The 72,089-nt window shown below is 33.5% G+C and overlaps 5 protein-coding genes across 5 annotated transcripts in view; 3 read left to right on the top strand and 2 right to left on the bottom strand.

The window, feature by feature from the left end:
- Positions 1–1,534, top strand: part of LOC133790162 (protein CENTRORADIALIS-like) — a 4,196-nt gene extending 2,662 nt beyond the window's left edge. The window contains exon 4 of the mRNA XM_062227699.1: positions 1,239–1,534. Coding sequence (XP_062083683.1) covers positions 1,239–1,459 — 221 coding nt within the window. The 3' untranslated portion in view covers positions 1,460–1,534. The remainder of the gene's footprint in view (positions 1–1,238) is intronic.
- Positions 1,535–3,280: 1,746 nt separating this feature from the next.
- On the top strand, positions 3,281–8,353 carry LOC133792668 (aluminum-activated malate transporter 8-like). Its single transcript, XM_062230574.1, has 6 exons — positions 3,281–3,518; positions 3,616–3,756; positions 4,092–4,364; positions 5,432–5,547; positions 6,721–6,867; positions 7,886–8,353. Exons 1-6 carry the CDS (start codon positions 3,281–3,283, stop codon positions 8,351–8,353), a joined length of 1,383 nt encoding a protein of 460 aa, XP_062086558.1.
- A 1,505-nt stretch (positions 8,354–9,858) lies between these two features.
- On the bottom strand, positions 9,859–11,917 carry LOC133789290 (uncharacterized). The gene is made up of 3 exons (XM_062227087.1): positions 11,597–11,917; positions 10,582–11,049; positions 9,859–10,422 (listed from the first exon to the last, which is right to left on the bottom strand). Exons 2-3 carry the CDS (start codon positions 10,676–10,678, stop codon positions 10,109–10,111), a joined length of 411 nt encoding a protein of 136 aa, XP_062083071.1. The 5' UTR covers positions 10,679–11,049; positions 11,597–11,917; the 3' UTR covers positions 9,859–10,108.
- Positions 11,918–24,169: 12,252 nt separating this feature from the next.
- LOC133789291 (zinc finger protein WIP3) lies at positions 24,170–27,690 on the bottom strand. The gene is made up of 2 exons (XM_062227088.1): positions 26,914–27,690; positions 24,170–25,100 (listed from the first exon to the last, which is right to left on the bottom strand). Exons 1-2 carry the CDS (start codon positions 27,613–27,615, stop codon positions 24,639–24,641), a joined length of 1,164 nt encoding a protein of 387 aa, XP_062083072.1. The 5' UTR covers positions 27,616–27,690; the 3' UTR covers positions 24,170–24,638.
- A 10,481-nt stretch (positions 27,691–38,171) lies between these two features.
- Positions 38,172–42,237, top strand: LOC133792669 (uncharacterized). Its single transcript, XM_062230576.1, has 3 exons — positions 38,172–38,564; positions 38,670–38,780; positions 41,482–42,237. The coding sequence occupies exons 1-3, from the start codon at positions 38,172–38,174 to the stop codon at positions 42,235–42,237; spliced, it is 1,260 nt and encodes a 419-aa protein (XP_062086560.1).
- The last annotated feature ends 29,852 nt before the right edge of the window (positions 42,238–72,089 follow it).

The raw sequence follows: 72,089 nt of genomic DNA on the forward strand, positions 1-72,089 counted from the left end.
TTAATCTCAAATATATACTTAGAAAAAAAATTAATTAAAAACTATACCAAACTTACTTTCATATTGTACAATTAATTTTTTTATTATTATTGCTATATTAGAAAGATTAAATTTAAATGAAGGGAAAAAAAAGGTAAAATAATTTTTAATTCTATTAGAACTAATGTGTACTAATAACCAAGCTTAAAATTTCATAAAATAGAATTAAAATTTACAATAAATAGACAGACGTATTTATATACTAGATACAAGCAATGTGCAATATGCACGTTTGCTTAATTTTATTTATAAAATTTATTAATTATTTTTATTAAATTTATATTAATGTCATATAAATTTTGAAATAAATATCCTATTTTAATTAAATAATTTATTTATTTTTGTTTAAGTTTAAGTTTGTTCTAGTTTTTTAATTTGAGAATAACAACAAAAGATTATATATTATATGTTTAATGTAATATTAAATATTATACGTGGATTTTAAATTTAAGTTTTTTGCTAGTTTTTCTTGTAAAAAAGTAATTTGTTGCTAATTCACAGTAGATTATAGTATATGTCTAATATGATATTATTCTAATAAGTGAGTTTAAGTTTAATTAAATTTTATTTAAGTTATAAAACGTATGATTATTTTATTATTTTTAAATAATTATGATTCTATAATATGTCAAAAATATTATATTTTAATTTGTTTAATTATTTATTGTTTAAAAATAATTATTATTGTAAAGTATCTTAAAGATATCATATTTTAATTTTTTTAATTATTTATTATTTTTAAATAATTATCATTATAAAATATCTCAAAAATATCATATTTTAATTTTTTTTAAATATTTATTTTAGTTTATTTAAGTTTAAGTGTTTACAAACTACCGTTAAATATAAGAATATTATGTTAAATATAAGAATATTCCATTAAAGTTAACATTAAAAAAATAAAAATCATTAAAACAAAGAATTTCCGTTATATACACACTTATTATATAGAAGAGATATCTAGCTATAAACCAAATTTGGCACAACTTTTAGTATGTGCTAAATTTGGCATAACTTTTAGTACACTGTTGGAGCAACTTTTTTGTAAAATGAACTATATTGTAGCAATGTATTACTAATTTGACACTCCATCATAGATACTCTAAGCTTAAAATTTCATAAAATAGAATAAAAAACTTACAATATGTATTTTTTTTACATTAAATTTGGATTAATAATATGTATATTTAAAAAAACAGGAAGAGAGATAGTGAGCTATGAAATGCCAAGGCCAAACATAGGAATACACAGGTTTGTGTTCGTGGTGTTTAAGCAGAAGAGAAGGCAAACAGTGGTGATGACTCCTCCTTCGAGAGATGGCTTCAACACTCGTCACTTTGCTCAACTCAACGACCTTGGTCCTCCTGTTGCTGCTCTTTTCTTCAACGCTCAAAGGGAGACTGCCTGTAGAAAACGATGACGTTTCATCTCTATCTATCTATCTATATATATAATAATAATATAATAATTAAGATATATGATATTATTAGTATTAGGGTTTATACTTTTTTTTAGACCTTGTGTTTTGTTTGATTACCTGTTGGATCCCGTGTTTTGACAAATTACTTTTTAGACCCTGTTTTTTTTAAAATAGTTCAAATAGACTCCTAAACTCGATTTTGATCAAAGTTTTTTGAACTAAAATCACAAATAATTCATCAAACTAACAACTCGGAACAAAAATATAGTCATTCTGCCTAAGAATTATGTTGTTATACTAATATTTTTGTTCATCAAAATCAAGTTTAGGGACCTATTTGAACCATTTTACAAAATAAAGGGTCCAAAAAATAATTTATCAAAATACAGAATCTAAACAGATAATGAGTCAAACCACATATTTAAAAATATATAAACCCTTATTATTATCATAATATATAATATAAATGTGTGAGAGGTTTGTCCTATATCGTACGTACGTACCGTAACTACCGTGTTGATTGATATTATGACTTTGATTTTGATATTATGGTTGTGTTACATGCATTATTCTCTTGTAATAATAATCAATTAGAAGTTTGTTTTCTTATTACTTTTTTCTCTCTTCTTCACCAAATATATATACTTACATTAATAATTATTATTAGTATTATTATTAATAATTAGATTCAAGATTACAATCGGAAAATAAAGTAAATTTCAGAAATGCCGAAGCAAATTTAGATATAATGATGAAACTAACATTTAGGCAATTCTTGAATGGTTTACAAAGTATGAATTGGACAAATATTATTAATTTCTTGATGTGCCAACTATATACTTACAAAAGCTAGTACGTTTTCAAGATCACCAACTTGGAATTTGTTATATATTAGTACAATTTTTTCTCTATTTCACATTAGTTTAATTTTATTTATTTTTTCCTTATTATAGAAAAATCGATCAAAACATTAATTGCGGAATACTTGAGACTTTTTGACCACACACTTGAAACACATTATACATATGGTTATTACTTTTATCTCTATCTCTTTGTTATACGAAGAAAAGTAGGCAATATTTCGGTACTTGTGTTTTTGCAAAATATTATCTTGGTACCCTGTATTTACAAACAATGGTCATTTGGTACTCTGCATTTTAAAAACGTGCATATTTGGTACCATATATTTTAAAATTGTACATATTATAAAATTTTACCAATTTAATCAAATTACTCTCAATCATACGAGCTACAAATTATATGTAACTGCTGAGAGTTTGATCATATTGAGTTTTTTTTATCAATTAGGATAAACATTATTGATAACAGAAAATACAAAAATGGTATTTTGCAAAAACAAAGAGTACCAAATAAGTAAATTCCCTCTAAAGAAACCAATAACATTACCATTGGCTGGTAATATATATATATATATAGACACAAAATATGCATGGACACATTTTTCTTCATTTTTTAATAATTATTATTGCTGCTTCTTATCTTCCAAACTCGTTACATTACCATCTATCTCATCTGAACTCCCATGTGAAGAAACCAATAACATTACCATTGGCTGGTAAGTGAAATATATATATATATATATTAATATATATATAGACACAAAATATGCATGGGACACATTTTTCTTCTTTTTTTAATAATTATTATTGTTACTTCTATCTTCCAAACTCGTTACATTACCATCTATCTCATCTGAACATGCAAGAAATATAATATCTTCAAAACAGTATATGTAAATGTATATATATATATATATATCCACATTATGCACTAGATCAAATTAAGTTAGATTTACTGAAAATGGGTTGGGGTTTCAACAAGTATGGTAGGGCTTTGTTGGCATGGGGAGAAGACATAGTAAAAACATCAAAGAAATTAGGGAAAGATGACCCAAGAAGAGTCATTCATTCACTGAAAGTGGGTTTGGCTCTCACCTTGATTTCTTTGTACTACTATTTTCAACCACTCTACGATGGTTTTGGCTTGGATGCCATGTGGGCTGTCTTGACTGTTCTTCTTGTGTTTGAGTTTTCAGTTGGTACGTAATTTGATTTCTTAATTAATTAAGCTTCTAAACTTTAATTATATACGTATATTGATTATATTATTGTATTGTTATTGTTTGGAAAATTAAGGTGGGACAATAGGCAAGCTTGTGAATAGAATTGGAGGAACACTTTTAGCAGGTGCCCTAGCTTTGGGTCTCCATCGCTTAGCTATTCTATTAGGAGAAGTTGGACAGATCGTTATGCTCGTAATCTCTGTCTTTTCAATCGGTACGTTTCAATATTTTATATATAAATTATATATAGGCCATAGATTTTTCATTTAGCAAAAATCTATATCACTACTACAAAACTGTACTTAGGCAACACACGAGAGACAGTAGTTTTTGTAGAACTGTTATCTCGTGTCAAAATAGACATGTGACAATAGTAGTTCTTGAACCGTCGTGTCATGCAAATTAAAGTTTACATGAGACGACAGTTTTGGTATTTCGATCACCTTTCAATGGATCCCTAACTTAACTATGTGCCAGCAACTACGAAATTTGAGCAATAATCACGATGGAAATTAACAATAATTAGAATATGTGAAATCAAATTTGTAGGTGCAATGATCACATTCTTGAGATTCTTTCCGGCAATGAAGGCAAGATATGATTATGGATTGTTGATATTCTTATTAACCTTCTGTGTGGTTACGGTTTCTGGATATGGAGAGCTTGAGGTGTTTGAAATAGTATACCACAGATTATCCACTGTCATCATTGGAAGCTTTGTGGCTCTTAGTGTTTGTATTTTCATTTTCCTTGTTTGGATTGGAACCGATCTTCATAACTTCGTCGCCAACAATTTGGAAAAGCTTGCCCTCATCTTGGACGGTACTCCCTACTATACATAAATATAGTCTACTAATATTAACCTTATTTTTGGTACTGTAAATTATTTAAAATTTTCTGAAAATTTACAGATGCTCTAAATAACTACAACGTACACAATGATAAAAAAAAATTGCCGAAAATACTTTCCGAGCAAAAAAATATCAAAATGGTGCACCAGTGTGCCTTTTTTTATGGTCCACCAGAGAATCTTCCTTAATATTATTGTCAATATCTAATAATTTATTAGATTTGATAGTTAGTTATCAATATATAGTAGAATAAAAATGTTGAATAATATACATTAATTTATGTGTTGAATAGCAAGGTCTCTCATTTTCAAATTTCATGTCGTCTCTCTGAATTTGTTATATTATTCCTTTTTTTTTTGTTCTTTACGAAAGTACTTTTATTCTTTGCTATATTCAAAATGATGATGATTATATTAGTTGTAAAAATAAAAAAGTTGTTGATAAGTTATTCCGTACGTTTTCTCTATTCACTAGTGTAGATTTTTTTTTATTATTTTCAAATTTTCTTTTCTTTATTTTTTATATATTTTATATGACATTAAAAATAATATTATTTATTTACAAATGTTTAGTCCCAACACAAATTTTTTGTGATAATATGTCATTTTTAGTCACAAATTATCTATAATATCGTTTTATTTTATATAATAATAAAATATATTTTGATTAAAAACATATTTATTTATGACAAATTGTATTTTTTGTGACTAATAATACTTATAGTCAGACTTTTAATGATGAGATAAATACGTATGAAATATTTTTTTAATTACAATTTTTTTAGTTTTAGATATAAATTACAAATTTTACTATGACTAAAAATGAGAAATTTTTTTTTTGACAAAAGACCACTCTCTATTTATATTAATATATAAATAATTAATTAACAAAACAGTTGATTCTAATGATAAAAACAAAATAAGAACGCGAAACATGTTAGAAAAAAAAAATTTAAGGATATGTTATTTATTTTATGAATAATAAATACTAATAATAATATTTTGGGTGAACTTATATAATTGTATTATATATTGTCAGGATTTGGAGATGAATACTTTGCCACAATTGAGAATAATGGGGAGAAAAATGATAAATGTTATTATGTGGATCGGTACAAAAGTGTTTTGAACTCAAAAGCCACTGAAGAAACTATGGTGAGTCAGTCCACCAGCAACAGTCCACCAGCAACAGAATATATATATATATATAAATAGGGAGCATAGATGATGGCATTACTTTTGTCTCTATCGTATGGACGTTTTCTATTTTCGGTACTTGGATAAATTATAACCCAATTTTTTTTTATGATAGTTATTGTAGGCATCTCACCAATTTTTCAGAAAATTCTGAATAATTTACCGTGCCGAAAAAATCAGGCACGCATGCAACTGACAGTTTGAACTCTGATTTCGGCACGGTAAATTATTCTGAATTTTCTGAAAATTAGCATGAAGCCTGTTATAACTATAATGTGCGTCATCATGCAAAAAAAAATTTGTTATAATTTCTCCAAGTACCAAAAATAAAAAACGTTCTTACGGTAGGGACAAAACTAATTCGCCTACCTCAAAAAATTCCTATATATTTCTTATCATATCGGTTTGTGGTATATTACAAGTAATTTATGATATTATTTATGTAATTTAAATGTAAAGTAATTATTTGTATATATAATAGGATCAGTCCAAATATATAAATATATATTATAGATTTATTATGATTTATTATTTTTCATCTCAAAATCAACAATCTATGGTCTTAAAAAATGTATTATAATATATTTTTATTTATTCCATATGACACATTTTTCTATGTTTCTCAATACTAGGGTAACCAACACTATTTTGATATGTTTTGTGTAATTTAATATCAATTGATGTACCATAAAATGACCAATTAGAGTAGTAACTAAATATCAATTAATCATAAAAATTTATTGATTGTGACTAAATATACTTTAGTCACAACAAAATATTGTAACCTTTTAAAAATTATAGATTTAAAATTTTTAATTATTGCCACAAATAATTTGTTGTGACTAAAGTATAATTTGTCACACATTATGACTATAAGTATATTTAGTGACAAGTATTTTTTAGTTGTCACTAAAAAGTTGTGACTAAATATCAAGTTTTTTTTGTAGTGAATCTTGATTTTGATGATCTCTAATGGCTCAATGCTCTATTGTTTGAGCTACTCAGGCCCAATGAATTATATAGTCTTATTATTATAAGTACATTAATATCATTACATCTATAAGATATGATATTATATATATATATATATATGTATATAATGGTATGTACTTGTGTGTGTTAACATTGTAGGCTAATTTAGCAAGATGGGAACCGTGCCATAGGCGATTCATGTGGTCTCATCCATGGAATCAGTACTTGAAAGTCGGTGCATTAACACGCCAATGTGCCTACCAACTACAAGCTCTCCATGGCTATTTAGACTCTGACTTGTTCCAGGCATGTAAACCTATATATATTAGACAATTTTCCTACAACGGCTTCACTTTAAGCCCTATTGGTAGTGCTCTTAGTGTTCTCGACCTTTGAACAATTTTCGGCGCGATTTTATTTTATGACCGTGTATATTGTAGCTATTTAGAGTATCGACGCGATTTTTAGAAAATTCTGAATAGTTTACAGTACAAAAAACTAAGTTCAAACATGTGTTGCACGCGTGACAAATTTTTTTTTTATGCGCATGGAAAGCAACATGTTTGAACTTAGTTTTCGATACTGTAAACTATTTGGAATTTTCTGAAAATTTGCAGGAAGATCTAAACAATTACAATATATACGGTCATAAAAAAAATCGCGCCGAAAACTATTCACGAGTCGAGAACACTAAAAAATCTTACCGATAAAGCTTAAAGTAAAACCATTTATTAGATAATTGTCCTAAATATATTTACAAATATATTTACACGGGTCATTCCTATGTCAAATTGGGCTCCTGAGCCAGATTGGGTCATGGACCAAATATCCAAATTTGGGTCAATGTCAAAAAGTACTTTTAAATCAATAAATTACCAAACAATGAAAATCTTAAAAAACATGTGAACCAAAAGATGAGTGGCACGATAAATCTCACATTTCAGCCTCACTTTCGTTTTCAAAAATATATGTCTCAATATATATATTTTTAATTTTTTTTTCATAGCAGTGTTGGTTGTAGTTATGATATCATTTTTTGTAAATTTTTAAAAAATTATGAATAGTTTATAGTACCAAAAACAGATTTTCTGATATTTTTTTATATTCCAATTTACCGTGCGTATTCGAAAAAATACAAACCTGTTTTCGGTATTGTAAACTCTTCGGACTTTTTCGAAAATTTACAGGAAAGATATTATAACTACAACGAACACCATTATGAAAAATAATTGGAAAAAAATACTCCGACATATGTTTTCAGGAGCGGAAATTGACTAAATTGAGTAAATTCTAATAGTGGGTTTGGTTTTCATATACTACACAGGCTTGTACAGAAATCCAAATGAAAATCAAAGAACCATGCAAAATAATTTGCTCAGAATGTGGAAAAGCTTTGAAGGAATTGGCTGCTGCAATAAAAGGACACTATCTCTCTACTTCTCCTTCTTCCGAAATCAAAACGGCGAAAACCGCAATCGAAAATCTAAATTCCATTATGAAAACACAATCTCTCTGGGAAGATTTGGATGAACAAGTGCTCAAGATTATTCCAAATGTGTTTGAAGTTTCATCTCAACTGATGAGTGTGGCCTCATGTGTCCAGGATATTGAAGAAGCTGTTGTTGAACTGGCTTCTTTAGCACATTTCAAGAGTGCTGTAGTCCATGGTGATAGTGTGGATCCAACCACACAGGATCATCAACATCAACATGTTCTTCATCTAGGGGTTGTGATTCCTATTGTGGAAGAGTCTGATGATCATCATCATGTGATATATAATCCACTAAATTGAAAATAATAATGATTATGGAATTAGTACATGTCAAGCCCTAATATCATAGTTTTTTTTTTCATTAAGAAAGGTGATAAATCACCATTAAGAAAGCTCATTGTTTAACCTAATAAGAGTAAATTAGTTAAAAAATATATTTTTTGATTAGAGATGTGAAGATTATACTCAACATAATGAAATTAGTTCAGTCTAATCCTCAATGCCCAATTTGCTTCCATAAAGATGAGTCTACTTACGACGCGTTATGGGGATGTGAGGAGCTTAAGTCTATTCGGCAATCCTTCCAACAAGTGGTGTTAGAGAAAATATATCACATGGAAAGTGTGTGGGTATATTTAATAATTTATAAGAGTATGAGTTACTCCACTCATCACCAATTTATGTTAGAGCTTCTTGAGACTTTTGAGTTTGAGACGTTTTTTATGGTCCATTGGAGAATTTGGTTTAGAAGAAACAAGAAGGTTCAAGATAGCGTCCTTCTCTCCAATGAGATGACTGTTAATTGGGATTTGGATTACAATGCCAAATACCAAGCGTCTAACCAAAGTGATAGAGTGTTGGGCATGTAAGGAAACATTCACCTCGAACCGATAAATGGAAGCCTCCTCCGAGTGGATTGTTGAAACTTAATATAGATGTTGCCAACAATGTGACCTTGCATAAAGCCGGTCTTAGGGCTGTCATAAGGGACCATAGTCATAAGGTAGTGGCATCTGCTGTTTGGCCTCTGATTGCTACTTATTCGCCTGAGATCGTTGAAGCTGTGGCAATCCTTCATGCCCTACGTTTGTGCAGGTCGTTGATCTCAACATTTTCATACTTGGGAACTATTGTTGGCGAGATCATTTCCATTTGTAATGACTTTATCATGTTTTTCTTTGATCATTGTCCTAGAGTAGCTAACAGGGTTGCCCATTCTTTAGCTAAACTAGCTTTGTCCATAGATGAACGTTATGTATGGTGGTGCTGGCGCTGCTACCCTTCGTGCATTGAACCTTTATTATGGGCTGATGCCTGCGATCAATGATATTGCTTTGGTTCTCGTCCCCTTGTGCATCCCACCTTGGGTTGCTCTTGGGTTTTTGAGGCCAAATTTCATCTCACAAAATTATTATAAATATCACAATATTATGAGGTTAGACCAAAACAGTGTGTGAGTTGAAGCTGAATGATCTTCTAGTGGAATATTGCTGGAATTATTCCAAATCCTTTTACAGAAATGAATTATTATTCATATTATGAAATCAGCCATAATCATATCCACTTATTAGTCTGGTGGGATCTTTATATAATATAATATATAGACACACACACATACACCAAGAGAAGCAAAATGTGGCAATGATTTGAGCAAGCCACCAAAGCACCAGGAAGCAAAAACACAAATTAAGTGCAAATGAAGGAGATGGCTATGTGCTCACTCCATCTCTATGCCTTAAATACAAAACAGAGAGAGAGAGAGAGAGTGAGGTGGCTGAAGCAAGAGCATGGCCAAATTCATGGAATGATACAAGTACCAACAACAACATTCATATTAGTGTTGAGCCATGGATGGGGTTCTGGTTTCTTCTGTGTATAATATCATTACAATTATAGATTTGGACACAAAGAACAGAACAAAACATTCACAAATAAGTTCACTGTCATCAGTAGCAGCAGTGCATCATAATATACAAGCTGTTCAACACAAGTACAACAAATTACAAGCAAAGCAAAACAAACAAAGTGTTTGGCATAACAGTCATCTTCTTCCAATTAGTGGCCACCACCACCACCACCACCACCACCACCACCCCCCTTGGGAATGGGAGTGGGAATGGGATGGTCAGCAGCAGGAGCAGGAGAAGGCTTTGGGATATATGGGGTTATAGGACTCCCATGCTCTATTGGCCCAGGTCTTATAGATGCCTTTGAGCTTGGAACTGGATCAATTGGTTGGTAATCTTTCATATCTATAGTGCCCTCATCATCTTCATTACCTTTCTTTGTCTTTGCCTTATAACTACTACTCTCCTTCAGCTGCTTTCTGCTTATTGTTATCACAGTTGACCCATCGCCACCTTGCATTTCTGAAATGTAGTAAACTTCCATCTCAAAAAAATGAACTAAATATATAGTTTAAAAATTGTCATAAAAGATTGTGTACACTAATAAGAAATTAAAGACAATATTCTTCTAAGGCAAAAACAAAAATTTGATTAAGGAAACAAGAATCTGCAGTGAAATACCATGAAGACTAGAGGCAGTTTTGGAGCTAGAGAAGCCAAGGAGTATCATAGTTGCCCAAAGCACAAAGAACATTACCCAGAAGCCAGAGACCTTCATTTTTGCAACAAATTTGATAAAAGCACAGGAGCCTTGAACCAAAACCCACCCAGAAAAAAGTGTAAAGAATATTGCACAAGAGCCTTAGACAAAGTTAACCCATTTAGAAGGAGATGTTTTGAGAGGAATATAAGGAGTGGGAGAAGAGAGACAATAATGGATATATGTTGTGGTAGAGGTGAAATTATTAAAGAGAGGTCATGTGGTGTGGGGGGTGGCTTCTCATTATTATATGACAGAGCAGTTATTGCTCTTTGCTAATTTAGAAGTAGCAGTGTGTTTTCTGTATCAAAACACTGGGGAATCAACACCAGAATTCAATGCTTTCTGCAGTGGAATGTGAGCCTTTACTCCTCCACCTCCACCTCTTTCTAAAATAAAATATAAAAACAAAATTGCAAAATAGTGGTTTAATAATTATATTATCCTTGTGAAAAAGACAGAGTATGGGGGGTGCCCATAGAAGATAAAACTATGGAGGTGTGTGTGAGACAATGACCCTCATTTGAGGCTATTCTAGTTATAGTTAGTCATCCCAAAGAATCGTTTTTCTCATTCAAATGTGTTAGTTAGGGCTTGTATTGTGGGATAGAGACAAGAACAAATTAATATTATGCCAAAGAAGACAATAGTACGACTATAATGAGAAAAGAAATAAAACTTATATATATATATATATGACCAAAAACAACAAAACTAGTTCTTCTTTGGGCTAACAAAAAACCACCCTAAAATCAACGCACAAAAGAACCCATTAGCCACTCTTAAGCAAGCATGACAAGAAAGTAGAACAAAAGCAATCATTCATTCATTAAAAGAGTTTCAAAGCAGAAAGTAAATCTTGGAATTTTGTATTAGATGAGATTTAGAAGGCAGAGGCAGTACAGTATTGAGAAAAAAGTTGGAGAGTTTACTTACCTTTGTGGAAAATGTCTTAGCTGGTTTCCAACTCCATGGTCTTCCTTCCAGAGTTGAACCCATAACAGTAATAATAATCTCTGGAAAATTTTCACAAACACCTGGTGGGTCAGTTCTGAAAGTGGTATTAGCAGCTCATGACACTTGTATTTGAAGGTACGTAGTTTAACTTTTTTTTTTTTTTTTCTAGAAAATTTAATGTAAAGAAGTGATATGCATGCATGGATATGCAAAGTGGAGCAAAGTGTCTGCAAGTGACCTCTGCCCCATAAAGGGTTTGCACTGCTTTTTCTACTAAAGAGTTTCAATTAATGCACTCTTTCTTTTTCCAAAACAAAAATAAAGTAATTCTTTGTTTCTTATTTAATTCATTCTAATGTCATTCATCTAAAAGATAACTAATTCATTAGAATGTTTAAAATGTCCTAAAATAACCTTTTTAAATTTTAATAATAATTATTAATAGAATATAACAATTTACTAACCCAAATTGATAACTACAAGAATGTATCGTACTGTTATTGGTACAATTTAATATCGGGTCTCACACATTTAAATTTAATATATATTATAAAATATCGCTAACCAACTATAAAATGTCACCTCATGTGGTGTTGAGCACCTTCCAGTATCGAATAGCATCACTTTTACTAACTATGTTCTGTGTTGATTTATTCCAAGTCAAAAGCATGCATGTGTTGCATTTGAACCAATAACAAACAAGAGAACCAACTCAAGGGTTTCCCCCTTTTTTTCATTAATCAACAAAAATCATATTAAACCCTGAAAAGTAAAAACTTAATCTTCACTAATATAATCCAATAACAATAATAATAATAATAAGAAAGAAAAAATGGGAAAACTTAATAAATAACCACTATATAATTGTATTAACCAAATTTACTTATATTACTAATTTTATTAAGTTTCTACTTATCTAAATATAAACTTTAAAAAAAAAAAGATCTTTGATATTAACTTACCAAATTATCATTCTCCCATTTATCACAATTCGATAAATTTTACTTAAGAAGTATGCAAGAAAAAAAGTTAAAGTATGGATCAAGTTTAGGGTATGTTAGGGATATGGACCTAAAAAGTGGTATTTTTCTAAAAAAAATTAAATTGGAGGTATTCTTCAACTAGAAAGTCTAAAAATGAGTATATAATATAATTTTTACTAAAAATATGTGATCTATCAATATTCAAAGGGCCTCTTCTGTTCTTGGGCCTTTAAGGAAGAAGCCCTGTTTTGTGGTGTGCCTTTCACAGCATAAAAATCATCTTCTTTCCTTGTCACCATTCTGGGTCTTTAAGAAAGTTCTTAATAGTTTTTTTTTTAATTATTATTAAAAAAAGGGTATTATTACATGATTTTTATGCTAAAACAAAATATGTAAGTTTTTTTACCATTTTTCAAATTTAGGTTATTGTAGCTTCTCTAAAAAATAAATTTACTGTAGCTAATTATGTACATAACAAGCAACTTGATTTCATATTTTCCATGTTAAAAACAGATAGAAAACCAACTTGTAACCATTTTTATCGGTTTAGGTTTTCGAACTTATGCATGAAACCAATTAGTAACCTTCATGTTGCTGGTTTAGGTTGTTTAAAAAGTGATGTGTATAATAATTATTAACCTTTATTGATGATTTGAATTGTTTAAATTAATATATATATAACAAATAGTAACTTTTATAGGTACTTTGAGTTATTGAAGATATGTATATATAGAAAGGGTTTATACCATTTTATAATCCTATGTTTTTAAAAATCTCACAACACACCTTGTGATTGTTAAAACGAACCAGATATTCAAGGTTATTTATGGTACATTTTAGTAATCACAGGATTTGTTGTGGAATTTTTAAAAAATAAGGCTATATATGGTATTTAGTAAAAACGTAAGGATATAAAAATTAGTAATATTTGTTCATGGTTTTTTTATTTACTGAAACTGGAACATCGAAAAATGTAACATTTATTTCTTATTTAAGTGGCTGAAATTAATATACATATAACAATATTTATATACATATATATTTATATTTGTTGATGATTTTTTACCGAATCTGATATATAACCTTTGTTGTTAGTTTATGATGCTCAAAATGATGTATATAACAACTAATAACATATGCTCATGATTTTTATTAATGAAACTAATATATATAAAACCAATTAATTAGTAACCCTTATTGATGGGGGTTTAAGTTGCTAAAAATGGTATAAATAACAACTAGTATATAACTTTTGTTCAGGATTTTCATGTTGAAGTTGATATACAAATAAGAAGATAAAGGTTCCATGTGAACGGAAATTGCACATGGGCTAGTCGATCCTAAGAGATAGGGGAAACCCATCTGATAGCAGTGCGAGCGTGAGCTTCGTAAGGAAATTTGGTTAAAATACCTTAATCGAGACGTGGCAGGTGATGACAATGTTAGAGAGTCCGGAGACATCGATGAGGGCCTCGAGAAGAGTTATTTTTTCTGTTTAACAGCCTGTCCACCCTGGAAACGGCTCAGCCGAAGTAGGGTCTAGCGACTGGAAGAGCACCGCAAGTTGCGTGGTGTTCGGTGTGCCCCTGGCGGCCCTTGAAAATCTGGAGGACCGAGTGCCTTTCACGCCTGGTCGTACTCATAACTGCATTAGGTCTCCAAGGTAAACAACCTCTAGTCGATGGAACAATGTAGACAAGGGAAGTCGACAAAATGGATCCGTAACTTCGAGAAAAGGATTGGCTCTGAGGACTACGCATGAGGATCCCAGTCCCGAACCCATCGACTGTCGGTGGATTGCTCGAGCTGCTTCCGCGGAAGAACATCTCCAATGGAGTGCTATAAAAGTGGTGTATGACCATTTTTTAGCCCATCTTTCATAAAAATGAACTCCAATAGTGGTATAAAAGTTGTGTCAAATTTAGTACATGCTAAAAGTTGTGCCAAATTCGGCACAACATATAGCATGGGCCAAATTTAGCCCACAATAAATATCACATTTTTAATTAATATCACATTTTTTTATGCAACTCATTAATACAAATTATTAATTTTTAAAATTTTAATTTATCTTTTATTCAAAAAAATTATTTTTGTATATTTTCAATAATCATTAATTGTTATATTTATTTTTTTTAGCTAGTTTGCACCTTGTGTACTGGAGTACAGATACAAAAAGTTGGTCAAATTTATTATTGACACATATTTTAAGTCAAATTTGACACAAATTATACATCATCCATTGGTCAAATTTGAGAAGATGCAACAAATTTTCGGAAGGCAGTATTTTGTGAATTTATTATTAGTTTAGTTATAATTATAATTATTATTTATTAGATAATTTATTTATAAGAGCAATTTAATAAAGTTATAGTAATATATATAAGAGGGAAACATTTAGGAATAAAGTGTATAATTACAAATAGCATCTCAAATAATGTGGTCTAGATTTAATAGATTGTTAATTAAAATTAAAAAAAATAAACCACTTCTTATTCCTAAGTTGAGTAACAATGTATTAAGCTAGACCAATCTTTTTCAGGTAGACTTATATGATTAGAACTCATTTTTTTATTTCAAAACGGATAGTAATGATAGAGTAGAAGGAGTCATATATAAATAAGTATATTTTAAATAAATAACTATATATTCGTATATATATATATATATATACTAGATACAAATAATATACAATACACATTTATTTAGTTTTATTTATAGATTCTATTAATTATATTTATTAAATTTGCATTATTGTCATATTAATTTCAAATAAATAAACAATATTATATATAAAAAAAATGACATAAATATATTAAATAAAAAATTAAACCAAAACATTATTCTTTATGATTTTTATACATATACATATAATATGATAACTTTTTTTAACATAAATGATAATTTTTTTAATAAAATTTAAGATTATTATTATTAGTATAAGTATTAAATATCTAGTCTTGTATTAAATATTATTATTATAATAATATTTGTATTCATATTAATATAAATAGTAAAAAATTATGATTATATATTATTATCATAATAATATTTTATGATATTTGAAATTAAATTATATATTATTATAATAATAATATTTTATAACATTTGAATTTAAATTAAAATTTATATTAATATAATTATTATATATGTAGTCTTATATTAAATTTTAATATAATAATGATATTTTATAATATTTGAATTTATATTAATATAATTAATAAATATTTATTTTTAATTAGTTTTAAAAATATATTCTGTTAAATATTTAAAATATTCCGTTAAAATTAATAAAATAAATTATTAAAACAAAAAATTTCCGTTATCAATACAATTTTTATATAAAAGATATAGTGGCTTCAAAATTAAATTTTCTTGTTTACACATTTCCATATCATGTTGAATATATATTAACATAATCATCATTATCTTCTTTTTGTTAAAAAAAAAAACAGTTGGCTCCTATACAATAATTATGAATAATTATGGCTCCATTAGAGGACAGAGGTATTCTTTGCTAAAATGGGGTCTCCCCCAAATTTTGAAAAAAGACAAAAAAAAAAAAAAAACGAAATATATATAATATACTATTTTCACAAAAAAAATATTGATTTGCCCCTTAACATATTTTTTTACAATTTATATTTTTGCATATAACCATTAACCTTTAGACGTTGATTTTGAAACCAACGTGTAAATATTTAATCATTGCCTATTAAAAAAAATAGTCACTTATAATTTTGTAGAATAAATTTCAATAATATATATTTGTGTACTAATAGCATCATATATTTTGAGCAAAATATATATAACGAAATTGTGTTAGTGATCTTTTTGTAACTAAAAGACTTTAATTATACATAATATTATAATTATATTTTAACATTTGATATATGGTATACCTATTAATACATTTATTATTAAAACCAATTAAATTATTCACTAGAACCCTTCAAGTAGGATAGATTTATTATATAATAAAGGAAAAATATTATTTTGGTCTTTGTGTTTTGTTAAATAATAATTCAGATACTGTATGTTTACAAAATGGATCAAAATAATACCCTGGACCCGATTTCGGTCAAAATATTTTCAATTATAAGATCAATTATCGAATTGTTAATAATGCGACGGGTTCAAAGAAATTGAGAAAGTGGTCGAGAAGCTGATAATGAAATATTATATTTGAATTTATTTTTTACCTAAATTAAGTATAATAATGTACTATTTTAATCTATTTTATAAATACAAAAATATCAAAATTGTCATTTAACAAAATACAAAAATCGATCTCATATTTAGAAAAAACACAAAAATCAAACTGTTATCTTCCCTGTAATAAAATAAAGAAAAGAAAAAAAGCGTGAAAGGTTAAAAGGTGAAAACATAAATACCTCAAAGAAAAAGATGAAAAAAATATCATCATGCTTGGCTGGATCCACGTAATGCATGGAAATTAAAGATTTTGCTGCATGTGAAAAGGGAAATGTGTTCGAGAGAAAACAAAAAAACAAAAATATATATATAGAAATTAATATATATATATATAAATATAATTAATAATTTAATTCAACTTATAACTTAATTTTGGTGATGAGATTGAGATGAATGAATATGAAAGTAATATTTTTCTATGCTCCCGACAAAGCATGGTGGAGCTCTCTTTATCTTTCCCCACAACTACTAATACTAATATATATATATATATATATATATTTATATTTATATATACTTTTGCCCCATTTAGTCAAGCCTACCTCTAAACCTTTTTCACATTAATTATTATTATCAAGTAAACCCCATTGTATCTTTTATATGTTTTCAAAAAGTCCTTCTTTCATAATTTATTTTCACACAACAATTATTCTCTCGATCTCTCTCTCAAACCTATGCATAATACTAGGTTAGAACAATCAAAAACTTTATCTTGTATAAATTATATGTATACATATCGGTTAACTGTATTATATCGTATTGTATTATATTATAATAAATCATGTTTTATAGCATATTTTTATATAGTAACGTACATATTGCACGTTTGTTTAATTTTATTTATAGAATTTATTAATTATTTTTATTAAATTTATAGAATTTAAGTTTATTGTTAGTTTTTTTTTAAAAAAGCAATTTTTTGTTAATTCACAACAAAATATATTATATGTTTAATATGATATTATTATAAAAAGTGAATTTAAGTTTAATTCAATTTTATTTAAATTATAAAACGTATGATTTTATTATTTTTAAATAATTATCATTGTAAAATATCTAGAAAATATAATATTTTAATTTCTTTGATTATTTATTATTTTAAAATAGTTATCATTGTAATATATCTGAAAAATATCATATTTTAATTTGTTTAATTATTTATTATTTTAAAATAATTATCATTGTAAAATATCTCAAAAATATCATATTTTAATTTTTTTAATTATTTATTTTATTTTATTTAAGTTTAAGTATTTACAAACTACTGTTAAATATAAGAATATTCTGTTAAATATAATAATATTCCGTTAAAGTTAACATTAAAAAAATAAAAAACCGTTAAAACTAAGAATTTCCGTTATCTACACACTTAATATATAAAAAAGATATGTATACCAACAGTATGAATATGTAAAAATATGTTATAAAACACAATTCATTATAATACAATACGACATATCAAACACACTCTATATAGAGATTTAGATAATGTATGTATATAAGATATGTAAATAATTTTAACTAACAAATTTTATTTTTTTTGTTTATATATATGAAATATCATTATGTTGATATATGATTTTATACACTTGATATAGAGATTTAGATAATGTGTAGTTATATGTATATAAGATATATATATTTATATATGAAATATTATAAATCAATGACCGATACCTGAACTAACAAATTTTATGGGCAAGTATGATCAAATGGGTGATACCAGTTGTTTTAACTAACAAATTTTATTTTTTGTTTATATATATATATATATGAAATATCATTATGTTGATATATGATTTTATACATATAATAAATACATCGTATAATTAGTTAATTAGACAATATCCTTTTTACTATAAATATATATATATAAATAAAGTGTCAATTTATAAAGTGGAAATGTAGATGGGGTGAGAAGGATATGTATAATTTAAAGTCCAGAGAAGGGTAGGACGAAAAGTATCTTTCGATTATATATTCGATAATGAATTAATTAATGCTCAATCATTCGATGTATATATATATATATATATATATATATAAATATATAATCTAATCTAGGCTTGTATTATCTCTAGGCTGAATATATGTTAGATCTATTCGGTAGATATTATTTGGCCTCCAAGTTGGACTCTATGCTCATCTCATTTCGTACCTTCTACACCTTTACTTTTGAAAATTTAGCACACACACATCATATATATATATATATGAATTTTTTTTAGGTAGAATTATCACTTTCAGGGTATTTTTTATTATCGGCACTTGGAAAAATTATAATAACTCATTTTTTTATGATAGTGTACATGATACTTATAACAGACATTCTGCCAATAATTGAGAAATTTGAAATAATTTACGGTATCAAAATCAGATTTTGATAGTCACTTACATGCATGTTTGATTTTTTTTTTATACACGTAGAAAATAGACTGTTTGAATTCTGATTTCGTCACTGTAAATTATTCAGAATTTCCCAAAATTTGACAGGATGTCTACTTTAACTATCATGTACGGAGTCATTTAAAAAAATTGATTATAATTCCTGCCCTATACATAAGAAGCTCCCTATATTTAAATAAATATATATATATCCATCTATTTTTACATTCAACTCTTGAACTTTATGAACCTGGTTCATAATGTTTGGTTTATACAAGTTTCAGTATTTTCACTTCCACAATATTCTAATTTTTTTCTTCTTTTCTTAAAGATAATATTCTTAGGAAGTACTTTTTTATATGTGTATATTTATACGTGCACCTTATGTTTTTGTAACCAAGAACCTCAAATAAATATAGAGATATATATAGAATGCCATATTAATTAATTTAATTAATAATTGAAATAATATGTTACGTTAAATATGAATAGAATCATTTAAATAATGTTATTAGGTATTTATTACAAAAAATATTACTTTCAGACACTATAAAATTTGTGACTAAAAAAATACCATTATATACTTATGTTATTACTAAAAAAACCGTGGATAAAAGTATTAATTATAAAACTTATAATTTATTATGATTAAATATGTTGCTAGTGTGCATCAAATTTTAGCATTATATATAATAAGGTGTGACTATAACCATATTATAGTAACAATTTGTGACTAAATATTACTTTTATTTACACAAAAAATGACATTTAGCCACAAAAAATTAATGTTATGAAAAAATTGTCACTAAATGAAAACTTTTTTTTTTTTGGTAGTGATTACTTGTAGTTATATGCAAGAAATTTGTCCATTATTGAGTAAATTTGTAGAGAGGAGATACAGGTTCTACCTTTTAATCTAAGTTGGTTGATAATTTTTTTTTGTAATAAATTTAATGGTCATAATTAATATTTGGGATATTTAAGATAAAAGTTGTGTTAAAATTTACACTTAAGTACCCAATAATTTTTTTATAAAGGAAAAAGTACCTAATTAACATCAATATTTAGTTGAACTATAAGTGCCTATCATTTAATTTTTTGTCAGACTTAGTGACTGTATTTTCATTAGTTCAAATAAAAGTTACACTTAACCACCCAAATTTTTGTTGTTGGGATTTTGTTGTTATTATTATTATTATTATTATTATTATTATTTGTTTTCAAACATCTAAGAAGAATTAATTTTGTGAATGATTTGTGTTGAATCAATTCATCAATAATAGCTTTTATTTTTCTTTCAATCTTGCCTCTAATTTTTATTGGATCTCTGTGTTTGAGTTGGGTTAAATCCACCAAAATTAGGGGAGGAATTTCGACTTGAACATTTAAAATTTTATTTTATTTTTGTTTTATCTTTTATATATATATTGTTGACGCCGTTTTTTGTCAACTTATAAAAGAAGAGCAATTTAAACAAATGTGAGGAAATGAAAAATGCAAACAAGATCTTTTATGTGGTTCAGCAATTAAAATCTGCCTAGTCCACGAGTCTATATTATTAACTCTTTTGGAATTCTTAGGAAGCTTTCAGGAAGCAATTATCCAAGGTTTTCTCTCTAAATCTCAATATTTTGGTCCCCTACAAATGAATTATCCCACTTTATTTATAGAGGGATTTTTTGAATTGCTTCACACATATTTCGGGAAGATGTTCTATAAATCAAATTAAATAATGTCATTAAATGCATTAGTTACTATGTACACGATAATATCCCACAAAATGTGGGATTTAATAACAAATTACATCAGATCCCTTAAACATAGGGAATTTATAACAATAAATACATTCACACACAGCCAACGAGTTTAGACACTAGATCCTTGTGCCTTCGAGACTGTTTGCCTATTACGAGCTTGTCGTCTTGATTCACCTGTGCTCCCAACAAGTAACCATTGACGAAGCCATCCCCTTCGAGCTTATAGCTCTCGAGCTCGAACCCTCTTGTCTGAGGGCAGAAAATAAATCAAGAGGTTTATATAAGTGTTGGACCATTGCTACAGTGAGTTGCGAGCCTAAATTATAAGCTTGGAACACCTTCGAGGTTACATAATGCTCGGGCTCACGAGGCTGTCACTTACAGCGAAACTGTTTCTGACTTGTGGATCACATGATAACTATGCTTATTTCGAGCTTACACCTTACGAGCCTGGATTTCGAGATCAAGATTCTCATTTTTGAAATCTGGGTGTAACATATTTATTAATTAAATTTTTGAATTTTAGTTTGTAAGAATTTTTTTAAGGAAAAGTCATTTTTTTTTAACAAAAATTTATATATTCAAAATTTTGAATGTATCTACGACGAAAGTAATTAAATTGTGTTAAAAGTTGCACTTAAGTACTTAATTTTTTTTAATCAAATACTGTTGTGTCAGTATCTAACAAAAAATTAACGATAGATACTTATGGTGCAACTAAATATTTATGTGTTAGGAATTTTTCTAAAAAAATTAATAATAATGGCCTGGATATGCACTTAGTTTTAGTACAATTTAAATATTTTGGCCACAAATATATTTAATTATTTTAATAAAATATAAACTCTAATACATTGATTGTAGTCTCAGGTATATACTAATTAATTGTAACTTTCAGTATATGAACAAAATAATTTAGTCAATATATCTAGAAAAGCAACATATGTAACCTTAAATTTAGCTAGGTTGATTTCGATCTACAAAAAAGTCTATATATATAGCATGATCTAAAAGTGATGATTATTGAGCTAATTAGCTAGCTAGAGTACGTAATTAGATTTTGAATATTCCAAAACACTTTAAAGTATGCAGTATATAAATCCGTGAGGGCACATATCTATGCCTATGTATAAAAAAAATAAAAATAAAAAATATATATATATATATCAATCAATATAACTTTCATTCATAAAAAAATAAAAATAAAAAGTTGTAAAAATCTATATATATGCATGTATAAGTTTCTACTTTATGATTTTGGCATACAATGATATTAGGAGAATTAGCGGTAAAAGTACTCAATATTTTTAAAAATTTGTGAATTGGTACCTAATTTTTCTTTTGTGGCAAATGTACACAATGTAAAGTTCCATTGGTATCCGTCAGTTAGGTTTGTGTACACACATGTAAGTTTTTCATTGGTTAAACTCATAATTTTTATAAAAAAATTATTTAAATCGATTTTAAAATATAAATAAATGTATTTTAATCAATAAAAATAGTTAGAAAAATAGAAAAAATTATTTAAAAATTAATTTTAGTCATTTTAAAAATCTTAAAATTAAGGATAAATAATTTAATTTTGTTTCTAAAATAAAAACTAAATTAAAAAAACATATTAAAATCATATTTTTAAATAAAAGTAATATAAATTATGTCACATTGTTAAAATTTCTACATACACTGAATCATAATACCATCTTTCCTTTCACTCCATTAACATCCTATCTTGCACAACCCATAAACCCAAACTCACGATCAAACACAAACACAAATCGATCTTATTGCCCCTGAAAAAAAAAACCCAGATCCCGATCTCTGGCTGCCACCCAAGCTTCAGTTCCGACCACTGCCCGGCGTCAACAACGCACAAACCCAAATCCCAACCCCTGGCTGCCACGCAAGCTTCAGTTCCGACCCTTGCTCGGTGCCAACCACACAGAAACCCAAATCCCCCTAGACCAAGCCTCACAAAGAACTCTCCCCAGCCAAGCTGCACAAAGAAGGATAAATGAGGAAGAGAGAGAACAAGATATAATGTTTAGTTTAGGGTTTATTTTGTGTAGGTAACCATTTGATACTATGTGTTTTTGTAAAATATCATTTTGGTATCATTTATTTACAATAATGCTTATTTGGTATCATGTATTTTGAAATCGTACATATTTAGTACCTTGTATATTGAAATTGTACATATTTGGTACCCTAAACTCAAATTTAATCAATACAATTTTACCAATTTAATCAAATTGCTCTCAATTATATGAGTTCTAAATTCAAATTTAATTATCTGATTACATATAATTACGTCTAATGACAGTTTGGTCATATTGATAAAATCTTATTTATCAAATCTGAACTAAGGTACCAAATATGTATGATTTTAAAATATAAGGTACCATATCAACATTACTGAAAAAAATAAGATACTAAAACGATAGTTTACTAAAATATAGAGTATCAAATGAGTCAATTCTCTTTATTTTTTATAAAACTATTTTTTTTTCATTTTGTTTTTTTTGTTTAATCGGATTCTTTTTTACTTTTCATGTGGATATTTTTCTAAAATATTTTATATTTTTCTAACTATTTTTATATTAATTTCTACTTTTTATTTATTAAAATACATTTTTATTCATTTATTTTTATTTTAAAATCAATTTAAATAACTTTTTTATAAAAATTATGAGGTTAACCAATGAGAAGCTGACATGTGTATACACAATCAGTTTTTAACAACCTTAATAGACTGAGTACTGACGGATACTAACCTAACTTGACATTGGGTACATATGCCACACACAAAAAAATTAGGTACTAATTCTTAATTTTTTTAATAAATATTGAATAATTTTACTGCTAATTCCTCTAATGATTATAGTGAGAAAGCAAGTTTAAATTTAAACACACACGCATGCGATCGAAAGAGACTATAATGACACATATTTCGTTTTCGATCCAATTATGTTGGTTGTCTCTAATTAATTTTCTTGATCAACTGCCTCATATTTCAAGATTTTTGAAGAAAAATATATATGTATGATGTAAGTTTACGTCAGGCTTATATATATATATATATAGACTATATTCCCTATTCCATTACAAAGATAATTTAATAATTAATCATGTCAAATAATTGCAAATAATTGATTGATTTAATTAAATAAAGGTATAATTAACATTGTAGAGAGACAGAGATAAAATTAACCAAATGAACTCAAATAAAAAAGATGAAATAAAACTCTTCATCTTGATATATAATATTGTAATTAATAATTAAAGATCACCAGTTGGGCAACATATGAAGCAGATAAATTTTCTCCAATATCTTCATCAACACATACCTTTATTTTTTTGGATGGTGATGAGTGGATTATTGACAAGAAAATTCATATGCTTCATCGACCCTTTAGGTAATCAATCATCAATACTCTTATTCTAACATATAACACCATTAATACTCATCAAACTCTCTCTCTTCTCTTTCTCACTCTCTCTTTCTACACATATAGAGATATAATATTATTGTTCTATATTTATATCATGCATCAAAGCGAGTGTTCAGTATCAAACCCCTCCCTGCCACCTTGCACGAGAATGTTTTGTTACCGAGCACAAGCTTTTTCCAAAGGCATTATGCATGCATGCACGTGAATACGTGCATGCATGCATAGTCTTAAATTAGGCACGAGCGGTGATCATCAAGTCCTCATCCTCAGATCCTGCCGTGACACACTCTTTGTCATCGTGGTCAAAGCCTTCGAGAGAAGGATGAGGGGAATGGCCATTACCGAAAGACCTAATGTGATCCTTGAGAGACCTCTTGTGCTTGAAATCCGAGCCACAGGTGCAGTACCAGAGCTTGCCGCAGTTCTTCTCGTGGGTTCGCCAATCGCCCTTGACGGCGAATGACTTGCCACAGGAGTACTTGCGGCAATGGAAGGGCTTGAGGCCGTGCTTGCGCTTGTAGTGGGTTTGGAGGGTGCGGAAGTCCTTGAGTGGCTTGGCGCGCGGGTGGTTGATGTTGTTCTTGCACCCCTGCGCGCAGCAGTAGCATGGAAGCCTCAGCATTGCTGCTGGCTGTGTTCCTTTGAGTGAGTCTGGCCCTTTTCGATACTCCGATCCATGTCCCCACATATGCATCTGTATTAAAAATATTATTAATCCAAATTAATCAAAACCTTTACTACTACTCATAATCAAGATTCTTATTCAACCCTCACTTTAGAAGTACAAAAAATAGCTAGTTCTTATATATTTTATTGTCTACACTAATCGAACGTCTCTTATAGCTTTGTCTTACATGTAAACATATCATATATATGAGTTAAAATGTAAGAGATTTTGGTTAAATTTTAATTGTTTTTTTAAAAAGAAGATAGTTGAGAATACTAAAACTAACAAAAATAATAAGCCTAACAAAAATATAAGTATTTTCTACATTAATATAAGTGCCCTTAAAATGACCAATCTTTGATTCTCTCTCTCTCTATATATATATATCTGTATATATAAAGGCTATCTTTATTATAACTACATTGTGAATTATATAATTTTTGACATTTTTTTTGTATTAATGTCACGTCCAAGATTTGTATGTAGTAACTTTATATCGATCTGTTTTTAAACTTTGAAAGATTATGGTTGATGATCATTACATTTTAGCGAAGAAGATAGAATGAAACTATCAAGATGAGAAAGGGATTTTATCTTTATGTATATATATATATATATGGGATTTTCAATATATATATATATTATGGACATAATGAAAGGCAAGAGATCAAGAAAGCAGATTCTCAAGATCTTAGGATTTTGAATTTTGTTTCTTTTTTTTTCTTTTCATCAAATTTTGATTTTATTTTAGGGGGTTAAATTTTGATTATCTTTTTTCCTAGGGAGTATAAAAAGGTGTATCTTGATTTATATATCTACTTTATCCAACACTATATATATATATATATATAATTTTGATATTATTCCTAGGGACCTAAATCACTAGCCTCTTTTATAATTGTTGACATTTGTATTCTATAATATTCTTGGATCATCAATAATGCATCACATGATTCTAACATATATATTCTATATTTTTTTTTATATATGATCATGACAAATTCATACATATATTTGAATTCAAACTGATAAAAGAGCAGAAGAGAAAGAGAATACATGCATATAGAAGATATATATATTTATATATCATTATAACTTTTGACAATTTATATAACTTATGGAATAAGATTTAGTTTTACTTATTTAATATTCTATATAGAATTTCATTCATTGAAATATTTAATAATTAATTATAGCCTTTTCCCTACCGTACATATTTATATTCCATATACTATTCTTTCTTCATGCATATACGTACATTTTCTCTCTATGATTTTGTACAAGAGAAATTGAAAGTATTAGAACAGAGAAAAATATATATGAAAGAAAAAACTTTATATTTATATATATATATATATATATATTTGTAAGTATGTAAAATTTGGAGGTTTCTTCCTGAACTACAGTAAGGGAAAAATTAATCATATGCAGAGGATCTAATAATTACAAGTGGCCACTAATAATTCATGGCACAAAAAGATGTTTATCCAATAATAAATGTTTCATATTAGAGGAAAAATGTTTACCAAAGAAGTGAAAAATAAAAGAGGAAACAATTAATAATGACAACTTGAGACAATATAAAACACAAGTATAGATTTTTTTTGGATATTGCCAAGAAATTAATCATGGACATATAGACATTAATTATTTTTATTTATTTTTTCCCCTAATAGTACTTTTTTGTTTGTGACCCAAAAATTATTATAACTTTTTTTTCTGTCTTTTTTTTTTTCAATTTAAGGCTCAAAACATTAATTTTGTGAAGAATTAGAGTAAATTAATTATAGTAAAATAGAAAAATTTGAAAATTAAAACAAATAATGATAATACTACTAACCTGCATATTGTTGTACCTATTGAAGGTCTTATGGCATATAGAGCAAGCAAACTGCATTGGACCAACTAAAATTTGTGCTGGAGTTGGGATCCAAAACCTACTCTCCATATTGAAAGAACATCCATATTCAAAGCTCTTATTATGCTTCTTCATGGCTACTACTACTTCTTCATCTTCATTATTATCATCATCACGATCATCTTCTTCTTTCTCTTCCTTGAGATGATCAACAACCTTGATCTTCTCATCATCGTGGTGCTGCTGGTGATGATCATCCGAAAACTCGGTGGAATCATCACCAGCTGCGATGGCCGCGGTGATGGTTGTGCTGGGCAATCCTATATGCAAAGTGACTTTCTCGAAACCCTCTTCGACTTTCAAAGGCTTTATCTCATCATTATCGAGCCTGCTTAGAAGGGGCAAGCATTGAAGAGAATTAGTAGTAGTATTAGTACTACTAATTTGAGGATTAACATAATAATCTTGATGAGGATAAGTAGTTGAGCTAGAGTATGAGGAAGTAGTGGAAGAAGAATTAGGAGGAGAAGAGGAATGGTAAGATGAGGAAGAAGATGATGAGGAGATTGGCTTGAGCCATTCAATGAAAGTTGGTGTTTGGAAGAAGAAATTGTTGTGTTGTAAATGGTTATTACTATTATTATTAGTATTATTATTAGTAAGATTATTATTCCATAAACCCATCTTCTTTTGAGAGAGTAATTCCCTTGATGAATTCTCTCTTCCGATGGTTCATATCCAGACCTTTTGTGGGAAAGCTTTGCACTTATATTGTTGATTTTATAAAAGGTGGTTTGGTTTGTCTTTTTTGGAACCCCTTTTTTTTATTTTAATAAAAAAAAATTATTTATTTATTTATTTTTCTTTTCTCTTTTTTCTTTTTCTTCTCTTTTGGTCTTTGTTTGGAATTGGAGAGAGAGGTAATGGTGGGGTTATGGAAATTGACACATATTGCTAAAAACAATTGAACAAAGAAAGAGAATCCTAGAATAGTCATGAACTACTGTCCAATATATTGTTAGCTATAGCTAATGGACTTATTTTTTTTTTCTTTTGATGATGATATTAGGGAATTTGACCCAACATGTATAAAATAGTACTACTCGTTTTCTCAAATTTAAAAAAATAAATAAATAAATAAAATTAATAAACTTGTACAAAATATGGGGAAGAGAAATCTAGAGAGGGAGACTATTGAAAGTTTGGTCAATACCTAAAAGAATAGGAAAACATTAAAATAGAGAAACAAAAAGTAAAATTGATCGTACATATATATATAAATAAATATAAATTTATATATTTATTAACCCTTAAAGGGGTTGTTGATTGATGTAAAAAATACGCGTAATACAGTTTAACTTCCATTAACATTTTTATTATATTATTTTGTATGTATATATATATATATATAAGTTTTTTTTAAAATAATTTTCTTTTTCAACATAAGCTGCGGAAAAATATTAGATTTTCTTAGTGGGATATATAATAAATACGAAGACTACTATATCATAGCGTCTCTTTATAAAATAATTTCAACCCTATATGAACATAAAAAGCGTCTTCGGTATTAGCATTATTTTTGTTTTTATTGTAGGAGCATTTTTTATTTTTGAAATTTTGAGAAATTATAATCTAATTTTTTTTTTGTATGATTGTGTACTTGATAGTTATAGTAAACATCCTATTAATATTTTGGAAATTCCGAATAATTTACAGTGCCGAATTCAGAGTTCAAATAATCTGTTTTGTCCACGCGTATAAAAAAAATCAGGCACTCGTGCAAGTGACTATTTGAATTTTGATTTCGACACGGTAAATTATTCGAAATTTCCAAAAATTAGTGAGATGTCTTTTATAACTATCATGGATGTCATCATATAAAAAAAATTGAGTTATAATTTCTCCAAGTGCCGAAAATAGAAAATGTCCCTACGGTAGGGGCAAAAATGATGCCCCTACCTAAGAGAATTTCTATAAACATATAGAAATATAATATATATATATATTCCTTGAAAAGGGGAAGACTAGTATATTTCTCGTGTTTTTGGCACATGGATAGTCATAATCTAAATTTTTTTAATATGACTGTGTACACTTTAGTTATAGACACCCTACTAGTTTTTGTGAAATTCTGAATATTTACAGTGTTAAAAAAATGTTCAAATATTATATATGTTGCACTCGTGTCTATTTTTTTATATATGCGTGTACAGAGAATGTTTAAACTCTGATTTCAGTACTGTAAATTATTCGGAATTTCTTGAAAATTACTGGAGGGATGCTTACTATAACTACAATTTACACAATCATAAAAAATTGGGATTATAACGAACTAAATGTCAAAAATACTAGGAGGTATACCGGTACTCATAACTGACCTATTCACCTACCTATTAAATAATATAAGGTGCATCTCCCCACCCCCACCCCCCACCCCCCAAAAAAAATAAATAAATAAAAATAAACGGTGTACAGATGCACCCCATTCGTATTTTTTGTACTTAAATAATTATAATCTAAATTTTTTTATAACAGTATACATTGTAGTTATTTAAGACATCCTATAATATTTTTAAAAATTCAATATAATTTATAATGTTGAAAATATGGTTCAAACATTATATTACATGCATGTTTGTTTTGTTACTACGTACTTGTCAGAAACATGATGCTTATATTTTATTTTTGACATTATAAATTATTATAAAAAATTTTAAAAATTTGTCAAATTTTTTAAATAACTATAATGTACATTATCATATAAAAAAAATTCCAGTTATAATTATCCAAATGTCATGACACAAAGGAGGTGCACAAATACACTTATTTTTAGAAGGTGCTTTCCCATTAACATAAGTAAATGAGATTTTGTTTGCCGTAGGTTTTCACTTTTGTAAAAACAAGATTATTTGTTTGTACAGTTAAAATATTTAGAACGATCCTTCGTACCAAACTGATGATATTGAAAAGGTACTAATAATAACAATAAAATTAAATTAATAATAATCACAAAACAACTGTCAATTCGTTCCGAAACCTTTTTTTTTAATCCATATATCATCAAACCAATATTTTTATTTTATATTTATATATAATTATAGTATTCCATAACACAAATAACTATGACAAAATTCCTTAAAATTAATTAATTAATTACTAAAAAACCTTCATCAACTAAATGATTTACCCAAAATAGGTAGAATCAATTCTACCTAAATTAATTAGTGAAAAAATTATTTAATTAGTCACATATAGTTGTAATAAATTCTCCTTCAATATCAATAACATTACAACGCACTACAACATTTAATGACATTAGCCGCAGTAAGCTCCGCCGCTATTAAGCTGCCCCTTTGTCGTTATTAACAATTACCGACAGGGATCCATTGCCACTTCCTTGCCGGTAATAAGAGTTATTAGCGGCGGACTGATATCCCATCGCTACTAATATATTATTTGCGGCGGGTAGTAGCAGCGGAGCCCGCCGCTAATGTATGTGTCATAACCAATTAATCAAATTAATTAGCAGTGGTTATTAGCTGCAGGGTCCACCACTAATAAATTTTTAAAATTTTAATTTTTTATTATACTTTTAATATTAATTTAAAATAAATTAATATTCATTAAATTTAAATATTTTTAATATTAATTATCAAAACTTCATTAACAACAAAAGCATCAATTTACAAGCCATTAACAAAAAATAAAAAATAAAACTTTATACAATCAACCAAACTTCCTTTACAAATTTTTATAAACTTAGCTACAAAAATTTAGAACAAAATTATAATAATGTTGAGACCCGATTTGTCTAAGCAGTCACCACCACCACTACAAAAATTCATAACAAAATTACAATAATGTTATTTGAAGAACCACCACCACCACCAATAACCTCCTGCAAAACAAAACCCAAGCAGAGGCAAAAAAAAATGTTAACAATACTAAAACTATCAAGAACATGATTTAAAAAAAAAAAAACAGAAAAATAGCACCCCCAGCCTCATCACCCAACCCTGAGCCTCATCATCCAAACCCCCGAGCCCCTTCACCCAACCCAACCCCGAGCCCATCACCCGAACGCTCGAGCCCTATCACCCAACCCCAACCCCGAACCCCCTGTCCTCATAGCCCAGACCCAAACCCCCTGAGCCCCATGACTCCCCGACCTCACAATACAAAAAGAGAGAGAAAGAGAGATTAAGAGAGACGTACCCAGAGTCCTAAGCCCCTGTTGTAAGTCCCGAGCCCTCACCAAGACGTACACCGGATGAGTCTCGTTTACGTTAGTTCAGAGAAGAGAAGCTGCAAAAACGTATTTCAGAAAAGAGAAAAAAATAGAGGCGGACCAAATGAGGGGTTGTGCAAAATCTTTTCCATATACATAAGTATTAGCAGCGGGACCCGCCACTATTATTATTCTCCCGCCGCTACTAATTAATACTATTAGCGTTGAATAGTCCACCTCTAATAATATTAATTATCCGCCACTAATAATTCTAAATAACAAAGCCCGGGTATTTACTCTTAAGCATTAGCGGCGGACATTCCACCTCTAATAATTATAGCTATGCCGCTAATAATATTTCATACATATATTTTTTAATTTAAATATTATTAGCGGCGGACCCCCTAGTACGCCGCTAATAACCTTAACATTGCAGGTGGATTCAACCCGCGCTCTAATATTAATTTTTCTTGTAGTGAGGTTTGAAATTTAGACAAAAACTATATTTAAAAATGCAAATAGTTGTGTTTATCTTCATTTAATTTCCTCATTGTATTATAATAACAGTATAGTCTAACACCGTTATTACAGAATTATTTAAAAATATAATAGAAAAATACAAAAATCTCTTATTCTTCTATTTTTTTTAGGTAAACCTCCTAAATTCAATTTGCTTTTCTTTACTATTTTTAATGATTTACCTAGAAATATGTTTGCTCATGTGTACTCAACATCGGTTAGAATATTACCTGATAAATTAGGGTTTAGGATAGGGTATTACCTAATAAATTAAGGTTTATGGTAGGATGAGAGTACAAAAATATGTACTTGATGCGAGTATAAGGTAGGGTACGGGTATAAGTGTACCCAACCCTATTATCTTACTTGATTATATATGTATATTTACTTATACTTATTTGCATGTATATATAAATGTATATGAATATATTTGAAATTTAAATATATTTTTAAGATCTAAAAAATAAATTGTATAAGGTAAATTAAAAAAACATATACAAATATTATTATATATTATAAATATAAATATATGTCATATAATATATATTATAAATAATTAATATACATTTTGAATTATAATTTATACACTAAAAATTAAATGCTTAATCTAAATTTATAAAATTAATTAATATATATTATGTAAATATTCTAAATAGGGTTTATACTTTTTTGTACCATGTGTTTTGTCCTATTACCTGTTTGGACTATGTGTTTTGACAAATTCATTTTTGGACCCTGTGTTTTGTAAAATAGTTCAAATAGACCCATAAACTCAATTTTGATGATGATAAATTGAATATAACAACACAGTTCTTAAGCAAAATAATTTTGTTTTTGTTTTAAATTGTTAGTTTGGTAAATTATTTGTAATTTTAGTTCAGAAAACTTTGAGTAAGGTCATAGAATAGGCCTCCCCTACTCATACCATAGCTATTTGTTGTCATCCCCTACTAATTAATCAAACTATAACTTTTTTTTCAATATATAATAGAATGAATTATAGTTTTATAGTATATATAAATATTTATATCAATAATATTTACATATATGACATCTAAACACAACAATGACATATATATTTACATGGCTACATGACATATATATAAATTACAATAATATTTTAAAAAATTAAATAATAGAATAAAACAATAATAGAAAAAGTCATAGTGTGGAGTAGTACTATACATGCATCAACTATTTTTAGTTTCTAATGTAACTCGCAATGTCATTTTTAGTGAAATTGATGAAGAAAAAGAGCTCCCATCACTTGATAAAACATAAATTATTATACAAATTTATAAGATAAAAAAATGATGTGTATGTCTTTATTATTTTTAAATAAATATGATTTAATTATTTAAATTATCATAAAATATCTTAAAAATAGCTTATTTTAATTAATATATTTATTTATTTTTGTTTAAGTTTATGTTTGTTCTAGTAGTGACAACAAAAGATTATATATTATATGTTTAATATAATATTAATATTATAGATGGATTTTAAATTATTTAAATTTGTTGCTAGTTTTTTTTTTTTAAAGAAGTTTGTTATTAGTTGATAGTAGATCATATTATGTTATATGTTTAATATGATATTATTCTAATATGTAAAATTTAAGTTTAAGTTTAATTAAATTTTATTTAAGTTATAAAACATATGATTTTATTATTTTTAAATAACTCTCATTGTAAAATATCTCAAAAATATCCTATTTTAATTTGTTTAATTATTTATTTTATTTAATTTAAGTTTAAATCATGTTTATAATGTAATGTTAAATATAAGAATATTATGTTAAATATAAGAATATTCTGTTAAAGTTAACGGAAAAAAATAAAAACTGTTAAAACCAAAAATTTTCGTTATCTATACACTTTTTATATAGAAGAGATATAAACATTTATTATTAGAATATATTTTTAAAATTGAAAATCATGATTTCATTGTTGCTTTTATTTTTGTATTTTATTGTATTGTATTTATTCCACTACTTGCTTCCTTTGTACCACTTTTTCTCTGCATTATTTTTAATATTTGTTGGCTCCACAAAATATATATAAATATATATATCATAGACCTAGTGTTCATTGTTTAATAAGATATATTTTAAGGAGAAAAGAACAGCAAAAGAATTACCTAAATATATGGTCAAAAGTTTAATCATATTATACTTAAGTTAAGTTTCATCCAAATTAAATGACAAAAGAGATATATTTTCTGTTCCTAACTTATTAGAAATTTTAATCATATTATACTTAAGTTAAGTTTCATCCAAATTAAATGACAAAAGTTGTATTAATAACAACTTTGATTAAAAATAAAAAAATTGATGTGCTAAAAATATTATTTAGTCCTAGATAAAAAAATTTGTGTGGCTAAATTCCCTAAGCTGGCACTAATATATATTTTTAGTATGTTTCCTAATTTTTAACTCGTATTATGATAGAATTAATTTGCAATTAATCATTTTTTTAATAAAATTTAATTTAGAATAATTTTCCTAATATTTTAAATCTTGTTTAGTTTTAAAGTTATCCGCAAATTGCTAATCATCATGTATAGATTATTACAATGATTTTGGGTCTTTTTTAGAGGATAAAATAAGTATGTTATCCAAATTTTTAAGAATATTTCTAATTCATGTTCGTCGTTCGGCCAATATAGCTGCTCATGAATATTTGTTACTTTTAGGATGAATCTTATTTTGTTAGATACTTTCTCCCAATTTCTTTTTCAAGATTTTTAGATTGTATAACGTAATATTTTTTTTAATTTCATTGCTGCAACAAACAATAATAAAAAAAGACTGCTTTTTCCTCTAGGAACTGTGAACAAAAAGTAGTTATCCTTTAGTCACAACTTAGCTAATAATAAAAAATAATTATTTGCAACTAAAAATTAATATTTATTATAAAATTTATTAATATAGTTTAAGTTACAACTTATTATATATAATAATAAAATTTATTATATATTAATTGTGAATTTTTTTACTAATATTTTTAACCTTGAAATTTTTAATAATAATATATACAGATATGATGATATTTTATAGTTACATATTTAATTGGGACTACAGAAATTCTTGATTGTATTTAGCTTAACTTTTGATTGATATTTAACTTTCTTCTTGATTTAAAGGACATGAAGTTTCATTACTCTAACTTTCATTAATTACATTTCTTAATTAATAAAATTTGGTGCTTCATTAACTTCTCAAAAAGAAAATGGAACGTTGTTCCATTTATAAATAAGTCACATCACAATAATACTAACTATATATATATATATATATATAGATATACATGTAATAAGGTTTCATTGGGTCTTTTCATTTGAGCATTAATTATTACTCATTATTCGTAGCTAATCATTAATTCGTATTAAAGACGTGAAAAGTGTTGTACAAAATAAGTACCAACATATTCTTTTGCTTGATTCTGTCTAATAAATTAATTAAATGTTTTAAGGGCTTAATTAACTCAATAATAATAATAATAATAATAATAATAATAATAATAATAAGACATACGAAGTTTATTAGTATAAATATAACAAATAGGTAATTTCTTATTTGTCCTTTATTATTGTTGATACAAGGGTTTATATTTTTTTGGACGATGTGTTTTGTCTCATTATTTGTTTGGACCCTGTATTTTGATAAATTACTTTTTAGACTCTATGTTTTGTAAAATGGTTAAAATAAAATCTTAAACTCAATTTTGATGAAGAAAAAATTGAATATAACAACAATGTTTTTAAGCATAATGATTTTATTTTTGTTCTAAATTGTTAATTTGGTAAATTATTTGGGATTTTAGTTGAGAAAACATTGACCAAAATCGGGTTTAGGGTTGTATTTTAATAATTTTACAAAACATAGGGTTAAAAAATAATTTATCAAAACACAGGATCCAAACAAGTAATGAGATAAAATACAAGGTCCAAAAAAGTATAAACATAAATAAAACTCTCCCTTCAAAAAAAAATATATAAATAAATCTGATTATTATAATAAAAAAAAGTTGCAAAAGTAAGAGTGGTATAATATGATTGAAAATTATTTTTACAAAAATAATAATAATTCAAGAAGTAAATGTTTTTAATGGTTATAATTATTTAATGGAAGCCCTTGTAATAATTAAGATATAATATATAGAGATGCGTATATATGTAATAATATATATTTATATATTTATTAGTTTAGTATTTTTTTTATGAGTGACTTAATACAAGAGTTTTCACTTGAAATACCAAAAAATACCTAAAACTTAATAAATTATATATGTAGTCACAGACAAAGAAATATTTAAAGCAACTATATATATTTTAATGAAAGTTCTATTGAAGTACGTATCTTCCTCTAATAATTCATGATTGGGATAGTTAATAATTATTGATTACCATATGAATTTAATTATGTTCACTAGCAATTTTGCTAACAACGAATTAAAATAAAACACTTAAAGAAATTGAAGTTGGGACATTGGATTTTTCGTGGTTCAGGTTGTGAATCAACTCTAGTCCACGAGTCACTTATATTTAGGATGTGCAGAACTTATAAATATCAAGTGCACTAACCCGATTTAATATAGATGACTGGAGGTAATTAATTATCTAATGAGGGCTAATTACAATTGTCCTCCCTTAATGGGGGTTAAATGTACAATAAATGATAAATTCTTATCATTATTGAGCTGGTGGACCCTTGTGTATCCCAGTGGGCCCAATACGAGGAATTCCAGCCCACTGCTTTATTGGGCAACACACTCCTAACAGTGTCAGGAGGGTAGCAACACGTTTTCTCATGTCAGACGGTGTCATGAGACATCCTGTTTGTCGCTTGTACGAGATCGACACCATGATCTGTGTAACAGTAAGTGTCAGATGACTGCTTGTGGTCCAGGGTCACTGTGCTTGACACCTAGCAACTCTACTCCATGTCCGAAGGATGATTCTCGCAGACCTGGAGGGCATGAACAGTAGAAGTGGTCTTGTACTACGACTTGGAATAATAACCTAGAACATGATCCTTATCGAGAAGTAGCATTCTTATGAGGACACACTCCTCCGGTGGTGGTGAACTGTGATTGAAGGCAAGGCTTACCTTTCGTGGAGCTCGAAGCAAGCTCCAATGGACTTAATCATCTTCTGTGAAGACTTATTAATTACTCTTTAATGTGTGTCACATGTCACTTGGTAAAAACACGGACAACAAATTCAACATCACAACAAGAGTTGCAATTATGCACACTACACTCACTATATATAATTTATTTACATATAATTATTTATAAGTTTTCAACATTATTATTAGATAGCGTCCATGTATTATAAGTTGTTACGATATCTTTGGGATCCTAATATTGATTTGTGGGATACAATTGGGATACAAATTTGATGTATATTAGGAGTGTTTCCTAATTTAGAAGATAAGGATCGTTGAATGATTCTTTCGTAGGTTGTATATATACAACGTAGAACATCAGTACAAAGCGACCCTTTTTTTGGCTTAATATTTTCATGGTACCAGAGTCACACTGATCCACAACAATGGCCGGCAGTGACATGTCACTGTCCCATACCATAACAACGGTCGACGATGAAATGCCACTGCAACCACAACCACCTAAAATCGATAAAATTGAAGTAAATTCCATTTTTTTCCTTGGTCCTCAAGATCGTCCTGGCGACTTCATCACTCCCGCCCGCTTTACTGGTGAGAATTATGACGATTGGGTAGGTGAAATTGAAATTGCTCTTCGAGCACGCCGTAAATTTAGTTTTCTTGATGGCACAATCACCTCACCGGAGCCTCCTTGCACGCAGGCTGATTGGATTACTCATGCTATGCTCGTTTTATGGATTATGAGCACCATTGCTCCCGAGGTAAAAAGTACTCTCTTAAAATACAAAGATGCGAAACGTTTGTGGGATACTCTCAGAGAGAGGTTTGCTCTTGTTAATGGTCCACTGATTCAAGAATTAAAAGCTGCCCTTAGTAGCTGCCGAAAAACTAAAACTATGACGATTGCCACCTATTACAGAAAACTAACCACTTTGTGGGAAGAATTGCATACCCACAAACCTTTGATTACTTGCTCTTGTTGTACACAATGTACTGCTGGTCGAGACCATGAAATCCATTGTAAAAAAGATATGCTTCACCAATTTTTGATGGGATTATACAACGAGTATTACGGTCGATTGCAATCGAGTATTCTTGCTCAAGATCCGATGCCTTCTCTTAATCGTGCTTACCAATTAGCGATTCAAGATGAACGTGTTTGAACGACATCAAATGTACCTGATGAAAAGCCAGAAGTACTCGGTTTCGCTGTTCGTCCCGTTGGGAGAGGACGGGGCAGATCCGAGAAGCCTGATAAATTGCATCTTTCTTGCACCCACTGTAAGAAAATCGGTCATGAAGTGACCACCTGCTTTGAGAAAATCGGATATCTCAATTGGTGGGAGGATCGTACGAAGAATGATGGTGGGGCAGGTCGAGGGAAATCATCATCTTCCTTGGTTCCGGCTGGCCGTAGTTGAGAGGCGGGGGGGGGGGGGCAGCAGCGTTCGTGCTAATGCAACAGCCACTGAAACTCTTGGCGCACCCTCTTCTCAAGTGTTTTCTGGGGATCAATGGAAGGCACTTGCAAGTTTGTTCGGTAATATGACTATTTCTAGTGATCGTTTGAGTGGTACATTTAATGGTAATTTGTGGATTATTGACATTGGTGCATCCAATCGTATAACTGGCAATATTTCTATCTTATTTGATGTGAAAAATATTTTGTGTCCCATCGGCCTTCCTGACAGAAAGAAGGTTGTAGCAACCAATGAGGGTTCAGTAAGATTGTCGGCTGCTATAACTCTTCAACATGTTCTTTATGCCCCTTAGTTAAATTGCAACTTACTTGTCGTGTCGCAATTGTGTGACGATTTGAACAGTGTTATCATATTTAACTCTTATATGTGTGCTATATAGGACCAAACGAATGAGCTGATTGGAATGGGAAGTAAGCATGATGGACTCTACTACTTCAAGAAATCGATCTCAATTCAGGCAGTCACAGTTGATGGAAGGACCTCTTATTTGGTAATTTGGCATAATAGAATGGGGCATCCTTCCGAGAAAGTAGTAAAATTGCTTCCTCCCATTCATAATTTTAGCGGTAGTTTGAATAAAGCATGTGAAGTGTGTTTTCGTGCCAAACATCGTAGAGATAGATTTCCTTTAAGTGAAAAATAAAGCTAGTTGCATTTTTGAATTAATTCATGTTGATTTGTGGGGTTCTTATTGTAGCGTCCCAAATTTGCTAATAAGACTTAGGTCCTTGATTAGCGTGCCGGGAGGGCAATAATTGATTTAATCACGTTATTATGTGAATTTGATGGTTATGTGATTGGAAATGCATGTTTAGGTGAATTAAATATGCATGTGGGCCCCATTTGGTTATTAGGGGCATATTTGTAAATTTATCCCGTTGAGGGCAGAAATGCAATATTTGTGTATATTGTGAGTCGTACCACGAGTGAGTAGTGATATATCTGTGAGCACGATCCGAGACAGTCCTAAGGAGCAGTTTAGCTAGATAGTCACAAGTGGAAATAATTGGTAGTTAGTGGTACTTTGGTAACTTGGATAACTATAAGTAACTCTTGAGGATAGTTGATATAGGTGAGAAATTAAGTGGGAATGTGACATTCTTGAAAGAGGATAAGGAAAAGTCTAGGCTGCCCTTGAGGTTAGTTAGAATCTAAGTTAGAGAGGATGGCAAATGTGTCATTTGGCCTTAATAGTGGATAGAATTTGGCTGAAGAAAGTCTCTCACGTTACTCTCACTTTGGCATTATACTTGGTTCTTTTGGAAAAACTAGAGGAAACCAGAAACCAAAGGAAGGACTTTTAAATTTGTAGGATCAAAGTGGGAAATCAAGCGAAGGCTTTAAGCCATGGGAGCTAAAGGTTGTTCTACATGTTTGAGGTAAGAATTTTAAGTGTTATTTTGTTGAATTCTACTGTAATCCATGAGCTTGCTTGAGGGTTGAAATTCTGAGATTTGGTTTTGAGTGTTGGTGAGATTATGGAAGTGTTTCTGGAGTTGTTGTGGTACTTAGGTTGTGTAGATGGGGATTCTAGAATTGATTCTGGGTTTGGTGGTTGTTTGGGGTGAGAATTTATGGTTTGGGCTTGAGGAAAATATAGGGAAAAAGGATGAATTTCTAGGCTTTCGGGCTCGAGACGCAGCCCTGTTCATTAGGTGCTGCGACCCGCTTGAGTTTATAGGCCAGGGAACTTCAGAAAATTGCCCAGGCGTCGCGACGCAAAGTTTAGGCATCGCGACCCGTGTCTCTCAACAGAGAGGCATTTTGCCTCTGACATGGGGCACGCCGCGGCCCATAAGGGGGGCTGGGCCGCAGCCCAAATGCATAATTTTGGCTGTTTTAAGGTTTTTATCTCGGGAACTCAAACTTTAAGGCTTGGGAAGGTTTCTACTATCCAGTTTGGTAGAATCCAAGGTCCCGGAGGCTAGATTTATGTCTCGAGGCTATTTATTGGATTATAATTTGATGAATGGCTATTAAAAATATGTTGTGACTAGGTTTTCAATGAGGCTCGTGTTAGATGACTGTGCTCGGGATTGCAGTGCTCAGATAGCTTGGGACACTGGTAAGAAAACTATTGTACCCATAGAGCAGGGCGTGGCCCTATTGCTTGTATTGCAAGGCATGACCTTATTGATTGAATTGCAGGGCGTAGCCCTATTGTTTATGTTTAAATAAATTTTGATATTATGCTATGTAATGCCTATTTGTGAGTGAAACGGCAAATGCCGGAAACGGCGAAGGCCGAGAACAGTAGGAAGCCGAGTACGGCAAGGGGCTGGGAACGGCGTTGAGCACGCGGAGTGCAAAGCTGAGTATGGGAAGGGGCTGGTAACAACGTTGACCACCCGGAGTGCAGGCCGTTAGGGCGAGACCCTCCTAGGATGCTAGAGACATCCTCTCGGTAAAGACCGCAAACCCAAGGCCCGGTAAAGCGCCTGGGATGGCATGGCCACAATGTATTTAACCTGTTGGCTGCTTTGTTATATGTTGTTGATAGATATGCATATGTTATTTGTTTTGTGTTGAGTTTTCTTGCTGGGCTTCGGCTCACAGGTGCTCTATGATGCAGGTAAGGGCAAAGGAAAGGTCGACCAACCATGAGTACGGAGAGCGTGGAGCGATGGGTACATGTTCGGCCTACCTGGCTGCGATGGCCAGGGTTATTTTGGGAAGATGTAATGTATCGGTATAGATTTGTCGCCTAAGTCGACTGTAAGTGTATTTTGAGATGTAAAGCATTTTCTAAACAGTATTTTTGGATCCCAAATGTATAACTCTTTATGTTTTTAATGAATAACCAAATATTTTATATTCAATGTCTTTAAGCGAGTTTTATCTCAGTTTAGTTACACTTTTGACCTAAAACCTCGATAATCGAGCTAATGACACATTTTAAACTCACTTAGTAGCGCCTCTAAGGAAGTAGGGCATTACACTTATAGACATAAATCCTCTTGTGGCGCTCGATATTTTTTAACTATTGTGGATGATTTTTCTAGAGCTGTGTGGGTTTATTTGATGATTGATAAAACAGAGGTTTTTCGAATGTTTTTATCCTTTTTCGCCATGGTTGAATGACAATTTTCTCAAACTATCAAAACAGTATGGAGTGATAATGGAACGAAATTTAATTGTTTGCATGATTATTTTTCTGCTTCTGGCATTTTGTTTCAAACTTCATGTGTCAGAACTCCTCAACAAGAAAAGTCAAGAGAAAACACAAACACCTCTTAAACGTTTCATGTGCTTTAAGATTTCAAGCAAATTTTCCAATTTACTTTTGGGGAGAAAGTGTTTTGGCAGCCGCACACTTAATAAATAGAACCCCATCTACCATTCTTGATAACTTAACTCCCTTTGAAAAGTTGTTTGGTCACACTCCGTCTTATGATGCAATTTGTGTGTTTGGTTCCTTATGTTTTGCTCACAATCAACAATCTAAGGGAGATAAATTTGAAAGTCGTAGTCGCAAGTGTATCTTTGTTGGGTATCCATTTGGCAAGAAGGGTTGGAGACTTTATGATATTGACAAGAATGAATTTTTTGTATCACAAGATGTAAAATTTTTTGAAGATACTTTTCCTTTTAGTGATACAGAGGCTTGCAATAATTTTGAGTTGGATGTGGATGTTGATTCAGGTTTTGCGAAATTTCAATATGAAGTCCCTGACAACCATGACACTACTGCAACCCAACCAACTGTCAAGCCCACTAGTGCTGAGCCCATCACTACTGAGCTCCTTGTGGTTGAGCCCATTGCAGCTGGTTCAGCAGACGCAGACCAAGAAGAATTCGAAACCACAACAAACACGACTCTTGCTGTTTCGGATGAGGTCTTTGGTTATAATGGAAATACCCCTGCTACTGTTGATTTAGTTGACAATGGTTCAGAGGAAGTTCTAGGTCATGGCATGAGAACTAAAATTCCTTCGGTGCTTCTATAGGATTATGTTACTCACAATATTGTCAAAGAGAGTCCATCTACCATTGCTACTTCCCCTCCACAGCATACCTCAAGTACTCCTTTTCCTATATCACATTATATAAATTGTGACAACTTCCTCCAGTCTTTTAAAGAGGCCATGAAGGATGAAGGGTGGAAGCAAGCTATGCAAGAAGATATCAAAGCATTGGAAGATAATGGCACTTGTACTCTCGAACATCTTCCTCTTGGAAAACGAGCTTTGGGTAACCAATGGATTTATAAAATAAAATATCACTCCAATGGTTCTCTTGAGCGATTAAAAGCTCGGCTAGTTGTTTTTGGTAATCATCAGATTGAAGGTTTGGATTACAATGAGACTTTTGCTCCGGTTGCAAAGATGGTAACGATTCATGCTTTTCTCACCATTGCTGCTTCAAAAAATTGGGAAGTTCACCAAATGGATGTACACAATGCATTCCTTCATGGTGATCTTAATGAAGAGGTTTACATGAAATTGCCCCCCGGGTTCGAGTGCTTGGATCCTAATTTGGTTTGTCGACTTAGAAAATCTTTATATGGGTTTAAACAAGCACCTCGTTGTTGGTTTGCAAAGCTAGTTACGACTTTGAAAGGGTATGGTTTTCTTCAATCTTATTTTGATTATTCCTTGTTTACTTACACCAAGGATGGAGTGCATCTTAAAGTGTCGGTGTATATTGATTGTTTCTGACAACAATTCCGCTGCATTACAAGCTTTTAAGGCCTACTTAAGTGATTGGTTTCGTATGAAAGATCTTGGTACGCTTAAGTACTTCCTTGGTATCGAGGTCGCTCGCAGTTCATCTGGTTTGTTTCTGTGTCAACGCAAGTATACTCTTGACATCATTACGGAGGCTGGCCTTTTAGGAGCCAAACCAGCATATTTTCCTATTGAGCAGAATAATAAGCTCGGCCTTGCTACAGGTGCTAAACTGTCTGATCCAAAATCGTATCGGCGTCTTGCACGTCATCTTGTATACTTGTCTGTCACGCGCCCTGACTTGGCTTATTCAGTTCAATTTTATCTCGATTTATGCAAGATCCTAGATGCGAGCACTGGGAGGCAGCTCTCCACGTTGTGAGATATTTAAAAGGCACTCCGAGTCAAGGCATTTTATTGCGAGCAGGCAATGACTTATCGTTACAAGGGTGGTGCGATTCGGGCTGGGCCGCATGTCCTCTCACACGTCGGTCTTGTCTTTCTCGAACAATCACCTATTTCATGGAAAACGAAAAAGCAACACATCATCTCCAAGTCTTCGGCTGAGGCAGAATATCGTTCTATGGCGACCATCACTTGTGCACTTAAGTGGCTCAAAGGCTTGTTGTTGAGTTTAGGGGTTCACCATCCTAGAGCTATTTCATTGTTTTGTGATAGCCTGTCAGCTTTACATATTGCTCGAAATCCAGTTTATCATGAACGAATAAAGCATATTGAAGTTGATTGTCATTTTGTTCATGATGCTATTACAAAGGGATTGATTAATCCCTCCTACGTTCCAACGACGGTTCAATTGGCGGATATCTTTACAAATGCTCTAGGCAAGAAACAATTTGATTTTTTCCTTAGCAAGTTGTGCATCTTGAACCCGCAAGCTCCAACTTGAGGGGGGGGGGGGGGGTCTTACGATATCTTTGGGATCCTAATATTGATTTGTGCGATACAATTGGGATACAAATTTGATGTATATTAGGAGTGTTTCCTAATTTAGAAGATATGAATCGTTGAATGATTCTTTCGTAGGTTGTATATATACAACATATAACATCAGTACAAAGCGACCCTTCTTTTTGGCTTAACCTTTTCATAAGTTTTTGTTTGTTTTACAATCTAATTTACGAGAAATTATTTTTATACAATTAAATATTCTAGTTTTAATTAACACTAATTAAACACTTTTTCATTTATTTTAAAACAATATTCTCAATTTTTTTAAAAAGCACTATTAATGTTGTTGACCCTGATTTTGGTCAACTGACACGGAGTCAAAATGCTTGATGTGGACAGATATGTTTGAATGAATATAATGACAAAAACAGTAAATCACACAAGAATTTATAGTCGTTCGGCCCCAGAATCTGGTAATAACCTACGTCCACTTGAGCTATTAATTATATGGGATCTCAGAGAAGCGATCAAAGAACTAGGGTTCTATGAGTTTCACCAACCTCTGAAGAATAAACAATATGTCATAATGTATTAGCTCTAATTCTCTCATAAATCTATACTCTCAAGTAATAAAAAAGCCAAAAGTCCCCTCGTTGATCTATCTTTCTCTATTTATAGGCTTAAGGAGGATTACATTAATTTGTTACAGATATTCTTTCCTAATTAATCGAATCATCAGGAATTATTGGAGACAATCTCGAGATTGACTATGATCTTTATAAAATCATCTTGAAATATGCGGAGTGTACGACCAGGCTAGTCGTAAGAAAAACTTCAACCGTCATGCTTGCAATATCTTACTGGTAGACACTCTAACAAGACTCTGCCAGGTGTCAGCCACGTGTTCAGAAATCACCTGCCACGTCATCCGTGCCTGTTTTTTGGATAACATTTGCCCCCCAAGTTTATTTATTACGACCAACAATAAATAAACTTTAAGGAAACGACCCTTCGATCACCCCACCAGACTTGTTAGAGTAGTTCGTGCAACCTTGGGAAAAGTAACCTACCCTTGTCTAATCACGACTTTTCGGTTCCCAAGTAACCTTTTGACGGCTATCACCCTTCCCCATGCTTCGAAAATGAGGAAACTGATGATTACTTCCTCTTTCATGCCACGGACAAAATATATATAGCCTTCCCAGAGTCTTCTTTTCCTTTTTACGCAAGTTATTCCTCCTTCAAGAAACCCTAAAATCAGAACCTCCATTCTCTTCTGGAGATCGTCTTCCAGCGTTTCAAGATTCAGCCCGTCAGTTCATCAACGCTCGAAATTCTTTTAAGCCTCCACGATCGTTTCTCTGGTAAGTCTCAAAACTTCTATGCTCCTTATATTTGCTGTGCATGCCTCTGTGGATTGACTGTTAAGTTCTTATGTTCCTGGGTTGAGATGCATGACAGTAGGGGGTTTAATGGGTGATGTTGTATAGGATGATGTTTCTTTGCCATTAAGGAGTTACGAGTTAGTTTGATAGTTGAGACCGAAGTAAAAATTCGATTTTGATGCTAGTTGAAAAACTGAGTTTTTCTAGCCCTAAAAGGAGTTGAAAAAGTTTTTTCAAAAAAGTTTTTGCTTTCACTTTTTGATTTGTTTTTCAAACTGTTCGTGTGAAAAAATTAGTTTTTCGTTAGAATGCTGTTGTATAAAAGTTTAACTTTTATACACGACCAGCGTTATTCTGAAAAACTATTTAGATTCTTCATCCTCACCTCCCTATTCTTCTGTTCGCAGATTTTAATGCCAGATTTGTGGGGAGGCGAGCGGCCAATCGACGAAGACTTCTTGCACAACTGCTTGAAGGCGAAGAACAGCCAGCCCAGCGTGTTAACAATATTCCATTTTCAAGAACTTCTTCTAGACCTCAACCATCATCACCTCAAATGGCCCGCTCTAAATCTCCAGCTACGAAAAAACCAATCCCCGAAAATAATGCAAATCCACCTGCCCAGCCTGATTCGTAGGCTAGGGTTCCCTCGACCAGTGGTCGAGAAAACGCTGCCCCGGACCCTCGCATTCAAGTTAGGGCTCGCCCTCGGCATCAAAACCTTCCTGATGTCGAGTGGTATCTTTCTCCCACCAGCCAAGTGACTCTCCGGATGCTTGCCAATTACCTTAGGAAGTATCCTCTTACCGGAGTTAATCTCAAAATCCCGGTTGCTGACCAAAGAGCTAACCTGCCTGGGGGCATCTACAGCGCTTGGTCAAGGTATCACATAGAGGCGGGGGCTACCCTTCCTCTACATCCATTTCATCAAGGGGTGGCCAACTACTTCGGTGTTGCCCCCTTTCAAATTACTCCAAACAGATATAGAATGCTGGCCGCACTCTATATCCTATACAAACTCAAAAAATGGCCAGAGCCCACTCCTCACGAAGTCAACTTCCTCTTTGACCGTAAGTCCAACCCTCAACAATACGGGACGGGCTATTTTCATCTTTGTCACCAGGAAACAAACCGAACATTCTTGAGTGACACTACTCATATTTCCAACGTGGGGAAGTACAATCAAGAGTATTTCCTCACGCCAAACATGACTACAAACAACCTGGCCTTCACTCGAGGAGGCAAATGTCCCTTTTCACTGGTCGCTACTTTTCCTTCGCAAGTTCTTCTGTACTTTTCTAAAGTATATTGTGCCTTTCAGGACCATGGTTACGCCCGAACCCAACACCAGACATGGTGTTGAGGTCCAACGCACGGGCTAGGTTGGCAGACGCTGAAAAAAGCGCTAAGTCCTTGGTCACTGATGAAAACCTGAGGCTATATGGCCTCCTGGCTACTCGTCATGAAACGAGGGGACCCGTGGTGGCATACGCCACTGCCGAGGGGGATCTCGAGCAGCAACCCCTAGTGTCTCCTCCCCGAAGGAGGTCAACGGGGGTTACGATCAGGGAACCCACTGGCGACCCTTCAGCAGAGAGGCCTTCTGCGCCCCAAGGGAAGGGGAAACAAAAGGCAACAGAGCCCGTCATAGACTTGGATGAGTCTTCAGATGAAAACGGTACTGTTATTCTGCTTTTAAATAGCTTGCCAATTCCCTGTCACTTGTTTGACGGGGGCGGCAATTTTACGTATTTTTCTGCAGAGATGGCTTCCCCCAATGTTTTCAACTTATACCAGACTCAAGAGGAAGAGGAGGTCCCCCTGGTTCGGCGGAGGAAATCGGCTAGGAGACACGATGGAAAATCAAGCCGAGCACCCTCGGCCAAGAAAGGATGAGCAGCTGATCCTCCTAAGGATGAGCCCTCTTACCAACCTTCTGCCTAAACACCCGCCTCTGCTGAGAAGGAGGCAGCACCTGCCACCACCAACCCTCCGCCTACGGCTCAAAAAGAATAGGCCCAACAAGCCAAACTTCCTGGGTCCCGACTCTCGAACCGTTCCCTGCGATCAGCTAAAGATCGCCTTGCTCACATCCTGAAGCATGACCGTTGTAGGGAAGCAATGGCTGAGGCTGAGAGCATGGGGGTCGATCAGATCCTCAACAGGGCTCTTAACGAAGTGGTTAGCGTAAGTACTCTTTCTCTTGGCTCTTGTCTTTTCTTCTTGTAATATAGCCTAACCTTTATTCTTTGACTGCAGGCCATGCTGACAATGACCGCTACTCATACTCGCGCTATTGTTAGCATCGAGCAGTCCCGGGCAAAGGTTGTTGAGGAGCTCAAGGCCGCGAAGGCCAGGCATGCTGGGGAGTTGGAGGAGGTCACCCAACAGAAGGATGCTTTGGTGGCAAAACTGGCAGAGAAGCAAGCTTCTCAGGAAGCAGAGGGATGAATTTCAAGATGCTAGCTGGACCTCCTGGCGCGAAGTCAAAAAACTTAAGGAGGAGCATCTTGCTAAGAACAAGAGCATTGTTGTTCTCAAAAGCCAGGTGGAACAGCTCAAGCTCACTAATGCCAAGGACCTGGAGGGGTACAAGAATGCGACACTTCGGTGTTTCTATGATTTTTGGAAGCACAACCAAGGTGCCGACTTTAGTTACCTCCCAGAAGACGCCAGGAATTCCGAGTTAGCCCGCTGTACTGCTCGGTTGGCTGCCAAAGAGAAGGCTAGAGTTCCTGCTTCCCCAAGCATTCTGCCAGCTACCGGAGCGGAGGGAGGAGAAACTGTCGGGGACGTAGTCGACTAGAGTGCTGAACAAGATCCTCCTGCTCCTAATGCTCCTTGAAGTTTTTATTCTTTTACTTTTTCTTTAATTACACGACCCACGGGTCGTGATGTAAAGACTAAATTTTATTTTTAATTTTGCTGCATGGGTAGCATATTTTCCTTTTACTTTGAACAATTACATCCAAGCAGTACTGCTTGCGGTGTAAGAGGATTCCTTTTGATATTATAATATTTATGCTTATTATAACATCTGTTCGCATCACCGAACTTAGCATAGTATTTTGGCTTGATTTAACAAACAATAAATTTTGAAAAATACTCTAAGTACCGTAGCATGCTTTCACTCATTTTGCTCATGTGTTTACATACCTCTTGGTATGCTTTGCTATCGATGTACCTTATATGCCCCCCAAGTGACTGAGGAGCTTTAGGTCCTTGGTCACTTGCCTTGACCACGACCTATATGAACATTACTGCTCAGTAGGAAGTGCAATACTTAAAATACCGCAAAACAACACACGTAATGAACAAATACTTGTAATTTTTTTTTACAAAGGTTGGCAAGAATGACTGGCTGCGCACAGTGCCTTATAATTCTCGTATTAAAATTGACTAAACATGTCTTTACGAGTGATCTTAAAAAGATCTTACACTTATAAGCAATTAGCCGTATAACATGGCTAACCCTTTTTCAAAACTTGTAAAAAGTAAAAATTAATACAAGCCAGTCCTTTAAAAAGGACTGTTTATTGATAATACTTGCGCAGGTGTTCTCCGTTCCAATAGCGTGGAATGAGATCTCCATTTAAGCGTGCAAGCTTGTAGGTGCCTGGATGAAGGACTTCTTCAATCTGGTAAGGTCCTTCCCAGTTTGGTCCGAGTACTCTAGCAGTTGGGTCGCAGGTGTTTAAGAAAACTCGTCGAAGTACTAGGTCTCCGACGTTGAACTTTCTTTCTTTCACTTTTGAGTTAAAATACCGGGCGACTTTTTGCTGGTACGCAGCTACTCGGAGTTGGGCTTTTTCTCGTTTCTCGTCAAGCGAGTCTAGGGACTCCATCATCAGTTGCCTATTTTGGCCTTGGTCGTATGTGATTCTTCTATGTGAGGGCGGATCTAACTCGACAGGCAACATAGCTTCATACCCGTATGTTAAGGAAAATGGGGTATGACCTGTCGCTGTTCGATGAGAAGTTCTATACGACCAGAGTACTTCAGGCAGCTGTTCTGGCCATGCTCCTTTAGCATCTTCGAGCCTTTTCTTCAGGGTATCTTTAAGTGTTTTGTTCACTGCTTCGACTTACCCATTTTCTTGTGGATGTGCGATTGAAGAAAAGCTTTTGACGATTCCATGCCTTTCGCAGAAGTCTGTGAATAGGTCGCTGTCAAACTGGGTGTCGTTGTCTGAGACAATTTTTTGAGGCAAACCATATCGGCAAACAATGTTCTTGATGAATAAGTCAAGAACTTTCTTGGTCGTTATGGTAGCGAGCGGCTCAGCTTCGGCCCATTTGGTGAAATAGTCGACTGCTACGACTGCGTATTTTACTCTACCCTTTCCCGTTGGCAAGGATCCAATCAAATCGATACCCCATACTGCGAAGGGTCAGGGACTCTGCATCTGTTTTAACTCGTTGGGAGCTGCGCGTGGGATCTTGGAAAATCTCTGACACTTATCACATTTTTGCACAAACTCCATTGTGTCTTCGTTCATAGTCGGCCAGAAATAACCCTGCCTCAGAATCTTTTTCGACAAGCTCTGCCCCCCAGCGTGATCCCCACAGAAGCCTTCATGTACTTCCCTCATTAGTTCTTTAGCCTTTTCTGGTGTAATACATCTGAGCAGTGGCATGGAGTATCATCTTCGGTAAAGAACACCATCGACCAGTATATACCTAGCAGCCCGTCTCTGAAGAGTTCTGTCTTTATTTCTATCTGGTGGTAGTACACCATTCTTGAGATACTCCAAATACGGCGCCATCCATGTATCTTCTACTCGAATTTCCATATTGGTTTTGTCTGCTCGTATGCTCGGCTCGCATAATCTCTCTACTGGCACTATATTTAAAGTGTCAGCGTCTTTTGCACTCGCGAGTTTGGCTAAAGCATCTGCGTTTGAATTCTGATCTCATGGAATTTGCTGGAGGGTATACTTCTCGAATTGCGCCAACGAATCTTTAGTTTTGTTCAAGTAGGCCACCATTTTGAGGCCCCGTGCTTGATACTCCCCTAAGACCTGATTCACCACCAGCTGTGAATCACTGTAAATATCAAGCACTTTTATATTCATGTCTTTGGCCAACCTTAGCCCTGCGAGGAGTGCTTCATATTCGGCCTCATTGTTTGATGCGGTGAAATCGAACCTAACAGCGCAGTGAAATCGATGCCCTTCTGGCGTTACCAATATCATTCCTGCTCCTGCATGAGATTCGTTGGACGATCCGTCTGTGAATAACTTCCACGAAGGAACTTCGACTTGGGGCTTAGGCGCACTATGTAACGCCCTACTTCTTTAGAGCCGTTACTAAGTGAGTTTAAAACGTGCATTCAACTCGCTAATCGAGGTTTTAGGTCAAATAGTGTAATTAAGCCATAATCAAAGGGAAAACTTTAGAAATAATTCCAATATATTGAAAATCATAAAAGTTTAACACTTGGGATCCCAAAATACAGTTTAGAAACATTTACAACATATAAATTGTACCAAGTTGACTAAACGACAAAATCTAAGTTTATTTACAAACATCTCCCAAAAATCCACTGGCCGTGGCAGCCAGGCTGGCCCACCATGTACACGTCACCTCACGCCTGCTACACTCATGGTCGGTTGGCTTTCTCCTTACCCTTACCTGCACCACAGAGCATCTGTGAGCCGAAGCCCAGCAAGAAAACCCACAAACAGATAACATATGCAACATATATATCAAGCATATAAACAGGCCACCAATGGGCTAAACACATACGGCCTAGCCGTTCCAGACGTTTACCAAGTCCTGGGTTCGCGGTCCATGCCGTGAGGATATCCCAGGTATCCTTCTAGGGACTCGCCCTAGCAACTCGCACTCCACGTGCTTAGCGCTACTCCCGGCCCCTTGCCATACTTGGCCTTGAACTCAACGTGCCTAACGCCATTCTCGACCCTTTGCCGTTCCCGACCTCTGCCGTCCTCGGCCTACACCGTTCTCGGCTCTTACCGATCATTCACATAACAACATTCATAGCATAACAAGCAAATACAGAATTCTAGCATATTCAGTCAAAGGGCTACGCCCTGCAGTTTAAACACATTGGGCTCAGCCCTACATACCAGTTCTATCCAGACACATTGGGCTCAGCCCTGCATACAAGCTCTATGGGAACAAGGGTTTTCTTAACATTTATCGCATTTATACCCCTAATGTCCAGACGTGGCCCACATGCACATTTAACTCAACTAAACATGCATCATTATCATATATTCACATTAATTCATATATTAACATAATAATCCATTTATTGCCCTCCAGGCACACTAATCAAGGCCCTAAGCCTGATTAGCAAATTCGGGTCGTTACACACTAGGTTTTTCGCACTGCTCGTCGTCTGGGAGCTCAGTGAATTCAGCGATAAGGTCAGCTAAGACTTGTCCTGTTATTGCTGCTCGCGGTGAATATATGATATCGAACTGCTTGAGTTCGACTACCCATTTTAATAAGCGCCCAGCCGCCTCTGGCTTTTGCAAAACTTGCCGAAGGGGATGGTCAGTTAAGACTGTGATGGGATGGGATTGGAAGTAAGGACGTAACTTTCTTGAGGCCAAGATTAAGCAATAGGCTAATCTTTCGATGGGAGGATACCTCAATTCGGCCCCGATTAACCTCTTGCTTACATAGTAAACTGCCTTTTGTACGCCTTCCTCTTCTCGTACTAGTACCGCACTAGCAGCAAATTCGGTGATCGCCAGGTAAATGAACAAAGTTTCTCCGTCTATGGGTTTTGATAAAACAGGAGGCTGTGCCATGTGGGCCTTTAAGGATTGGAAAGCATGTTCGCAGTCTCCGGTCCATTCGAACTTCTTGGTGCCTCTAAGTAGATTAAAGAAAGGGACGCATTTATCTGTCGACTTGGAAATGAATCTACTTAGTGCGGCAATTCTTCCAGTTAAACTTTGCACATCCTTGATTTTCATCGGCGATTTCATGTCGATCAGGGCTTTGATCTTGTCGGGGTTGGCTTCGATTCCTCTTGAATTAACAATGAACCCCAAAAATTTCCCTGATCCTACTCCGAAGGAACATTTGAGAGGATTTAACTTCATATGATATTTGTTCAGAACGTTGAAACACTCTTCTAAATCCTTTACATGTCCTTCTGCCTTTTTTGACTTTACCAGCATGTCATCCACGTACACCTCCATGTTTATTCCGATCAAATCCTTAAACATGTGGTTAACCAATTGCTGGTAAGCCGCACCAGCATTTTTCAGTCCGAAGGGCATTACTTTATAACAGTATAACCCTGTATCGGTCCGAAAGCTAGTGTGATCCTCGTCAGGGGGATGCATACTGATCTGATTGTATCCTAAGTATGCATCCATAAAAGAGAGGATCTCATGCCCTGCAGTTGCATCGACTAGCTGGTCGATCCTTGGGAGTGGGAAGCAATCTTTTGGGCAGACTTTATTAAGGTCTATGAAATCCACACAGGTTCGCCATTTTCCGTTAGGCTTGGGAACCAGTACTAGATTAGAGACCCATGATGGATAAAACGCCACCCTGATGAACCCATTCTCCTTCAGTTTTTCAACTTCCTTTTTTAAGGCTTTCGATCTATCCTTATCGAGCAACCTTCTTTTCTGTTGCACGGGTGGAAAACTCTTGTCAACGTTCAAGACATGGCTGATAACTGTAGGATCTATCTCAGCCATGTCTTTGTGTGACCAGGCAAAAACTTCCTGGTTCTTTCGCAAAAATTCCACCTGTGCATACTTCGTTGTTGCTTCTAAATTTTTGCCGACCTTTACAACTCTAGTTGGGTCTTTTTTCGTCAAGTTGGACCTCTTCCAGGTCCTCGACGGGTCCAACATCTTCCTCAAAATCCACAAAGCGAGGATCTAAATCCATATCCTCACTTTGGGCAACACCCTATTTGGTGACTCCATCACCAGATTGGGCTTGTATATCAATAGCCATCTGCAACCTATCTGGGGGAGTGCTCTTCGACGTCCCCTTCTTCGCCTTTGTGACTGAGGCATTGTAGCACTCCCTTACTTCTCTTTGATTTCGCAACACGCGTCCTACCCCTGCGACTGTCGGGAATTTCATGGCCAAGTGCCATACTGAGGTGACGACCTGAAGGTCAACCAGTATGGGTCTTCCAATGACAGCATTGTACGCCGAAGGATAATCGACTACTATAAAAGTAGAGAGTAATGTCCTGGTAGCAGTAGCTGTACCTGCTATTACTGGAAGTCTAATCGACCCTGCTGGGGCGAGTCCCTCACCGGAGAAGCCGTAAATCGTTTGGTTGCAAGGCTCCAAGTCCTTGACGGACAACTTCATGCGTTCCAGCGAAGATTTGTACAGGATGTTTACTGAACTTCCTGTATCAATTAGTACTCTCTTCACCATCATGTTGGCGATTTGAACGTCCACGACCAGCAGATCGGAGTGTGGGAACCGGACATGCTGGGCGTCGCTATCAAAGAAGGTTATTTCACCATCCTCTGATCGAGCCTTTTTTGATGTCCTGGTCGTGACTTAGGGTCCGAGCATATCGTTCCCTCGCCTTTCCACTGCTTCCCGCGAGGTGCGGGCCTCCACAAATGATGAGTAAACTGCCAGCTACGGGGTTAGGCTGCAAAGGTGGCGAGCGTTGGCGTGCGGGTGCATGCTCGTTGCCACCTGGAGCCTCTCGCTGGGAATTTCCCGATTTCAAGTGTCCTTGTCTAATAAGGAACTCGATTTCATCCTTCAGCTAGTTGCATTCATTTGTATCATGTCCGTAGTCATTATGATAACGACAGAACTTGGTAGTGTCTCTCTTCGAAATATCTTTTTGAATGGGAGCGGGTTTTTTATAAGGCACACTAGAACTCGTGGCCTGATACACCTCTCCCCGAGACTCAATAAGGGCAATGTAGTTAATGAACCGCGGTTCATAACGATTGCCCTTGGCGCTTTTATTTTCAGAGGTGGAAGGCTCATTATGCAGCCGTTTCCCTCCATTCTTGCCATTGCCATTGTCATTGCCATTCCCATTGCCTTTGCCGTTGCCGTTGGGTTTTGACCCATTGGCGGCTTTGGCGGGCTCGGCAGTCCCCTTATCCTTGCCTGGGGGTTTTCCTTCACTGGCAATGGCATCTTCGAGCTTGATGTACCGATCAGCTCTATCCAAAAATTCTTTAGTAGTTTTATCTCCATGCTTTCTGAGGCTACTCCACAAAGGCGTGCGGCGCCTAACTCCCTTAGTTAGGGCCATCATCTTTCCATCATCACCCACTGTTTTGGCTCCAGCCGCTGCTCGCATGAAGCACTAGACGTAATCCTTCAGTGGCTCTCCTTCTTGCTGGCGTATCTCGACCAGCTGATTCGCCTCAGCTGGGTGCACACGACCCGCATATAATTGTCTGTAAAATTATTTTACGAACATCTCCCAAGAAACAATACTTGTAGGAGGGAATTTGAAAAACCACTCCTATGCAACATCAGAAAGTGTTGCAGGAAAGATCCTGCACCGAGCGTCTTCAGACACTTTCTGAATGTCCATTTGTATCTCAAACTTGTTGACGTGAGATACCGGGTCACCATACCCGTAAAAGTTCGGAAGCGTGGGCATCTTAAACTTGCTAGGAATTTCTGCCATAGCTATCCTTTGAACGAAAGGAGTGCCTCTTCTCCTGTCGTACTCGATATGAGACGTCCTTCCCCCGACCAGCTGTTGTATTGCCTGGTTCAGGGCATCTATTTGGGCTTGCACGGCTTCGGGAATCGCCGGGGCCTCTGGTGCTGGGGGAACGTACTCGTCGTGCTGTTCCCGGCGATCGTTGAGTACGTCTCTCAAGTCCTCTTCTCTTCACCGCTGCTCGCTTGCTCCGAGCCGGTTAAAGACATTATTTTGCCTGTGTTGCCCCCCAGCGTCACGTCTCTCGGGTTGGTCTTCTCTAGGTGGTGGGCTTCTGCCCCCACCTCTATCTTCATTTTCTCCGACCGACATTTCCTCTGCCTGAGTCGGCCTCATTGTATCTATGGCCATCTCTGAACCTCGACTGGCTATGGTGGGATCGACTGTTCCCTCGGTTGCCTCCTCGGGCTGAAACTTCCCGAGTGTTAGAGGGTGGCCTGCGTTGGTCGGTAGGTCCCCGTGCATTGTCATGCTGTGGGGGGCCCTGGACCGCAGAGCTTATCTCTGAGTTCCTTCTGTTACCAGAAGGACGCTGCCCTCTGCTCGATGGGTTTGGCTCTTCGCCCCTATGGCGTCTAGGACTGCGGGGCTGCTGCCCGGCCCTATTCTACCTTGGCTATGGGGGAATGTCTCGACCAGCCTGGGATGGAGGCTGCACTTCAGGATCCCTTGGTGGGACATCCTCCTGAGGCATTGGCGGCTGCTCGGGCCTCTGGGGGCTCGAGGGCTGGATCGGCGGGCTAGGATTGGGACCCCTCTGGGGCGGCCCATTTGAAGGCTGACCAGGCTGTGAGGCAGGTGCAGCTTGATTCCTAGCCAATTGTAGGGATGCTTCGAGGGCTGCCATAGCCTCCCTCTGACGGCGGTCCATCTCCGCCTGTCTTTCACTCAATTCCTGGCACTGTCGCTCAATCTCTTGTTGCTGCCGAGCCATAATCTCAGCAGCACTTTCCTGGCTGGCCCTCAGATTGACCAATTCATCCTGCAATACCCCCAAGGTATTCCTCAGCGTCTCGGAATCCAGTTCTTCCTCATCAAATTCCAAATGTGGCTCATCTTCGGTCACGTTTGGAGGAGGAGGCGGTTGAGATGGTGCAGCACTAGTCGCCTGCCCAGTCTTCTTTGTGGTTTTCGCTATTACTGTTTCAACAATATCGTATCAAGCTCTCAATGAAAGCACCAGAATGTTGACCGTGATTTTGGTCAACTGACACGGAGTCAAAATGCTTGATGTGGACATATATGTTTGAATGAATATAATGACAAAAACAGTAAAGCACACAAGAATTTATAGTGGTTCGGCCCCAGAAACTGGTAATAACCTACGTCCACTTAAGCTATTATTGATATGGGATCTCGGAGAAGCGATCAAAGAACTAGGGTTCTATGAGTTTCACCAACCTCTGAAGAATAAACAATATATCGTAATGTATTAGCTCTAATTCTCTCGTAAATCTATACTCTCAAGTAATCAAAAAGCCAAAAGTCCCATCTTTGAACTATCTTTCTCTATTTATAGGCTCAAGGAGGATTACATTAATTTGTTACAGATATTCTTTCCTAATTAATCGGATCATCAGGAATTATTAGAGACAATCTCGAGATTGACTATGATCTTTATAAAATCATCTTGAAATATGCGAAGTGTACGACCAGGCTGGTCGTAAGAAAAACTTCAACCGTCATGCTTGCAATATCTTATTGGTCGATACTCTAACAAGACTCTGTCAGGTGTCAGCCACGTGTTCAAAAATCACCTGTCACGTCATTCGTGCCTGTTTTTTGGATAACAAATATATATATATATATATATAAGATAAGGAAAATTATTTTGTTAAAAAAAATAACAATAGTTAATAAACTAGACTTATAATTATAGAATTAATTGGATATCCCTATCTTAAATCATAATCAAGTCAGAATAAATTTTCAATTAAAAATGAGAAACAACATCAAAGCATGATGTGTCTTTGGTTATTTAATTTTCAATCGAAATTGATTGTTTAAATAAAATGTTAAATCATGAAAACGCGTATAGAATAAACCCTAATCACTTATAAAAAAAAGCTAAAAATGAACTTGTGTGAAAACAATTTATGCCAAAATTTCCAATAAAACTTTATATAGTAATTAAGTATAGTACTATTTAGGAAGATAATAATAACTAGTTAAGATAATTACTCATAATCTTTTTTTGGGGCCACAAAAAAAGCAAACCTACTCTCTCTTTACAAAAAAAATAGTATCTTCACTGTGGAGAAGCAAAAGGGTTACCGACATAGAAGATTTCTCAGGCGGATTTTCAGGAGAAAATTTGTATTAATTAATTTTTTTTATTTTTTATTTAAAAAAAAAATTGAATTATAACATCCAATCATTTTATACCATTTTTTTTATTTTCTCTAATTAAGATGTACCCTATTATATTATTATTGTCACCTTTCAACTCACAACTCATTCTTGTAATCTTTATCTCACCGTTTTTTTAGAAAGTAATGATAACAATAAAAGCTTAATTAATAATTATAAGTTTTGGTTTATGGGAACTTTTTAAAAAATATGAATTTTTAATAGTTAATATATAAAAACATGGCTTAACTTAACCTTAATTTTTCTAAACTTAATTGTTAAAAAGTCATACTTTTTATATATATATATATTAAGTTTCAAATTTTCTCATAAAACTTTCTAAAACTGGAAAAAAAAAATTCATAAAAACAATAACATATACAAATTCCCATAAAAAAAAAAGTTAAGGGGTGAAAAAAGCTAATTTCCATTTAATTAAATTAGGGTGCTGTTTGGTAACAATTAAAAAAATAGTTTTTTAATTAATTAAAATTTTAAAAATTAAATATAAAATAATATTTGATAATGCTATTTTTATTTATTATTTTTTTAAATTTTAAATAAAATTTATTAAATTTTGAAAATAGAAAATTTTCAATTTCAAATTTTTTTAAATAGTTTTCAACTTTTAGTTTTTTTTTTCTTCCTCAAATCAGTACTTCATTTTATATTGTTAAACAAAACATAATAAAAATAAAAAATAAAATTATATTTCTATTTTTATGTTTAAAAAATTCAAAAACAAAAATTTTACAAACACAACCAATTTGTTGATATAACTCTTCAAAATAAAATTTTAAAAATAATTAAAAAAAAAAGTAAAATTATGATACCTTTAATAACGGAAAGAGTCATCCATTTTATTGTCGTCTTTGACTGCTATCAATAATAATAATGAAAGGGTACAAAAAAAATGCTATCGATTCATGTGAGTGTGGCTAGTAAAACTATAGCAAAAACTAATAAAAAAGCATGGGATTATTCTAGGACTATAATTTTTTTCAGTGATTTCTTTTGAAATATCTTGTCCTTTTTATCTTTTTCTTTCCCCACAAACAAAAGAAGTAAAAAAACGATTTTGTAAGGAAGGTAATAAAAGTGGCCCCAATAATCCCTTTAATCTTGTTTGTGACCACCCCACTGTCTACGATTCTCGATCACCAATGATAACACTAAATTAAATCATCTCAATCACTCACTTTCTCACTAGATTTTTTTTTTCACTTATAAGAATGGGTGAGCAAATACATAAACTCAATCTATGGCTATTATTATATTTAATGTAAAATAAATCAAGTGTTTTGGAGCATAATTTGGTTCTTTTGCTAATTATGTCAAGTCACTCAAAAGCTATTTTGGCTATTATCTTAGATAGAAATGGAGAGGATTTGCATCACATTAGGAGAGTTCTAGCTCAAATCAAATGGTCTCGTGAGAGGTGTTAAAAGAAATTCTTTATTGTATTCTCTTTTATATTCTGCTTCATTTATGCAGAATATATAGATATTATTTAATTTTTTATATTTTAATATTTTTTTTTCTAATTATTAGTTAAATTCACGGTGTCAGTCATTGATTTAAGAGGACAAAAAATAGTGTAATATAAAATGTATTTAGCATTTCTCATTAGGTTATTTTATTGTCTTGTCTACCATGGCTAATCTACAACTCTAATATCTGTAATTGTGATTTTTTTTGTTTCATGTCTTACATGCATTAATTTTCAATTTGGTACAAAAATTTGAACCCCTCTCTCCCTTTCTCTAACTTAATCAATTTATATTTTTAAAGGAAAAAGAGACCATCAAAAAGAGATGAAAAAGAGTTATATTAAAAAAAATCATTATTTAAATTTTAAATATAAACATAATTAAACAAAAAATTTAAAAGTAAATAATAAATTAATTTATTATATTTATAATATAAACTATATTTCTTTCTATAAAAATAAGTTTTTAAAAAACTTTCATAAAAAGTTTCTTGGGACTAGCTAGCTCATGTGGTTGGATGGGAAGGGAATGAGTTCAAATTCTCATTGTAAATTAAACTTTCATAAAAGTACAGATATTCGGGTTTAAAAGAAAGAACTATTAAATATTATAGAGTAAATTGTAGCTTAAATATTCGATATTTTTAAAATATTGCACTTTTATATCTAAATTTATTTTTGCGGTAAATATATTCTTAATGTTTTCAAAATGTTACACATGTATACCCAAACTAATTTTTTGGCAGTAAATATACTTAATATTTTCAAAATGTTGCATTTTTATACTTGTTTTTATTATTATTTTCAGAAATAATGGGAAAGTGAAAGAAAAGTATAGGTTTTTAATTATAAATTATTTTCACTTCCTTATTCTTTCTCAAAATAATAAAAAAAAATCATTTAAGAGTTTCCAACTAATCAAAATAATTAAAACTTATATTTTTTCTTTACTTTTTCTATTAAAAAAACTTATATTTTAAATTGATGGAAAATATTTATAAGTTTTTTTATTATTTTAAATAATTTTTATTAATTTTAATAAAATATTTATTAAATTTAATTTAATATAGTTATTCTGAGAAAGAATATGAACGAGAAAATAATTTAAAATTTAATTAAAAACGTATATATTTTCTTTACTTTCTTACTATTTCTTAAAATAATAAAAAATAATAAATATAAAGTGCAACATTTTAAAAACATTAGTTATATTTATCAAAAAAAAAAAAAGTTTGCACATAAAAGTGTTACTTTTTAAAAGCAATGAGTATATTTACAGGAAAAAAAAGTATAAAAGTACAACATTTTAAAAATATTAAGTATTTTAGCCTCAATTTTCTTAATATTATATAAAATGTTCTTCTACGGTAGTAATTGACAAAAATTATTATACAAAATGATTCAAAATTATTACTATAATAATACTTAATTCCAAATTCTTAATTATTTATTCATTTTTTATTTTAAAAATAAATATAATTTTTCCAATATTTAACTCTTTTAACTCAATATTAAAAAATTGTCCCTTAACATTTGTACAAAAATATAGATAAAAAAATATTTTATTTTCTTATTTATTTTTAAATTCTCATTCTTTTTTTAAGAAAAATATAATTAAAATTCATATAACTACAATAATGAAAATAAATTTCTTAAAAAAAAGTTATAAATAAATTTATTATATTAAGTATTATTTATATTATTATAAGTTATGTTGTTTGGATTAAGTATCTTTTTCACACAAATTGTCAATAAATAATAATCACTATTGAATAATTTTTCACACATATATTTATATATTATAAAATTGTCGGTGGTGATCAGTACACGCTTCATATAATTCTTTCAGTTTTACAGACATATACATTACATAAATCAAATTACCATAATTATATATATTATATGTATTTTCAATAGGAATTCCACCAAACCCAATAATTGTAAGGGAAAATCGATATTCGGTCCCATAATTATTTAATCAGCAGTAATAATCTCATATATAGAAAAAAAAATTAGTAGGAGTATCACTTTTGTTCTTACGGTAGGGATGTTTTCTATTTTTGGTACTTAGAAAAATTATAATTTTTTTTTTGCATGATGACGTATGTTATAATTATCACAGACTTTCTGTCATTTTTTGAAAAATTTCGAATAATTTACAGTGTCGAAATCAGAGTTCAAATAGTCAGTTGCACGCTGGCCTAATTTTCTTTATACACGTGGAAAATAAACTATTTGAACTCGAATTTCGGCACTCTAAATTATTCAGAATTTCCTGAAAATTGGTGGGATGCCCACTATAACGATCATGTATGTTGTCATACATAAAAAATGAGTTATAATTTATCCAAATATCGAAAATAGAAAACGCCCATGCAGTAAGAGCCGCCGGACCTGAGTGGCAGGGAGGTCTATACAAAATTTGTTATTTTAAAAAAAATCATACATAAAATGATATTTTCAAAATTTTGGGGGCATTTGTATATATAAAAAACTAATATTTTTTAAAAAAAATTAGATCTTATTATGTGAGATCCCTAGGCACAAACCTGACTACTTTTGGTAGGGGCAAAAGTAATACCGTACCTAAAAAAACTCCCTAAATATATAAATAACTCAAAAAAATGAATACAATGATGGGTTTGGCCTACACCTAAAGTGTCTTTACACCTTAGTCTAATCCATTGTAAAAACTAGCAAAATACTTACTCAAACCTCACATTACCTAAAATATTTTAATACAAATCTCTTACTTTTTTTTTTAAGTAATTTTTGCCATTTTTCTCAACCGTGGGCGTGTGTGTCTAATAGTTATGAATTATTAGAATAACTGTGGAATTTGGTAGAAATGTGAAAGGAATTAATAATGTTGAGAATGGAAGAATTGTTGTCTTGGTAGTGATTGATACTGCTTCTGCTTTTTAAGAAAGAGAGAGACCCTGTCAAGCATACTCAGGACAATTAATAATTTAGTAAAATCCAGTCCAATAATAACACTTATATATTAATATAAAGTATCATTAATTATCATGGGGTCAAATCTCATACCATTAAATATCTGATATCTCTATATATTTACTAGTAAAACACAATGAAAGTATCTCAATTACTGCACTGATTTCTTTTACCATTATTACTAACTAGTAAATGTAATTAACATTGAATTACACCCTATTGTGACTAGATTAATTCCTTAATGACCGATTCTACATTCTAAACTAATAATTACACACGGATAAAAAGTATCATCAATTAATAATTGTGTTCAATTTTTTTTTTTTTGGTAAGATATATATTTACTCATTTTTTCGTTAACTCGTCTAACACTCAAATAATAATATTGTAAAGAATTTTAGAGTTAAATAAAGTATAAAAGATGTGTCTAGTACCCATAAATGATGGATAGAGAGAGTTTTTATAGTGGTTCAGCTCCAAAAAGATGGCATACATCCACTTAGTCACTGTCATTGATCTTGCAAGTTATCGATTACATTTGTATTTAACTTTTAGCTATTTGCCTCCATTGAAGATGGAGAGCTCTCTTTGTAAAAAGTTGTCACCCCTCTCCTTTTTCTCTTCTTTCTTGGTCCCTACTCATCTTATTTATATTGAAGAACTAGGGTTACATGTGAGTGTGTGCTTAAGTTATTGGGTTTGACCCAAAAATTATACAAAGTTACAAGTGACTAGGCCCTAGGCATGATCTGGGTCGATGGGTAGTGACACTCCAGAAATGGGTGTAACAATTGCCCCCCAAGTTAGTCTGCATGTTTGCATAAGGCTGACTTATCGTGTGAACTCTCCAGGTTTCTCTTCACGAGGACTAGAACTTTAGGTCTTGGATGTATAATTGACTTTGCCAATATTTTAATAATGACAGTAAGAAGATCTGAGCTGCTCGTAGGCTAATTGGGCGAGCTTGTTCGAGACGTTCCACTCCGAGGTAGGCGAGGGGCTCCGAGATCTGAGATAGACGAGATGCTTCAAGATTCGGGCTAGGATATCCTAGACGCTCGAAGACCTGAGCCAAATTTTATGCTTGAAGACCCAAGAGACTAAAGGATCCAAGAACATGGGTATGCTCAGAAATCTGAGTGACTGGGATCTAAGCCAACACGAAATGCTCTAGGTTCTGAGGACCTCAAGGAACCAAGCAAGACTAAATGCTCAAGGTTCCGAGGACCTCAACGAACCAAGCAAGACTAAATGCTCAAGGTTCTGAGGACCTCTAGAAACCAAGCAAACCTAATGCTCAAGGTTCCAAGGACCTCTAGGAACAAGGTGCCGAGGACCTCTAAGAACCGAGCAAAGACGATTGCTCAAGGTTCTGAGGACCTCTGGGAACCAAGCAAAGTTTAATGCTCTAGGTTCTGAGGACCTCGAGGAACCAAGCAAAGACTATTGCTCAAGGTTCTGAGGACCTCAAGGAACCAAGTAAGAGGAATGCTCAAGGTTCTTGCTTTCGAGGACCTCAAGGAACCAAGCAAGAAGAATGCTCCAGGTTCCGAGGACCTCGCAAGATGAATGCTCAAGGTTTCGAGGATCTCTAGGAACCAAGCAAGACTAATGCTCAAGGTTCCAAGGACCTCAAAGAACCAAGCAAGAGGAATACTCAAGGTTCCGATGACCTCAAGGAACCAAGCAAGAGGAATGTTCCAGATTCCAAGGACCTCAAGAAACCAAGCAAGATGAATGCTCAAGGTTCCGAGGATCTCAAGGAACCAAGCAAGATGAATGCTCAAGGCTCCGAGGATCTCTAGGAACCAAGCAAGACTGATGCTCAAGGTTTCAAGGACCTCAATGAACCAAGCAAGAGGAATGCTCCAGGTTTTGAGGACCTCAAGGAACCAAGCAAGAGGAATGCTCAAGGTACCGAGGACCTCAAGGAACCAAGCAAGATGAATGCTCAAGGTTCCGAGGACCTCAAGGAACCAAACAAGAGGAATGCTCCAAGTTTTGAGGACCTCAAGAAACCAAGCAAGATGGATGCTCAAGGTTTCGAGGATCTCTAGGAACCAAGCAAGAGGAATGCTCCAGGTTCTGAGGACCTCAAGGAACCAAGAAAGATGAATGCTCAAGGTTCTGAGGACCTCAAGGAACCAAGCAAGAGGAATGCTCAAGTTCCGAGGACCTCAAGGGACCGAGCATATATAATTGCTCAAGGTTCTAAGGACCTCTAGGAACAAGGTTCCGAGGATCTCTAGGAATTAAGCAAAGGCGGTTGCTCAAGGTTTCGAGGACCTCTAGGAACCAAGCAAAGCCTAATGCTCAAGGTTTCGAGGATCTCTAGAAAACAAGGTTCTGAGGACCTCTAGGAATTGAGCAAAAATGATTGCTCAAGGTTTCGAGGAACTCTAGGAACAAGGTTCTGAGGACCTCTAGGAACCGAGCAAAGACTAATGCTCAAGGGAAACCTCTCCCTTCAGATAATCCCAAGTGATCCTAGACATGTGGTAGCTCCTAGGGTGATCTTTTGCCTTTGGCAAGTTCTAGTATCTAAGCAAGTCTTTGGAGATGGGTCCCCATATCTAACTAGCCTCAAAAGTGCGTATTTGAGGTTGTTCGCCAATGTAGGGGAGCTGATGAGCTGATCTGCTAGCTACTGTAGCGATATGTTTGAGAAATCGCCCAACAGAGATGGCTTAGGAAAGCTAGTCGATTGGGGAAATTTCAGTGACTCCAATGTCTATTTCCTTGTGTTCAACTCTCAACGAAAGCACCAAAATGTTGACTCGTTTTTTCGTTAACTCGCCTAACTCCCATAGAATAATATTGAGAAATTTTTTTAGAGCTAAATAAAGTATAATAGATGTTTCTAGTGCCCAGAAATGATGGACAGAGAGAGTTTTATAGTGGTTCAGCCCCAAAAAGATAGCCTATGTAATGCCCCAAGTTTCCTAATAAGGTTTAAGACCTTGATTAGGAGGCTGGGAGGGCCATAATTGATTTATTGTGCTATTAAATGATAATATGCATGTTTAGGTGTATTAAATATGCATGTGAACCCATTTCTGAGTAATTGGGTGATTTTTATATTTTTGTCATTTTTGGCATATATGTGATATGTGTGTGGTGCTATATTATTATTTGGTTATTTCAGGGTTACCCAGCACAAGACGGTCCTAGGAGGTAAGCTAGTGGGAAAGTCACAACGGGATTTATGCTTGAATTGGAGTAAGTCAAGGGGTATTTAGAGCATTACCGGGTTATTGGGTAATGAGAATAAATATTTGGTGATAAATTGAGAGTTAGTAAGATCAAGGGGAAATTCTGGAGGTTTTGACTATTTTGTCCCCGAGAGTGTTTTCGGGACCCCGAGCGTTAGGATTTGGTTGAGGCTACTTAAGCTTGAAGTAACCTTTTAAAATAATAAAAGAACGTTCAGGAAGTTTTCTCTCCCTCTAAGTTCCATTTTCGTCTCCCGATCGCATTTTTGAAGGTAACTTGAGTTCTAGGAGTCGAAATCAAGCGAGGATCAAGGCATAGCGATCCTAGGAAATATTAGAAACTTATTAGCCGAAGGATTTAGTTGGAAACAACTCAAGTGGAGGTAATTCAAGTTTTAAGTTCTAAGTTTTTAAAGTTTTTAAGCTTGAATTGGATTTTGTGTTTTGATGAGTTATTGATAGATTTGAGACTTGGGTTTTGTTAGTTTTGGATCATGGGGATGTTTGGGAACTTTGATTTTGGGATTTGGGGATGTTTGGATAGGTTTGTGGAAGGTTTTTAAAGGGATAAAATGAGTTTTTTGGCTGGGATCATGGTAGGGTCGCGACTCTGTTCTGGGGCGCCGCAGCCTAGGCTTGATGAAGAAGGTGAAGGTTGCTAGGCTCAGGCAGAGAACGGTTCTGCCTCTGTTTGGAGGCAGGCCGCAGCGCTTGGGAGTTAGGGCCACGGCGCTTGAGGGTATTTAAGACTGAAATTATGTTTTAAGCTTGGGAACTCAAACCTTAGCCCTCGAGATCATTCCTACTACTCGGATTGGTGGGGTTTGATGTCTCGGAGGCTAGACCTTGGTTCCGGGATTGTTTTTAGAATTTGAACTCATTGGATCACCATTTGTGGTTGTGACTAGGTTATCGCTAGAGGCTTGGAATCGGGATCGTGCTTGTGGTTCGTTTATTGGTAACCTGTGCTTGGACCAAAGGTAAGAAAACTGCACCCTATGTATGTATGACATGCATGGTTATTCTTGATGCATGTTGGATTATTAAATGTGACATGCATGGTTATTGTTGAGGCATGTCAAGTGGTTAAATATGATGCATGTGATGCACGAGACATATGTGATTAGGGCATGCTATGATTATTGAATATGAGAATGTTCAGAGCTTGAGCCTCTGTGTTTATGCATGGTCCTAATTGTGCTCGTAATTGTTAAGTAAGCATTCTAAATGCCCTGTATTCGAATATTGGATATATGATATATGTTTGGTGGCATTGCTTACTTATCTATGGTACTGACTAGTCAGGGATACTGACCTAAGAGTCAGAAACGGCATAAGCGTCCTGAACACAGGGCCGAATGAAGATTAGACTTAATCGATATCAGCGTTGAATGACTCTAGGGCATTAATGCTGGACTGACCCTAAGGTCGATGAAACTTATAAGCGCTTGGCTAGTCTAAGACTAGTTTACTCAGTGCCAGGGCCTAAGGCCTAGGTGACTGCTTGTCACATGGCTAGGGAACAGTGTTCCATAGTTATGATTCTAGAGTCATGAGGAAGGTTATGTTGGTGACTAGTCATCATGCACCTATCATACTTAAGCTAGTGAAAGGATCACTTATCTATAAGCCCGGTGACCCTATCGTCACATGGCTGTTGGGAACTGAACCCACCTTAGTGACTATTACAACTGTCACTCTTCTATTTTAGGCTAAAAGCCCTGGATAATTATTATGATCATTGGTTGATGTGTTATACTCAACATTACGTGAACTCATTTGCCTGCATGAATAGGGTTATCTCTGCTAGGCGTGTGCCTTATGATTTGATGTCATGATATGACTGTTTATGAGCATATTGAGTTTTCTTGTTGGGCTTTGGCTCATGGGTCCTATGTGGTGCAGGTAAAGGCAAAAGAAAGCTGGACCATCCTTGAGCTGGAGAGCTTAGGTGAAGATGTGTACATATGCAGCTGCTCGACCACCACGGCCGAGGTTTGAAGAGGAACTAGGGTTAAACATTGTTTTGCCACTTAGATCGGCCTGTTGTGAATATTTTCTTGTAATATACCTCTAAATTATATTTTTGGGATCCCAATGTATATAATAAACATTCTAATGAAACGTTATATCTTAACCAAAATTTTTAATCCCTAAACCGCTAATCATACTTAGTTACACGATTTTGGCCAAATGACTCGATTAGCGAGTTTAGCACTGTTTACAAGGCACACTGTAACGGTCTCATGAGTTTAGGGCATTACAGCCTACATCCACTTAGTCACTGTCATTGATCTTGCAAGCCATCAATTACATTTGTATTTAGCTTTAGCCATTTGGCTCAATTGAAGATGGAGAGCTCTCTCTGTAAAAATTTGTCGCCCCTCTCCTTTTTCTCTTATTAGTTGTCCCTACTCCTCTTATTTATATTGAAGAGTTAGGGTTACATTTGAGTTTGGGCTTGGCCCAAAAATTATACAAAGTTACAAGTGACTAGGCCCTAGACATGATATGGGTCGATGGGTAGTGACACTCCAGAAATGGGTGTAACAATAAGTATTGCACAAAAAAAAATTACAAAACAACACAGTTGAAAAATAACAATCTGCTCACAAACTCAACAACCCAAGATTACAATTGAAAAACACTATAAAACCAATCTATATCCCTCTGACTAATCCCTCTCAAACCTGTGTAAAAAATTCTATTATACACCTCATATTTAATATTCCTGATGGTATACAAAACTGTCCAGACCACCTGATTCCAATAAGCTAAGTTTCTAGCTCTCCAAATATTATAAATTGTGGCCGAAATATCTGCTTCTGGTCCTCATCTTTCATACCACAAATTAAACAAGTTGTATCCGTGCAAATGCCAAATCTAGCAATGTCGAGTTCTTGTGTTCAATCTATCCAAAAATGCTAACCAGATTGAATAGTCGAATTCATTAGAATATTTCGGCCACAATTTATAATATTTAGAGAGCTAGAAACTCAGCTTATTGGAATCAGGTGGTCAGGAAAATTAAATATGAGGTGTATAATGGATTTTTTTTACACGGGTTTGAAGGGGATTATTCATATAGGGTTGGTTTTATACACTACAACAATATAAGAGTTTTATCACTTTATTTGGGAGACATTAAAAGTCTACAATGTCTCCCGCTGGATGAGACATTGTAGGTGGAGACATTGTAAGTGCACATCCCACGTCTCCCAATGGGAGAGGTTGAAAGGTGTCCAAAAATGTGGATTTTCAATGTCTCCCACTGGGAGACGTGAGAGACATCCCACTTCTCCAAGTGGGAGACATCGAAAAGTCTCCCATTTTTTTTTAAAGAAATAAATAAATTAAATTAATTTAGAATTAATATTATTTTAATTTGATGTAATAATTAATTAAAATAAAAGTGTTTTAATAATTAATATAAATTTAAATTGATTTAATAATTAATTGAACTGAAATTGATATAATTAATAAATTTAAATTTATATAATTAATAAAATGAAATTTATATAATTAATAAAATGAAATTACAAATATTCATTAATGAAAAATTAGATTGTTTTACAAGATAAGCAATATTTGTTTGACATATGCAAAATTAACAAATATTGCACTGTATATGAAGAAAACGGTAAACAGTAAGAAAACTTAACAACGAGGTCGGTAACTTTGGATTATCGATAACACATTTGCCGTCCATTCTTGTCGCAACTCATCAATTTGTGCCTCTATATATGACGTACTTGTTAGTTGCAAAAAATATAAAGTAAAATATATTAATTAATTATTTGATTACATTTATATATATGGTTTCAAAAATAATTTGTAAATTTTAATTAATAATATCATTTTCAAGTAATGTCCTGGACTCGCATATTCAATCAAATCCTTCAACATCCTCATTATATGTAGTATCCACATGCCACATTGTCTGATTGGTGTAGACACTAATTATTTAAAAGTATGAGTAATTCATTATTAAATTGACACTTGGTAAAAAATGCATACATATTGTTCTACTTAATAATTATAAAAGTTCAAAATTTTAAATTGCAATTACTTACATGAGGTTGCTTAATGCGTAGATTATCAAGGATCTCGACAGTAGGAAGATTCATAGAGAAAAATAGATTGAAAGCGTGGATGATCACTTATAACATCTCCTCCTGGTTATTTAGATATGAGTTCGCCGGATCACAACAATAAGCATGATATGCATATGGTGCCAATATAAGCAATATCCAATGTTCATTTCATTAGAAAAACAAATAAATTATAACTCAAATGTCAAACAAAGAAAGTATTGATATGGGTCGGACAAATGACAAATTTTTAAATTTACCCATGGTTCCAAGGGACAAGCATAACGTATTCTCCTCTGAACAGATTTGTAACACGGTCTTCGAATGAACTCCTTTGAGTGACTACAATATTAGGATTGACAAATAAAAACTTATTTTGGGGACCTTGTTGTACCACATATATGTAAATGAACCTAGTACAAAAATACGAAGATTGTTATATGAATGAATAAATCAAATTAGAAACTTAAATGAACGAACTTTGTGAGATATATACCTCATGTAGTTGATGACAACTACTTGTCCAATCTTCTCCTTTCGAGCAAACTGAAGTATGTCATCCTTAAATATGTAATAGTGATACATATCCTGATCAAAAACTTCATACTCTATGCCTGGATTGACACACTCACCATCAGCCCACTGAGATACGATATTGTGTAATCGTTCCAATGGAGTGTGGGAAAGTTGTGTTGGAGGTGTTTGTGGTCGTCTTGTTACTTGTGGTTGTTGTATTGAAGGAGCTTTTGGTCGTTGTGATCTGGTCCTACTCGTAGCTGGAGCCTGTAAACAATAATATCAAAAATTAAAAAGAAATACAAACAAATTAATATACAATAGTAAAGATATTTATGTAAAAATATGGTATCACCTCATGATATATATCTTCAGATATAATGACCAAATCCTTAGGCCACACTATTGGTATCCCAATGGCTTGAGCAACTATGTACATGTTGACGCAGTTCTTCGCCAACAGGTAATTAAGAAAAGAAGAGAAATGGATTAGTGCTTAGGTTGAACCGAAACAGATAAAATGATCTTAGAAAAATGAAATGGTGACTCAAAATACGTTTTTTAAGTGGTTCAAAGGTTAAAATCCTTTTACTCCACTAGTCAGTATTATTGCTATATACTGGATGTTTGATTACAGGGTATTTCTTACAATTGAGAATCCAACCTCTATGAACTCCCAAGGTCTCCATATTTACAGGAGATGGCACCTGGGAGTTGGTAAGAAGGTCATCCCGTGACCTTCTTACCTATCATGTCAACTCTGTGACATTCATGATTAATTCCTAAACTTGATACATAAGTGTGGTCAAATCAATAGATAAGGGGATAATGGGCCGCACGGCCCAGCCCAGTCGTGGGTGTCTGAATACGCATATTCCTGCTGCGTGTCCGAGAAGTCAGGGGTATATCAGACACGTGATGTCTGATATATGCACGTTTATCTTGCGTGATTGACTTTATAAAAGGTCACAGCCTCCAACTCCAGCTCGCACCATGAGCTGCATGCTTACCTCGACCTGGGGCCTTCAGAGTCCAGACCCAGTCCTTAAGCAATCTTGGCGAACCCTTAGGTTACCTCGAGCTAAGGAGGTGGGACCTTACGATGGCAGCTCTGGTCTTGGGGATGTCCATGTGGTAGTCATGATTTAGCCGTGTCTCAGCTCGTGGGAAAATCAGGGCGTACATACATTTGCCCCCCAAGCCTCTGCTCGTGGTACATGATGTCGTGTAGGGCCACAGTAGGGGCTTTTAGGCTTCCCCAAGAACTCTTCATATTCCACATTCTACGCAGGCGCCGAATACGTGGAACATCGGGGTTGGTGACGGTACGTCTTCCGAGAACCGCATTAAATGGCCTAGCCTATGCCCAGTCGTCGTTTCATCTTTCGAGTGGAGGTCCTTGGATCCCACATCAGGGCAATCCAACGGCCCTCTTCACATGACCCTTCACGCATATAAAAATGGGTGGCCACCTTACGCATGGGCCACCCGTTCATTCGAAATTTTCCAAAATTTTCTCTTCTTCTTGCTCTCAAAAATCCCCCCTTTTCCTCTTTCTAGTTACTACCTTTGGCGTTCCAGAAACTCAGGTGCAAGGACTCCTTCGAATCCTTGAAATCAACTACTCTGACGAAGTTCCAACCCAGGCGATTCCTTCATCCACTTCCCAGCCAAACATTCTGTAAGTCTCTTGACTATGCATGTTTTGAAATTATTTTCACTGTAGCTTAGGTAAATATTTACTGTAGCCGCATGCAAGGGTTTGCTGGGTTTTGTGGGAATGAAGGGTGAAAGCCTTTTAGGTTAGGGTATTGTTTGTAGTAGGAAGCCGTTTAGGAGCATGGTTTACAGGATGCATTTTCTGGGGAAAATTTCTGGGTAGGATTTTTGGGATATTAGTTCAAAATATCCAGTATTTTGGGTGCAAAACCGGGTAGCTTAGGGGACACGCTTCACAGGCGGTTTTGCCTTTCCTGCCTATTGGAACTTTCCCTCCAAGGAAATTTTTTAACCTGACCCTCCTGACACACGAATTCCATGTAATCGGGGATCTGTTGGGAGCACAGGCGCGTGTTCATAGAACCGCGTGGTCTCACTCTCCACAACTTGGGCTTACCTCAGCTCGTGCAAAGAACATTTGATTTCTCCTCATGCTCAGGTCGCCTTTTCTGAAATCTTTTCTTTTGTTCGCTAGGCGACCAGATGGCACCAAAGAAGAATGCCCCAAAAAGGACTGTCGGCAGCTCGGCCTCCCAGCAAGACAAAGGAAAGGCGGTGATGGTCGAATCCCCAATCCCCCACTTCGGGCCAGTGGTGGAACAGGAGCTCGAGGTGGCTCCTGACGCGTTCTTTGAGGCGGAGAGGATCGTCTCAAAGATTACCGACCAGGCGAAGGTCAACAAAATATTCCTCTCCCACAACATCGGGCTGGGGAGAGCCTCAGTGATTGCCCGACCTCCCGCAGAGGGTGAGCAGAGCTGCGCGCCGCTTGATGAGGCATTCGTGGCCTGGAGCGACGAGCATTTTAAGGCGGGGGCCTTCCTCCCGCTGGATCAGTAT

Source organism: Humulus lupulus, chromosome 7 (genome assembly GCF_963169125.1).
Source record: "Humulus lupulus chromosome 7, drHumLupu1.1, whole genome shotgun sequence".
NCBI lineage: Eukaryota > Viridiplantae > Streptophyta > Magnoliopsida > Rosales > Cannabaceae > Humulus > Humulus lupulus.

Excerpts from the sequence above, each read along its gene's own strand:
- LOC133792668 (XM_062230574.1), top strand. The coding sequence starts at position 3,281 with ATGGGTTGGGGTTTCAACAAGTATGGTAGGGCTTTGTTGGCATGGGGA. Across the intron at positions 3,519-3,615 it reads TGTGTTTGAGTTTTCAGTTG|GTGGGACAATAGGCAAGCTT; the intron begins GTACGTAATTTG and ends TGGAAAATTAAG. Across the intron at positions 3,757-4,091 it reads AATCTCTGTCTTTTCAATCG|GTGCAATGATCACATTCTTG; the intron begins GTACGTTTCAAT and ends TCAAATTTGTAG.
- LOC133789290 (XM_062227087.1), bottom strand. The coding sequence starts at position 10,678 with ATGAAGGTCTCTGGCTTCTGGGTAATGTTCTTTGTGCTTTGGGCAACT. Across the intron at positions 10,423-10,581 it reads AACTGCCTCTAGTCTTCATG|AAATGCAAGGTGGCGATGGG; the intron begins GTATTTCACTGC and ends ACTACATTTCAG.
- LOC133789291 (XM_062227088.1), bottom strand. The coding sequence starts at position 27,615 with ATGGGTTTATGGAATAATAATCTTACTAATAATAATACTAATAATAAT. Across the intron at positions 25,101-26,913 it reads ATAGGTACAACAATATGCAG|ATGCATATGTGGGGACATGG; the intron begins GTTAGTAGTATT and ends TTTTTAATACAG.
- LOC133792669 (XM_062230576.1), top strand. The coding sequence starts at position 38,172 with ATGGTGGGGCAGGTCGAGGGAAATCATCATCTTCCTTGGTTCCGGCTG. Across the intron at positions 38,565-38,669 it reads CTGCTATAACTCTTCAACAT|GACCAAACGAATGAGCTGAT; the intron begins GTTCTTTATGCC and ends TGTGCTATATAG. Across the intron at positions 38,781-41,481 it reads ATGGAAGGACCTCTTATTTG|AACTCCTCAACAAGAAAAGT; the intron begins GTAATTTGGCAT and ends TTCATGTGTCAG.